We start from the raw sequence: 60,948 nt of genomic DNA on the forward strand, positions 1-60,948 counted from the left end.
TAGCCACTGTAATCTGCCCAGGCCACAAAGATGTACTAGAGAGCTCATCTCCTATCTTTTCAATTGCCACTTCATAATGGTGAAATCCCTTATTAATGGGGCAATCTGCAGTTGCCACATATACATTTTTTAAATGAATGATATGTACCCATTGATTCTTGAATAATGTAATTTATAAATGCCTAATGATTTTAGTTCTACTTTCATTCCTCATTAAAACCTGAAATATAAGCTTGTTTTAAACCAATGTTTGTAAACAAGGTTAATGTAAACAAACACTGTATACCCTTAAAACATGGTTGAAACAATGATTTTGATATCATGGATGGTCATTCCTCACAGTCCCTCAGCTTTTTACAGAAACGGTGGCGGTGAGATGCTTTGTTATTGTTTTAATTGCGCATTTCCCCTTTAATGCCGCTGGCCCATAGCCTGTTTTGGGATGGACAAGTGTGCCCTCTATCCAACTCTATGACCCTGGCCAACAAGCCTATAGCAGGCAGGCAGCTGGGCTCAGCTACATTTTCCCTTTAAAGGGCTTACTGTAGTTCAGTACTGTAGTTCAGTATTGTACTGTAATTCAGTGACTTCTGTACAGTAGTTACTAATAATAATTTGGTGGGTGCTTATATTTGTCCTATTTCACACATGCACATGTGTGAATTTGAAATGTGTTTTTTGCATATCCCAACTCTCCCGGCGACACCTTCAGAGAGTGGGGTCACAGCCAGGGTCTGCCATTATCAATGGCGACTTTGGAGCAATTAGGGTTAGGTGCCTTGCTCAAGGGCGCATCGACAAATAGTTACTTGTTTCCCCTAAGGTCTATAGGGAATGTGCATGTTGCTGTGGGTTCCGTTGTCATTTTATAAATGGATTGCGATATTATGCAAGTTGGTGTAAACTACAAAATCTTAAATGAATTTAGCTGGCTAGTTTTGTTAGCAAGCCATTACTTATTAACGGAAAGAAGACAAGCCAAAACAAACAACAGTGACCTATTGTATCATTTACAAATGCCCTGCTATGTGACTCAATTTCTTACCTTGTTTGATCAATCTTTGTAGGGCCAGCAAGTGGAGCAGGAGCAGTATCCTAGTCAGGAGTCGCCCATGATGAAGCCACCCATGTACAGCCAGCACTACCCCCAGGCTGGCAGCATGGCACAGGGCAACTACATGGGCCATCAAGACCCTGCCTTCCACGGTATGCCCGGTCTGATGGGCCAGCGGATGGGCTACCCCATGCTGCGACTCCCTGCCCGACCAGGAGGCCCGGTGCCCGCCCAGCCCAACAACCTGAGGCTGCAGCTGCAGCACCGACTACAGGCACAGCTGGTAGGGCGACACACCACCCCCTGGAGCCCTCACTGTAATTTATATTGGCCCTGTTCTAATTCATGTCTTCAATCGCAAAGAAACATTTTAAAAGCTTGAAATGATGTTCTAAATAATATATACTGTGGCCCAATATACTATCTTTCCCCTTTCAAAATCAGACACACCACACCTAGAGCCCTCATTGTAAATCATAAGGCATATACGAACATCCTGATCTGAAAAGGACCATTTATAGGCTAAAGCTTGAAATAGTGTTGAGTTTGGGATAAATACGATAATTGCACAACCCTGCCCCTCCCTTGTCAAAATCATAAAGGAACTTGACATTTAAGAACATTGCAAACAGAACTGGACATCTGAAAATAAGAGCTTATAGTCTCCTCTCTGAGGCAGCTACTGCCACCTGTTGGAGAGTTTGAGAAATGTATTAAAGAAATCACAACGATGACTCAATGTAATGGGCCTTACAGAATGTGAAGGTCTATGTAATGAACATATTTAAGTTGTTAAAATGTTTCAAGTCATTTTCTTATTTCCTCAGCAGAATCGTCAGCCAATGATGAATCAGATGGGCGTGTCCAACATGAACTTACCTCTCAGACCCAGTGTACCCAACCAGGTTAGTCAAATACTGTAGCAGATCATTATTGTAACACAACAGCTCCATGTGTGTGTGTGACTCAAAGCTTGCATCTGAAATGAGAGCCTATTCCCTATATAGTGTACTACTTTTGACGGTACCCTATTCCCTATATCGGGGTCGGCAACAGGCAGTTTTGGCCCTCTACGAATTCAGCTACAAATTTGTTTTAATTTAGGAAATCTGTTCCCAAGTATTCCCACGAATAAAACAAGATGTGATCGTGTCTCAATGTAATCAAGGTATGAAATTGTTATTTTCCAAAACAATCTATTTTTGGGCTTAGTTGTGGTCAATTTACACTGTACAAATTATTATAATTATGTTACGGCCCCCTGACCATCCGCTGTGACAAAAATTGGCCCTATATATAGTCTACTTCTTTTGGCCAGGGCCCATAGTGCACTATATAGGGGAAAGGGTGCCATTTGGGACGCACACTAAATGTCTAAAATCAAAATGTGTATTTGACCGTCTGTCCTTCCAGGGAACCCTTAATGCTCAGATGTTGGCCCAGAGACAGAGGGAGTACCTGAGTAACCACCTGCGGCAGCGCCAGCAGCATGTCCACCAGAGAGCCATGCTGATGCGGGCCCAGGGCCTCAACATCCCCCCCAATATGGCTGCAGTGGCTGGGGCAGTTGGGCCCTCGCAGTCTCCCGGCATGCCCCCCGGCTCCATGCCTGCCTCCATGGGCACCAACCCTCGGATCCCCCAGGCAAACCCCCAGCAGTTCCCCTACCCGGCCAGCTACGGTACTGGGCTCACATCCCCACCGCCCTCCACCAGCCCCTTCTCCCCGCTGTCCCCTGGTCTCCCGGGGGCTCAGCAGCTCCTCTCCCCTCTCCACTCCTCCCCGATCCCGCATGGCTCCTCCCAGATGAGTCTGGCTAATCAGCAAGGGATGATGGGAAACGTAGGCGGACAGTTTGGAGCCGCAGTGAGTCCACAAATGCAGCAGCACAGTGCCTTCCAGTTTCCCAGCTCAGGTATTCTCTAATACTGCCCGGTCACCTCGCTGTGTGTACTTCTGTCTCAGACACCATGGAGCATTGTGCTACTGGCTTCCTATCACAGCTTAGGTTGAATTTGAACTGATAATCATACACTGGTTTTATTTGGTGGCTGCGTGACTGTGTGGAGGTGTTTTGTTTCTCATACGTTCTCCATTTTGTCATGGTTTAGCTGAACATCAATAAAGTAGTATGCCTCATGTAATCTCCAAATTCAATCTACCTGAAGAAATCCAAGGACTCACAATCCATAGTATTAACTAATCATTCTCTTGTCATGCTAGTCAAAACAATCCATTTCATATGATACATGGATAAGAATTACTAATAGCATTATCACATTTTAGATTGCTTTGTGTTGGTGTTGTTCACGTAGGCTAATGGTTGTGGCTGACCTGTAGTATTTTGACCAAGTTCCATCCCCCTCCTCTTACCCATTCATGTGACTATTGATTTTCTGCTTGTGCAACGTTTTGGACCCAACTGCATATATTTTACTTTACTGGCTCTTCCTGTATTTCTGTTTCTTCCTGCATGAACATACCTGCAGCAGGCAACTACAACCCACAGCTTATCTTTAGCCTGGTCCCAGGTATGTTTGTGCTCTCTTACCAACTTCATTGCTGTCATTGTCAAGTCAACCATGGCATGACAACGAGTGACAAAGACTTGGAATGATGGCACAAACAGACTGCACCTCAAGCTATCTTGTCTTGACAATGTAAATGAATGTGTTTGGGTGTTTCCTGCTGTACTCCACCCCTCAGTATTGATAACATATCTCCTTGTTGGTCCTGTCAGGTGTCAACCAGCAGCAGCAGGACGCAGGCTTCATCGGTGCCACCACCCCCCAGAGCCCTGTCATGTCCCCCCGTATGAGCCATGCCCAGAGCCCCATGATGCAACAGCAGACCCAGGCCAATTCCACCTACCAGCCATCCTCTGAGATGAATGGCTGGCCTCAGGGCAACATGTCAGCAAACGGGTGAGACTGACTGGCAGCTCTGACTAGATATCTGATTACTGATAAGGTTGCAAAATTCATAGAACTTCAGAAAGGGTTTCCAGAAATTCTGGTTGGGGGATTCCCTGAATCAGGAGGGAATATGCAGGAAATCTGTAATTCTTCATCCAGGATTTCTGGAAAACCTGGACCTTTTGCAAACCTACTACTAACCTATGCATTTAGCGTCTATTTAGTTGTCATGGTTCTTAAGTATATGATCATATGTTTTGACTTTGCATTAATTTATACTGTCTGTAGAATGTATCCAGTATGCTCTCATTATACAAATTCTTTCATCAACCTGTGGTAAAATCAGTGACTGAATATGTACTTTTTTGTTTCCATGTTCCGTTACAGCATGTTCACGCAACAGTCTCAGCAGTACGTGCCCCAACAGCCTAACAGTGGAATGTACAACGGCAGCAACGCCAACCCCAACATGAGCGGTGTCCCCATGGCCTCCAACGCCAACGGCAGCATGAGCAACATGAACCAAATGTCAGCAGGCCAGATGACCATGACCTCTGTGTCTACAGAAAGCCTTTCCTCCATGGGCCCTGAGCAGGTGAGGGGAGAGAAAGGGTGTGTGTGGGGCTGTGTAATGAGTGTGTGTGTGTGTGGGGCTGTGTAATGAGTGTGTGTGTGTGTGTGTGGGGCTGTGTAATGAGTGTGTGGGGCTGTGTAATGAGTGTGTGGCGCTGTGTAATGAGTGTGTGGGGCTGTGTAATGAGTGTGTGTGTGTGTGTGGGGCTGTGTAATGAGTGTGTGTGTGTGTGTGGGGCTGTGTAGTGTGTGTGTGGGGCTGTGTAGTGTGTGTGTGGGGCTGTGTAGTGTGTGTGTGGGGCTGTGTTTGTGTGTGTGTGTGGGGCTGTGTTGTGTGTGTGTGTGGGGCTGTGTTGTGTGTGTGTGTGGGGCTGTGTGTGTGTGTGTGTGGGGCTGTGTTGTGTTGTGTGTGTGTGTGGGGCTGTGTTGTGTGTGTGTGTGTGTGGGGCTGTGTTGTGTGTGTGTGTGGGGCTTGTTGTGTGTGTGTGTGTGGGGCTGTGTTGTGTGTGTGTGGTGTGTGTGTGTGTGTGTGTGTGTGTGTGTGTGTGGGGGCTGTGTGTGTGTGTGTGTGTGTGGGGCTGTGTTGTGTGTGTGTGTGTGGGGGGCTGTGTGTGTGGGGCTGTGTTGTGTGTGTGTGTGTGTGTGGGGCTGTGTTGTGTGTGTGTGTGTGGGGCTGTGTTGTGTGTGGTGTGGGGCTGTGTGTGTGTGTGTGTGTGGGGCTGTGTGTGTGTGTGTGTGTGTGTGGGGCTGTGTTGTGTGTGTGTGTGTGGGGCTGTGTTGTGTGTGTGTGTGTGTGGGGCTGTGTGGTGTGTGTGTGTGTGGGGCTGTGTGTGTGTGTGTGTGTGTGTGTGTGGGGCTGTGTGTGTGTGTGTGTGTGTGGGGCGTGTGTGTGTGTGTGGGGCTGGTGTGTGTGTGTGTGTGTGGGGCTGTGTAGTGTGTGTGTGTGGGGCTGTGTGTGTGTGTGTGTGGGGTGTGTGTGTGTGTGGGGCTGTGTGTGTGTGTGTGGGGCTGTGTGTGTGTGTGTGGGGCTGTGTGTGTGTGTGTGTGGGGCTGTGTAATGTGTGTGTAGGGCTGTGTGTGTGTGTGTGGGTGTGTGGGGCTGTGTAATGTATGTGTGTGTGGGGCTGTGTAATGCGTGTGTGGGGCTGTGTAATGCGTGTGTGGGGCTGTGTAATGCGTGTGTGGAGCTGTGTAGTGTGTGTGTGGGGCTGTGTAATGTGTGTGTGTGTGTGTGGGGCTGTGTAATGTGTGTGTGTGTGTGGGGCTGTGTAATGTGTGTGTGTGTGGGGCTGTGTAGTGTGTGTGTGTGTGTGTGGGGCTGTGTAGTGTGTGTGTGGGGCTGTGTAGTGTGTGTGTGTGTGTGTGTGTGGGGCTGTGTGTGTGTGTGTGTGTGGGGCTGTGTAGTGTGTGTGTGTGTGTGTGGGGCTGTGTAGTGTGTGTGTGTGTGTGGGGCTGTGTAGTGTGTGTGTGTGTGTGGGGCTGTGTAGTGTGTGTGTGTGTGGGGCTGTGTAATGTGTGTGTGTGGGGCTGTGTAATATGTGTGTGGGGCTGTGTAAGTGTGGGGCTGTGTAGTGTGTGTGTGGGGCTGTGTAGTGTGTGTGTGTGGGGCTGTGTAGTGTGTGTGTGTGGGGCTGTGTAGTGTGTGTGTGTGGGGCTGTGTAGTGTGTGTGTGGGGCTGTGTAATGCGTGTGTGGGGCTGTGTAATGCGTGTGTGGGGCTGTGTAATGCGTGTGTGGGGCTGTGTAATGCGTGTGTGGGGGCTGTGTAATGTGTGTGTGTGGGGCTGTGTAATGTGTGTGTGTGGGGCTGTGTAATGTGTGTGTGTGTGTGTGTGTGTGGGGGCTGTGTAATGTGTGTGTGTGTGGGGGCTGTGTAATGTGTGTGTGTGTGGGGCGCTGTGTAATGTGTGTGTGTGTGTGCGTGTGGGGGCTGTGTAATGTGTGTGTGTGTGTGTGTGTGTGGGGCTGTGTATGTGTGTGTGTGTGTGTGTGGGGGCTGTGTAATGTGTGTGTGTGTGTGTGGGGGGCTGTGTAATGTGTGTGTGTGTGTGTGTGTGTGTGTGTGTGTGTGGGGCTGTGTAATGTGTGTGTGTGTGGGGCTGTGTAATGTGTGTGTGTGTGGGGGGCTGTGTAATGTGTGTGTGTGTGTGTGTGTGGGGCTGTGTAATGTGTGTGTGTGTGTGTGTGGGGCTGTGTAATGTGTGTGTGTGTGGGGCTGTGTAATGTGTGTGTGTGTGGGGCTGTGTAATGTGTGTGTGTGTGTGTGGGGGCTGTGTAATGTGTGTGTGTGTGGGGCTGTGTAATGTGTGTGTGGGCTGTGTAATGTGTGTGGGGCTGTGTAGTGTGTGTGGGGCTGTGTGTGTGTGGGGCTGTGTAGTGTGTGTGTGTGTGGGGGCTGTGTAGTGTGTGGGGGCTGTGTAGTGTGTGTGTGTGTGTGGGGCTGTGTAATGCGTGTGTGGAGCTGTGTAATGCGTGTGTGGGGCTGTGTAGTGTGTGTGTGGGGTATTGTGTGTGTGGGGCTGTGTAATGTATGTGGGGCTGTGTAATGTGTGTGTGTGTGTAATGTGTGTGTGTGTGGGGCTGTGTAATGTGTGTGTGTGTGTGGGGCTGTGTAGTGTGTGTGTGTGGGCTGTGTAATGTGTGTGTGGGGCTGTGTAATGTGTGTGTGGGGTGTGTGTGTGTGTGTGTGTGGGGCTGTGTAATGTGTGTGTGGGGCTGTGTAATGTGTGTGTGGGGCTGTGTGTGTGTGTGTGTGTGTGGGGCTGTGTAATGTGTGTGTGTGTGTGTGGGGCTGTGTAGTGTGTGTGTGTGTGGGGCTGTGTTGTGTGTGTGTGTGTGGGGCTGTGTAGTGTGTGTGTGTGTGTGTGGGGCTGTGTAGTGTGTGTGTGTGTGTGTGGGGCTGTGTAGTGTGTGTGTGTGGGGCTGTGTAGTGTGTGTGTGTGGGGCTGTGTAGTGTGTGTGTGTGGGCTGTGTAATGTGTGTGTGGGGCTGTGTAATGCGTGTGTGGGGCTGTGTAATGTGTGTGTGGGGCTGTGTAATGTGTGTGTGGGGGCTGTGTAGTGTGTGTGTGGGGGCTGTGTAATGTGTGTGTGTGTGGGGGCTGTGTAATGTGTGTGTGTGTGTGTGGGGGCTGTGTGTGTGTGTGTGTGTGTGTGGGGCTGTGTAATGTGTGTGTGTGTGGGGGCTGTGTAATGTGTGTGTGTGTGTGGGGGCTGTGTAATGTGTGTGTGTGTGTGTGTGTGTGTGGGGCTGTGTAGTGTGTGTGTGGGGCTGTGTAATGTGTGTGTGGGCTGTGTAATGTGTGTGGGGCTGTGTAGTGTGTGTGTGTGTGTGTGTGTGTGTGTGTGTGTGTGTGGGGCTGTGTAGTGTGTGTGTGTGTGTGGGGCTGTGTAGTGTGTGTGTGTGTGTGTGTGGGGCTGTGTAATGTGTGTGTGTGTGGGGCTGTGTAATGTGTGTGTGTGTGTGTGGGGCTGTGTAGTGTGTGTGTGTGTGTGGGGCTGTGTAATGTGTGTGTGTGTGTGGTGTGTGTGTGTGTGTGTGGGGCTGTGTAATGTGTGTGTGTGTGTGGGGCTGTGTAATGTGTGTGTGTGTGTGGGCTGTGTAGTGTGTGTGGGGCTGTGTAATGTGTGTGTGTGTGTGTGTGTGTGTGGCTGTGTGTGTGTGTGTGTGTGTGGGGGGCTGTGTAGTGTGTGGGGCTGTGTAGTGTGTGTGTGTGTGTGGGGCTGTGTAGTGTGTGTGTGGGGCTGTGTAGTGTGTGTGTGTGTGGGGGGCTGTGTAGTGTGTGTGGGGGGGCTGTGTAGTGTGTGGGGCTGTGTGTGTGTGTGTGTGGGGGGCTGTGTAGTGTGTGTGGGGGCTGTGTAGTGTGTGGGGCTGTGTAATGTGTGGGGCTGTGTAATGTGTGTGTGTGTGTGGGGCTGTGTAGTGTGTGTGTGTGTGTGGGGGCTGTGTAGTGTGTGTGTGTGTGTGTGGGGCTGTGTAGTGTGTGTGTGTGTGTGGGGGCTGTGTAATGTGTGTGTGTGTGTGTGTGTGGGGGGCTGTGTAATGTGTGTGTGTGTGTGGGGGCTGTGTAAGTGTGTGTGTGTGTGTGGGGGCTGTGTAGTGTGTGTGTGTGTGGGGGGCTGTGTAATGTGTGTGTGTGGGGCTGTGTAATGTGTGTGTGTGTGGGGGGCTGTGTAATGTGTGTGTGTGTGTGTGTGTGTGGGGGGCTGTGTAGTGTGTGTGTGGGGGCTGTGTAATGTGTGTGTGTGGGGGCTGTGTAGTGTGTGTGTGTGTGTGGGGCTGTGTAATGTGTGTGTGTGTGGGGCTGTGTAATGTGTGTGTGTGTGGGGCTGTGTAATGTGTGTGTGTGGGGGGCTGTGTAATGTGTGTGTGTGTGTGGGGGCTGTGTAGTGTGTGTGTGTGTGGGGGGCTGTGTGTGTGTGTGGGGGCTGTGTAGTGTGTGTGTGTGTGGGGGCTGTGTAGTGTGTGTGTGTGGGGGCTGTGTAGTGTGTGTGTGGGGGCTGTGTAGTGTGTGTGTGTGTGTGGGGCTGTGTAGTGTGTGTGTGGGGGGCTGTGTAGTGTGTGTGTGGGGCTGTGTAGTGTGTGTGTGTGGGGGCTGTGTAATGTGTGTGTGTGTGGGGGCTGTGTAGTGTGTGTGTGTGTGTGGGGCTGTGTAATGTGTGTGTGTGTGTGTGGGGCTGTGTAATGTGTGTGTGTGTGTGTGTGGGGCTGTGTAATGTGTGTGTTGGGGGCTGTGTAGTGTGTGTGTGTGGGGGGCTGTGTAATGTGTGTGTGTGTGTGTGTGGGGCTGTGTAATGTGTGTGTGTGTGTGTGGGGCTGTGTAATGTGTGTGTGTGGGGCTGTGTAATGTGTGTGGGGGCTGTGTAATGTGTGGGGCTGTGTAATGTGTGTGTGTGTGTGTGTGTGGGGGGCTGTGTAATGTGTGGGGCTGTGTAATGTGTGTGTGTGTGTGGGGCTGTGTAGTGTGTGTGTGTGGGGCTGTGTGTGTGTGTGTGTGGGGCTGTGTAGTGTGTGTGTGTGTGGGGCTGTGTAGTGTGTGTGTGTGGGGCTGTGTAGTGTGTGTGTGTGTGGGGCTGTGTAGTGTGTGTGTGTGTGGGGCTGTGTAGTGTGTGTGTGTGTGGGGCTGTGTAGTGTGTGTGTGTGTGGGGCTGTGTAGTGTGTGTGTGTGTGGGCTGTGTAGTGTGTGTGTGTGTGTGTGTGGGGCTGTGTGTGTGTGTGTGGGACTGTGTGTGTGTGTGGGGCTGTGTAGTGTGTGTGTGTGTGTGGGCTGTGTAGTGTGTGTGTGTGTGTGTGTGTGGGGCTGTGTAGTGTGGGGCTGTGTAGTGTGTAGTGTGTGTGTGTGTGGGGCTGTGTAGTGTGTGTGTGTGTGTGTGTGGGGCTGTGTAATGTGTGTGTGTGTGGGGCTGTGTAATGAGTGTGTGTGTGTGTGTGTGTGTGTGTGTGGGGCTGTGTAATTAGTGTGTGTGTGTGGGGCTGTGTAATTAGTGTGTGTGTGTGGGGCTGTGTAATGTGTGTGTGTGTGTAGTGTGTGTGTGTGGGGCTGTGTAATTAGTGTGTGTGTGTGTGTGGGGCTGTGTAGTGTGTGTGTGTAATGTGTGTGTGTGTGTGGGGCTGTGTAGTGTGTGTGTGGGGCTGTGTAATGTGTGTGTGTGTGTGTGGGGCTGTGTAATGTGTGTGTGTGTGGGGCTGTGTAATGTGTGTGTGTGTGTGTGTGTGGGGCTGTGTAATGTGTGTGTGTGTGGGGGCTGTGTAGTGTGTGTGGGGCTGTGTAGTGTGTGTGTGTGTGTGTGTGTGGGGCTGTGTAGTGTGTGTGTGTGTGTGGGGCTGTTTAATATGGGGCTGTGTAATGTATGTGTGTGTGTGGGGCTGTGTAATGTGTGTGTGTGTGTGGGGCTGTGTAATGTGTGTGTGTGGGGCTGTGTGTGTGTGTGTGGGGCTGTGTAATGTGTGTGTGTGTGTGTGGGGGGGGCTGTGTAATGAGTGTGTGTGGGGCTGTGTAATGAGTGTGTGTGTGGGGCTGTGTAATTAGTGTGTCGTGTGTGTGTGGGGGGGCGCTGTGTTACGAGTGGGGCTGTGTAACGAGTGTGTGTGTCCAGTGCCAGTTTCACCTACCCCTGTGTGTACTGTAGTTTCTCTTTAGCGATTTAGAAGTACTTCAGAAATAAGCTCTTTACCAGAGGATCTGCCCTCAGTTGCGTGCAAGCTAGTACTGGTTTGTTTGCTATGTATGCAGTGGACTCTGATGCATAGTAGTAGACTGCTTTCCCAAACGGTACTGTAACGTCCCACATTTTACACTACTTTTGACCAGAGCCTTATGGACCCTGGTATAAAGTAGAGCACTATTGAGGGAATAGGTTGCCGTTTGGGAGGCAGCCTTAGTGTGGTGGTGTAGTGGAACATTAAACAAAAGTCCATGTGTTCCAACTTCCACAGGTGAATGATAATGGCTTGAGACGAGGCGATAGCCTCATTCTAGAACAGTTGGGATTGACATGTGAAGCAACCCGAGCGAGTAACGTTTCATCGTATGTTGTCTGACCAACATTAAGGATTTAAAAACGTTTACACATCAAAACAGACCGCACCGATGGGTCATCGAGGGCATACGTCTTTCAAATCCCCTGTGTCTCTTTTAGAATGTTGTCTGTCTTATTTCACTGAATTCTGCCTTTTTAAAATGATATAACCATGTTCTTTTTCAGAACTATTGCTAACCCCGGTCGATTGTAGGACAACACAGTATAAACGGCCAACACCCAATGAAAACACTGGCATCCAACCAATCAAGGAGCTCCTGCAGTTCTACCTGGGACTTTGATTGGACAAAGACTCACCTACTGAAGAACACAACATCTTGAACCAACCAACTGCATTCACCTTAGTGTGACTTAGGTCCTCCACACACACACACACAAAATGGACAAACACAAACACACAAAACGGACAAACACACATGTAGCTAGGACGATAAACTGAAATTATCAACACCGACCACTTATCGCAGGCATTTTGCTGATATCGTTCATTACGATAAGTAGCCTATACTAGAGAAATGTGAAGTTTGAAATGAAATACAGTACCAGTTAAAAGTTTGGACACACCTACTCATTCCAGGGTTTTTGTTTATTTTTACTATTTTCTACATTGTAGAATAATAGTGAAGACATCTAAACTATGAAATGACACATATGGAATCATGGAGTAACCAAAAAAGTGTTAAACAAATCAAAATATATTGTATATTCGAGATTCTTCAAAGTATCCACCCTTTGCCTTGATGACAGCTTTGCACACTCTTCGCATTCTCTCAACCAGCTTCACCTGGAATGCTTTTCCAACAGTCTTGAAGGAGTTCCCACATCTGCTGGGCACTTGTTGGCAGCTTTTCCTTCACTCTGTGGTCCAACGCATCCCAAACCATTTCAATTGGGTTGAGGTCGGGTGATTGTGGAGGCCAGGTCATCTGATGCAGCACTCCATAACTCTCCTTCTTGGTCAAATAGCCCTTATACAGCCTGGAGGTGTGTTTGGTCATTGTCTTGTTGAAAAACAAATGATAGTCCCACTTAGCGCAAACCAGATGGGATGGCGTATCGCTGCAAAATGCTGTGGTAGCAATGCTGGTTAAGTGTGCCTTGAATTCTAAATAAATCAGACAGTGTCACCAGCAATACACCACCTCCTCCATGCTTCACGGTGGGAACCACACATGCGGAGATCACCTACTCTGTGTCTCACAAAGACACAGCGGTTGGAACCAAAAATCAAAAATTTGGACTCATCAGACCAAAGGACAGATTTCCACCAGTCTAATGTTCATTGCTCTTGTTTCTTTGCTCAGGCAAGTCTCTTCTTCTTATTGGTGTCCTTTAGTAGTGGTTTCTTTGCAGCAATTCACCCATGAAAGCCTGATTCACACAGTCTCCTCTGAACAGTTGATGTTGAGATGTGTCTGTGACTTGAACTCTGAAGAATTTATGTGGGCTGCAATTTCTGAGGCTGGTAACTCTAATGAAGTTATCCTCTGCAGCAGAGGTCTGGGTCTTCCTTTCCTGTGGCGTTCCTCACGAGAGCCAGTTTCATCATAGCGCTTGATGGTTTTTGCGACTGCATTTGAAGAAACTTTCAAAGTTCTTGAAATGTTCTGTATTGACTGACTTTTGTCTTAAAGTAATGATGGACTGTCATTTCTCTTTGCTTATTTGAGCTGTTCTTGCCATCATATGGACTTGGTTTTTTACCACATAGGGCTATTTTCTGTATACCACCCCTACCTTGTCACAACACAACTGATTGGCTCAAACGCATTAAGAAGAAAATATTTTCCTGTTAATTGAAATGCATTCCAGGTGACTCCCTCATAAAGCTGGTTTAGAGAATGCCAAGAGTGTGCAAAGCTGTCATCAAGGCAAAGGGTGGCTACTTAGAGTCTCAAATAAATAAAATATTTAGATTTGTTTAACAGTTTTTTTTTTGGTTACTACATGATTCCATATGTGTTATTTCATAGTTTTGATGTCTTCACTATTATTCTACAATATAGAAAATAGTCAAAATAAAGAATAACCCTTGAATGAGTAGGTGTGTCCCAACCTTTTGCCTGGTGCTGTAGGTTTGCTAATATGGGTTAATGTCAATGGGACAATTGTAGGCCACAACCATCAAACTGGTAGTAGTAGTTTAAAGGATAATAAATGAACTGTGGTAAACTTATCGTTCTATTTATCATTATCGCATCAAGTCAGGCAATTTGTCGCAATATGGATTTTTGTCCATATCGTCCAGCTCACACTCTGACACACTTGCACACACACACAGAAAATGGATACAGACAAACACACGTATACACACATGCATACAACGGACCCATACTCACAGAATATAGACTCAAAACTGATCCTGTCAGCAGGCATCTGGTCAGATGAATGTATTAATTAAGGGATAGAACCCAGACTATGGCTCCCCTCAGAAAATACACTCTTTACTACTCTCTCTCCGGGTCTTTTTTTTTAATAACAATATTTTCTTTGTGCGTTTGTACTGTATACACATGCACGGGTGTGAGACAAGCGATATATTATAAATGGCTCGAAGAGCATAAACTATACAATTGTGTTTGATTATGAATGGTTATATTGTAAGCCTAACTAAAGTAGTCTCTTGAAAGGTTTATAAAATAAATGTTTTACAGGTATTTATAGTTTTTAAACTTTAGAGACATTATTTGTATGACACTATAAGAGGGAGGAAAGGGTTAAGTGACTAAACAAGTATCCCTTAAAATGTTACCTTATTGTGTCTAATTGAATTACATATTTTAAGTCCTGTAGTTTTAGATGAAATGTTAAAGTGAATCCCCCTGCTGCGATATGTATGAAGGTGAATGTTCATAGGTTGTGTATATATTGCAGTATAAATGAATGAAATAAGATGTCTGTTTTCTCTCCAGCCTGGTGTTACAAAAAAACAACCACTGAAATGTGACTACAGTCATACCGTTTGTGTTGATTAACTCACAAAGGACTGGTTTTTTTTCAGGGTTTCAACTCATTGCGTAAGGATTTTTTCTTGCACTTCACCTCAACCTCACAGTGAAAGGAATGAACAGGCCTGCCAACAGGCATAACTGAATTCTTTAAGGTGGTTTTTGACTGTTGATTGGTGGTAATGTCTATAGATAACCTGGAAGGTACTAAACAAGTTCTGCTTCAGTCATGTGTAAAATGTACAGGCAATATGTATTTTTCACGCCATATTCCTGTACTACTCCAGTTTAGTTTATAGTCTGTAAGCACATAGCAAATATGAGATCTCACAGAACTTATAATTTAGCTTTTTTTATATATATAATTTAGCTTTTTTTAGAAGAATGTGAAAATTCCAAATTGTCTGCAAATGCTGAAATGAAGTTGGCCTCACATAATCAAGTGTTTGTGAAAATGTGTGGCCAGAAAATATCTATTTTGTAGGTTTGCACTGGTTATTATGATATCTCTTTGATGATGCAAAGGATATTTCTTATTTTTGTGATGGCCAATTTCTCCCAATTCATTTAATATTTTCCTAAACAAGGCATTTTTTAAGAGTTGAGCAAATTTTGAAGATTGGGATGCTCTGATGCAAATTAAGTCACAAAAAAAGGAAGACATATTTTTTTTTTTTTGTCATAGAATGGATGTACTGCTCTCGTTGCAAATCCAAAGATTTTATTAAACAACCTTTAAAATAAACGTAAGCCATGAAGTGTTAACACAGTAACAGCCTTTTGTAAGGTATGCATTTTGGCAATCACAATGACAAGTTTTAAGGAAAGAGTGTGCATACGAATATTCAATTCACTCACAAGGTTTGGTTGAATTGAATTACTTTTTTCTTCTCTGATTCTGACTGATCAAAACTTTTTTGAAAAATGTTTCTTAATTTACAGTTTGCTATTTGATCAATTGGTAAATATTACATGCAAGTACCTTAACATGCTAAAGACCTAGCATAATGCCTTAGACCTGTTTTTCTGTGTTGTGTATTACTGTGAAGTTGACAGTTGTATCATATATGTATAGTGAGATGACAATACTGAAGTGTGCATCATCACTCAATGGTCATATCTGAAATGGCACCCTATATAGGATGCCATTTCAGATGCAACCATTGTACTTGTGCTATGGTTAGACTACTACATCCCTGGTTTATTTGGTTGGTTTTCACAGTAGCTTTTTCTCTTTTTTTTCACATTTTATTTGTGATCAGTTGTGGGTTGTATTATTTGTACAGTTGTTTCATATTGACTCTTTTAAGATGAGTATGTAAACAACGAAATGGTAAATCAAAGCAATATTGTAAAACAAGAGTTTTCGTGTAGAAAGCTCGTTGTTACGGTTCAGAAATGTATTTTTGCAGGTGTGATGTTCATATTAAATAGCACTATGCATCGATGTTCATCCACTGTGGGCATTTTATGCAAAATTAATTTACACCTTATGCAAGCTGTTGACTAATATTGCTTTTGCCAATGCTGCTTGCTAATTTATGATTTATGGCATTGTAAATAAATTATTTTTATTATGTTGATTGAAGTGTAATTACTGATTGACTTGGTCTACAATTTTTGTCTCTATCCCATAAGGTTGACAGAATATAATTATTCAGTTTCCAGACTGTAATTATTCTGTAATGTAATCAGTTAGCCACACTGTAGTAACAACTGTTACATGTATTATGACAGGGTATCTGTGTACCTTGACTTTTTCCACATTTTGTTGTTACAGCCTGAACTTAGAATGGATTAAAAATACTGTGTCACAGGCCTACACACAATAATACCCCATAATGTCAAAGTGGAATTATGTTTTTAGACATTTTTACAAAGTAAAAATGAAAAGCTGAAATGTGTCGAGTCTAAGTATTCAACCCCTTTTGTTGTCAAGCCTAAATAAGTTCAGGAGTAAAAATGTGCTTAACAAGTCACAGAAGTTGCATGGACTCACTGTGCCAAAATAGTGTTTAACATGATTTTTGAATGCCTACATCTCTACCCACACATAGTTATCTGTAAGGGCCCTCAGTCGAGCAGTGAATTTCAACCACAAAGACCAGGGATATTTTCTACCTATTGGTAGATTTTAAAAAATTACAACAAAAAAAAGCGGACATTGAATATTCCTTTGAGCATGGTGGAGCAAGTTATTAATTACACTTTGGATGGTGTATCAATACATCCAGTCACTATAAAGATGGAGGCGTCCTTCCTAACTCAGTTGCTGAAGAGGAAGGAAACAGCTCACGAATTTCAAAATGAAGCCAATGGTGACTTTAAAAACAGAATTTAATGGCTGTGATGGGACAAAACTGAGGATGGCTCAACAACATTGTAGTTACTCCACAATACTAACCTAAATGACAGAGTGAAAAGGAAGCCTGTACAGAACAAAACTATTCCAAAACATGCATCCTGTTTGTAATAAGGCCACCAGCAGACTATTAACAGCTGCATGGTCAAACTGCAAAAAATGTGGCAAAGAAATGCACTTGAATGCCTGAATACAACACGTTATGTTTGGGACAAATCCAACAATGTATCACTGAGTATCACTCTTCATATTTTCAAACATGGTGGTAGCTGCATCATGTTAAGGGTATGCTTGTCATTTTACTAGCAAATAGTAAAAATAATGATAAACCCTGGAACGAGTAGGTGTCCAAACTTGACGTACTGTAATTACCAATACATTTGGAAAAAATGTCTAAACATTTTTCACTTTGTCATTATGGGGTACTGTGTGTAGATGGGTGAGAGGAATGAAATCTATTTAATCCATTTTGAATTCAGGCTGTAACAACAGAATGTGGAATAATTCAATGGGTATGTACTGTACGTACATCACCTGGTTGGGCCATCCTGTGTTCTTCCCCTTATCAGCAGAGGGCATAATTGTCCAGCAGATAACATTTTATTTTGCCGAACACACAGAAAATACATACCATCCAATAAAGCTGATAAATGCGACTATATCCGTATTTAAAAAATAGTATGAAGTGAAGTATCATTTTTCCGAATGCAACGAAGTCACAGACACGCATGATTGAACTGAGGATATTATGTCACTGGCATTGCATTTGCCAGATGCAGAAGCAAACTGCGACTGGCAACTGATCACAAGTCTGCATTGACCATTAACAGCTGCATTGTCAAGTGCTGGGCTTTGTACAATAAGCTGATTCTAGATCTTTTTTTAGTGGCAACTTCACCCCCAAGCATTAGCATCACTTCATATGGCCACAGATAGAACAATGAGTTATACAAATATTTGATATGGCCACACGACACTTCCGCCCCAGTAAAATCGAACCAGTGAGGGGCCTCGGAAGCTACAGAGGCTAGTACTACCCGGTCGTGGTAAACAACTTCATTCTCCTCAGTGAGTGAGTGAGAGTCAGAATGTAAAGCTACAGACAGGGATGACGATATCTTTGTCTGGTGCAATTTGATACCGGCCGTCAAATGGGTTTTAAATGGGACCTTTAAATGAAGAATCAAGGGCCCTGCTATTGCTTAAAATCGTCAGGTTTGTTAGCGATTGTATTTTCATTAACAGCTATTATTAGCTAGCTACAAGCCTGCCACCAGCAGATCAACAGCAGCCGCTCGCCAGAGCTAGCCGCAGTGTTTACTAGGCGACTGTAGATAACGTTAGCTAGCTACTTATTTATGCCTATTTTTATGCAGGGGTTGTATTGAAAACTGGTCGACGTCGGTAAATGCTAGATGGCCATTCAACGGTGTTTTTAGTAGCATGTCAGTTTTTTTTTTTTTTTGGAATGTCAAGACTGGTTTAATTTGTTCGTTTTCATGTCTAACGTTAACATTAGATGCCTAGCTACTCAAAACATACAGATTATGTCATGACAATGACAGCTAACGTTAGGTGGTACTGGGAGGTGAACACACTCAAAATGTCCGAAATGTATTACTTTCTTCTTTTTGTAAAGGGGATTCCAGGAGGACCATGTCAACTCTGCCGTGTCATCGACCCAAGTCCATTTTCTTTCTGTTTGACTCAAAACAGCAACATCCTCTACCGCCTCAGTTAACGTTAGTGATGGTGAGCATCTGCAGCGGCTAAAGGCACGAGAGACGATCTACGACACCGAAGGCCTCGAGCTCCAGAATCAGATGCTGGCAGAGCACAAGGGTTCGCGAGATAAACATAGAGGCAGTGCATAGATCAGCCAACGCAGAAGCCATTATCCCTTATTTTCTCACTTTTATTGGGCCTGGCTTGCAGCCCGAAGCTGTTTTTTACTGGATGAAATGTGTATATTATAGTGTAAGTGGTGTCAGCTATTGAACACAGTGACTGGACTTTTAAACCAAACTCTTGTGAATTCAGCCAGCTCAACAACAAAACACAATGGCATCTGATGACCACAAGGAGACAGAGAATGACCTGTCAGAACCCCTTCAAGCGGATGATGAGTTATTGAGTCAGTATGAGGAGGAGGATGCTGCTAGCACTAACTTCAAATCCAAAAGTTTACCTGCTCTGAATGACTCAGGCCAGCAAAGCAAGTCCTTGTTGGCCAAGTCTATGCAGCAGCAGGTGTCAATAACGGAGGAAAAGTGCGCTGAATTAATCCAACTCCCACAGAGAATCAACCTGAACCAACCTCTACCTGAATCCTCCACTAGGACTAACGTTAACTATTCCCCTTCCAGTTCTAGTGTGGTGGGGATGAGTAGTTCATTTAACACAGAGACACAGGTGAGCAAGCCCAGGAGTAAAAACCCAACGAGGCAAGGCTTCCTCACCTCCAGGTTACCCCTGATGCGTTTACCCACTAGGAAATACATGAATGCAATTCTCGAAGACTCTCGCTGTTTTTTATTCTGCATGTGCTACCTGACATTCATCCAGTCACTGATGGTGTCTGGCTACCTTAGCAGTGTCATCACCACCATAGAGAAGAGGTACAGCCTCCGGAGCTCTGAGTCTGGCCTGCTCGTCAGCTGCTTTGACATAGGCAGTCTGCTGGTGGTGGTCTTCATCAGTTACTTCGGAGGCCGAGGGCAGAGGCCCAGATGGTTGGCCGTGGGTGCGGTTTTCATAGCCGTTGGAGCAGCACTCTTCTCCTTGCCTCACTTCATCTCCCCTCCGTACCAAATCCTGGAGGTGATACCATCCCGGGGCAACGAGGGCCTGTGTATGAACAACAACGGCAGTGGCAAGGACTTCCTGGATGTGTCTTGTCCCAGAGACCAGGAGGGTAATGAGCACAACCTGTACGTGGCCCTGTTCATCATTGCACAGATCCTGGTAGGCATGGGGTCGACGCCCATCTACACCCTGGGACCCACCTACCTGGACGACAACGTCAAGAAGGAGAATGCCTCTCTTTATCTAGGTAAGACGTGAGTGTGTGTGTGAGATGGGGTGTGAAAGGTCCGAAGACTACACAGCGCACCGGTAATAAACTAGGAGATAAAGGAGGAAGGCAACTCAGCTAGCCACCTCTGTGCCAGATTTACTGACCAGGCCTACTGTTTGGTTTCAGATGGAATTTTTCCTACTGCCTTTCCACCTGCCTCTGCCTATACACAAGGCCTTACAATACATTATGACATTGGCTACTTAAACTTTGACTTCAGTTATTCAATCAAACCTTGTCCCTTTCAACTGTCATGCTAGATCTTTTCTCTCCAGTGGTCTGAAACAAGGTAAACCTAAAAAAGGCCTAAACATTAAAAATAAAGAATAGTTATGATACAGGCTTGTATTCTGTGGTGGCCCGTGTGGCTGCTTGGTGCCTGCCTCCGGTACACTCAGAGAAAATAGACTCCACAAAAGAATTAGCTCCCGTTTGTGTCCCAAATGGCACCCTACTCCCTATATAGTGCACTACTTTTGACTAGAACCCTCTAAAGAAAGCCTTTGACACAGCCCAAAGTCAATCCCCTTTCTTCGAGACCCAGTCTAACGGTGTTCTTGTGGAAGGCCAGTTCACAAAGGACTGAGCAGCTTTGATCATGCAGTCACTTGGTGCCAGCTGTACAATAGCTGGATACACACTGGCCAAGATGTGACAGAACTTGGCCCATCATTACTTGTCTGGCTAGCTAGAACATGAGGGCTGTGAAGGTGGACAGACTCTGGTCAAAAGTAGTGCACTATATAGGGAATAAGGTGCCATTTGGGACGTAGGCTGGAGTGGACAACACTAATGGTCCTTGACAGATCTCTGTTCAGTCTGATAGAGCCACAGATAGACAGTTACTCTGAGGACAAGACATAACTCTTAGGTAATGGAGCAAATGTTTACTCGTATGTTATTCATGGAGTTCCAGGAAGAGGGACTTATAGGCTTTGGAAACGAGAGAATGAACCTATAGTTAGTCCAAAAAAGGCTAGATAACCAGATGTTATTTTACATATTAAGAGGGTTCTTACAGTAGCTTTTAATCTAAGATTATACATACTACTGTGTATATAATCTCAAAACAGTGTGACATTTTGTTGCTACTAGGTTTATTAGGTCAGGTTGTCATGAGTGTGCCCATGATTGACCAACACAATACAACAATTATTCTCTTGGACTCCGTAGGCGAGCGAGTAAACTCCCACAGGAAAATAAAATTGATGACCTACGATTTAAGATTATCCTACCAACGGGACATTAAAAACTATAATATCTTGTGTTTCACCGAGACGTGGCTGAACGATGATACGGATAATATAGAGCTGGTGGGATTTTCCATGCACCGGTAGAACAGAGAAGCTACGTCTGGTAAGACGACGGATGGGGGTATGTGTCCATTTGTCAATAACAGCTGGTGCGTGATGTCTAATATTAAAGAAGTCTCGAGGTATTGCTCGCCTGAGGTAGACTACCTTATGATAAGCTGTAGACCACACTATCTACCAAGAGAGTTCTCATCTATATTATTCGTAGGCTTTGATTTACCACCACAGAACGAAGCTGGCACTAAGACCACTCTCAACCAACTCTATAAGGCAATAAGCAAAGAAAATGCTCACCCAGAAGTGGCGCTCCTAGTGGCCTGGGATTTTTATGCAGGCAAGCTTAAATACGTTTTACCAAATTTTTACCAGCATGTCACATGTGCAACCAGAGGGGGAAAAAATCCTAGACCACCTTTACTCCACACACAGAGATGCATACAATGCTCTCCCCTGCCCTCCATTAGGCAAATCTGACCATAATTCTATCCTCCTGATTCCTGCTTACAAGCAAAAACTAAAGCTGGAAGTACCAGTGACTCGCTCAATACGGAAGTGGTCAGATGACGCAGATGCTACGCTACAGGACTGTTTTGCTAGCACAGACTGGAATATGTTTCAGGACTCATCCAATGGCATTGAGTAGTACACCACCTCAGTCATCACCTTCATCAATAAGTGCATTGACGACGTCGTCCCCACAGTGACCGTACGTACATATCCCAACCAGAAGCCATGAATTACAGGCAACATCCGCATCGAGCTAAAGGCTAGAGCTGCCGCTTTCAAGGAGCGGGAGACTAATCCGGACGCTTAAAAGAAATCCCGCTATGCCCTCAGACGAACCATCAAACAAGCAAAGCATCAATACAGGATTAAGATTGAATCCTACTACATTGGCTCTGACGCTCGTCGGATGTGGCAGGGCTTGAAAACTATTACGGACTACAAAGGGAAACTCAGATGCAAGTTGGCCAGTGATGCAAGCCTACCAGACGAGCTAAATGCCTTTTATGCTCGCTTCGAGGCAAGCAACACTGAAGCATGCACGAGAGAACCAACTGTTCCGGATGACTGTGTGATAATGCTCTCGTTAGCCGATGTGAACAAAACCTTTAAACAGGTCAACATTCACAAAGCCGCTGGGCCAGACGGATTACCAGGACGTGTACTCAAAGCAACTGTCAAGTGTCTTCACTGACATTACCGCCCAGTAGCACTCATGTCGGTAGCCATGAAGTGCTTTGAAAGGCTGGTCATGACTCACATCAACAGCATCCTCCCGGACACTCTAAACCCACTCCAATTCGCGTACCGCCCCCACAGATCCACAGATGAAGTAATATATACAGGGGGTACAGGTTAGTTGAGGTAATTTGTACATGTGTTAGGGGTGAAGTGACTATGCATAGATAATAAACAGCGAGTAGCAGCAGTGTACAAAACCAATGGGGTAGAGGGGGGGGGGGGTCAATGTAAATAGTCCAGTGGCCATTTTGATTAGTTTGAGATAGCGTCATCTGTGGATCTGTTGGGGCGGTATGCGGATTGGAGTGGGTCTAGGGTATCAGGGAGGATACTGTTGATGTGAGCCATAACCAGTGCTACGGGGCGGTAATCATTTAGGCAGGTTACCTTCGCTTCCTTGGGCACAGGGACTATGGTGGTCTACTTGAAACATGTAGGTATTACAGACTCGGTCAGAGAGAGGTTGAAAGTGTCATTGAAGACCCTTGCCTGTTGGTCCGCGCATGCTTTTTAGTACATGTCCTGGTAATCCCTATGGCCCCGCGGCTTTGTGAATGTTGACCTGTTTAAAGGTCTTGCTCACATCAGCTACCGAGAGCGTTATCACACAGTCATCCAGAACAGCTGGTGCTCTCGTGCATGCTTCAGTGTTGCTCTACCTTATACAAAGGGACATAGAACAAGCTCATGAGGCGTTTATAAGTTATATTCTTCAAGAATCAATGAGTATTTATCATTAATATGTACAAAAATGGATGTTGCAACTAAGGATTTTAACTTTGCCCCCCCCCAAAAAAAAAGTTTCAGCGTCATTCTGCCCATATGTTCTGGTTTGCTATGGAAATAAGGGGGGTAAGCCTACAGTGCCTTCAGAAAGTATTCACACCTCCTGACTTTTTATAGATTTTGTTTTTACAGCCTGAATTTAAAATTGATTACATTTATATTTTGTGATCTACACACCATACCCAACAATGTCAAAGTGGATATATACAGTTAAAGTCGGAAGTTTACATACACTTAGGTTGGAGTCATTAAAACTTGTTTTTCAACAACTCCACAAATTCTTGTTAACAAACTATAGTTTTGGCAAGTCGGTTAGGACATCTAATTTGTGCATGACACAAGTCATTTTTCAAACAATTGTTTACAGACAGATTATTTCACTTATAATTCACTGTATCACAATTCCGGTGGGTCAGAAGTTTACATACACAAAGTTGACTGTGCCTTTAAACTAGAGGTCGACCGATTATGGTTTTTCAATACCGATACCGATTATTGGAGGAAACAAAAATCCGATACCGATTAATCGGCCGATTTAAAAAAATAAAAAAAAAAAAAAGTAAAAAACTTTTTTTTTAATGAAAAATAATAAATAAATAAAATATATATATATAAAAATATTTTAAAAAATATGTATTTGTAATAATGACAATTACAACAATACTGAATGAACACTTTTATTTTAACTTAATATAATACATCAATAAAATCAATTTAGCCTCAAATAAATAATGAAACATGTTCAATTTGGTTTAAATCATGCAAAAACAAAGTGTTGGAGAAGAAAGTAAAAGTGCAATATGTGCCATGTAAAAAAGCTAACGTTTAAGTTCCTTGCTCAGAACATGAGAACATGTGAAAGCTGGTGGTTCCTTTTAACATGAGTCTTCAATATTCCCAGGTAAGAAGTTTTAGGTTGTAGTTATTATAGGACTATTCATCTCTATACCATTTGTATTTCATATACCTTTGACTATTGGATGTTCTTATAGGCATTTTAGTGTTGCCAGTGTAACAGTATAGCTTCCGTCCCTCTCCTTGCCCCTACCTGGGCTCGAACCAGGAACACATCGACAACAGCCACCCTCGAAGCATCGTTATCCATTGCTCCACAAACGCCGCGGCCCTTGCAGAGCAAGGGGAACAACTACTTCAAGGTTTCAGAGCGAGTGCCGTCACCGATTGAAACGCTAACTAGCTAGCCATTTTACATCGGTTACACCAGCCTAATCTCGGGAGTTGATAGGCTTGAAGTCATAAACAGCTCAATGCTTGAAGCACAACGAAGAGCTGCAGGCAAACGCACGAAAGTGCTGTTTTAATGAATGCTTATGAGCCTGCTGCTGCCTACCACCACTCAGTCAGACTGCTCTATCAAATATCAAATCATAGACTTCATTATAACATAATAACACACAGAAATACAAGCCTTAGGTCATTAATATGGTCAAATCCGGAAACTATCATTTAGAAAACAAAACGTTTATTCTTTCAGTGAAATACGGAACCGTTCCGTATTTTATCTAACGGGTGGCATCCCTATGTCTAAATATTGCTGTTACATTGTACAACCTTCAATGTTATGTCATAATTATGTATAATTCTGGCAAATTCATTACGGTCTTTGTTAGGAATAAATGGTCTTCACACAGTTCGCAACAAGCCAGGCGGCCCAAACTGCTGCATATACCCTGACTGCTTGCACGGAACGCAAGAGAAGTGACACAATTTCCCTAGTTAAAAGAAAGTCATATTAGCAGGCAATATTAACTAAATATGCAGATAAAAAATATATACTTGTGTGTTGATTTTAAAGAAAGGCATTGATGTTTATGGTTAGGTACACATTGGTGCAACGACAGTGCTTTTTTTCGCGAATAGGCTTGTTAAATCTTCACCCGTTTGAAGAAGTAGGCTGTGATTCGATGAGAAATTAACAGGCACCGCATCGATTATATGCAACGCAGGACACGCTAGATAAACTAGTAATATCATCAACCATGTGTAGTTAACTAGTGATTATGTTAAGTTTGAATGTTTTTTATAAGATAAGTTTAATGCTAGCTAGCAACTTACCTTGGCTTCTTGCTGCACTCGCGTATGGTTAGAGCGTTGGACTAGTAACCGGAAGGTTGCAAGATCGAATCCCCGAGCTGACAAGGTAAAAATCTGTCGTTCTGCCCCTGAACAAGGCAGTTAACCCACCGTTCCTAGGCCGTCATTGAAAATAAGAATGTGTTCTTAACTGACTTGCCTAGTTAAATAAAGGTAAAAAAAAATAAAAAAATCGGTGTCCAAAAATGCCTAGCACCGATTGTTATGAAAACTTGAAATCGGCCCTAATTAATCGGCCATTCCGATTAATCGGTCGACCTCTATTTTAAACAGCTTGATGCAATTATCTGTGAGGTCCCGCAGTCGAGTCGTGAATTTCAAACACGGATTCATCCACAAAGACCAGGGAAGTTTTCCAATGGCTCGCAAAGATGGACACCTATTTGTAAGAGGGTAAAAATAAAATACAGATACTGAATATCCCTTTGAGCATGGTGAAGTTATTAATTCAAATACATAATTTTTTTGTCACATGCGTGGAATACAACAGGTATACAATTTCACCTTACCGTGAAATTCTTACTTTACAAGCCCTTAACCACCAATACAGTTCAAGAAATAGAGTTAAGAAAATATTTACTAAATAAACTAAAGTAAAAAAAAATTATCAAAATGTAACACAATAAAATTACTTAACAATAAGGAGGGTATATACAGAGGGTACCGGTACTGAGTCAATGTACGGGGATACAGGTTAATCGAGGTAATTTGTAAAGTGACTGTGCTTAGATAATAATAAACAGTGAATAGCAGCCGTGTAAAAACAAAGGGGTGTCAATGTAAATAGTCCGGGTGGTCATTTGATTAATTTTTCAGCAGTCTTATGGCTTGGGGGTAGAAGCTGTTAAGGAGCCTTTCGGACCTAGACTTGGTGCTCGGGTACCGCTTGCCGTGCGGTAGCAGAGAGAACAGTCTATGACTTGGATGACTGGAATCTTTGGCACTTTTTTGGGCCTTTCTCTGACACCGCCATACGCTTTGTATGGTGTATAAATACACCCAGTGACTACGAAGATACAGGCATCCTTTCTAACTCAGTTGCCAGAGAGGAAGGAAACTGTTTAGGGATTTCACCATGAGGTCAGTGGTGATTTTGAAACAGTTAGGCTATGGAGTTGAATGGCTTTTTTGTTGTTACTTTTACCCCTTTTTCTCCCCAATTTTGTGGTATTCAATTGGTAGTTAGTCTTGTCTCATTGCTGCAACTCCCGTACAGACTCGGGAGAGGCGAAGGTCGAGAGCCATGCGTCCTCCGAAACCCGACCCAACCCAGCCACACTGCTTTACCCCGGAAACCAGCCACACCAATGTGTCGGAGGAAACTCCGTACACCTGGGGACTGTTTGGGATGGTGTTCTTCAGTGTGCATGCGCCCTGCCCGCCACAGGAGTCGCTAGAGCGTGATGGGACAAGGACATCTCTGTTGGCCAAACCCTCCCCTAACCAGGACGACACTGGGCCAATTGTGCGCCGCCCCATGGGTCTCCCAGTCGAGGCCGGCTGCGACAGAGCCTGGACTCGAACCAGGATCTCTAGTGGCACAGCTAGCAACTGCAGTGCAGTGCCTTAGACCACTCCACCCACTTGGGAGGCCCTATAGGAGGAAACCGAGGATGGATCAACCACATTGTAGTTACACCACAATACTAACCTAAATGACAGTGAAAAGAAGCCTGTACAGAATAAAAAATATTCCAAAACATGCATCCTGTTTGCAATAAGGCACTAAAGTAATACTGCAAAAAATGTGGCAAAGAAATTTGCCTTTTGTCCCTGTTGAGGCAAACGCAACACATCACTGAGTACCATTCTTCATATTTTCTTCATATTTTCAAGCATGGTGGTGGCTGCATCATGTTATGGATATGCTTGTCATCAGCAAGGACTAGCAAGTTTTTTTTAATTTAATTTTTTATTTTTCAGGAGAAAAATAAGCGGAATAGAGCTGAGCATGAGAGGAAAACCTGGTTGTCTGCTTTCCAACAGACACGGGGAGACAAATTCACCTTTCAGCAGGACAAGGCCAAATATACACTGGAGTTGTTTACCAAGACAACATTGAATGTTCCTGAGCTGCCTAGTTACAGTTCTGATTTAAATCGGCTTCATAATCTATTGCAAGACTTGAAAATGGCTGTCTAGCAATGATCAATAACCAATTTGACAGAGCTTGGAGAGTTTAAAAAAGAATAATGGGCAAATATTGAACAATCCAGGTGTGCAAAGCTCTTAGAGACTTACCCAGAAAGACTCTCAGCCATAATGGCTGCCAAAGGCAATTGTAACATGTATTGACTCAGGGGGTTGAATACTTTTCATTAATCTTAAATCTTAATCCACTTTGACATTACAGAATATTTAGTGTAAATCGTTGAGAAAAATAAGACAAATCAATTTTAATCCCAATTTGTAGCACAACAAAATGTGGAAAAAGTCAAGGGGTGTGAATACTTTCTGAATGGAATGTATACATTTGGTTTGCTGTTTTTTGTTTCAGTTGGTGTCCTCTACATTTGGTCATACAGGCAGTTCTGTTTCAGTTGGGGCTGGGATCTGGGGGGCTGTCTATGGGAAATAAAGCAGATTTGTTGGAAAGTTGTAAGATGACAGTGCAGTGTCAGCAGGTTGCTATGACGATGCAGTCATCCCACATTTCATTGTGCCTGACCCTGTGCCGTCGGTCTCCCTCCCTCCCGCAAGGTCACAGGGTCCCAATTGATCCAGCTGCCAGGCTGAGGCTCGCATCATTTTTCTGTAACATCCGGCCCGTTACACTTGCATCAATCTCCTTTATGAGTACAGGACGAGGACACTAACAGTAAAACACCTGATTTCACCCGTCTGAGCTCATGTACTCAAGGCTGTAGAGAGACAGAACAGCTCCCTAAGAATATACTGTATGTAATTAAGCAATGTATTAATGATAATAATGGACTCTGACTGAATGGGTAGTTCACCATTTTGTTCCCCATTCAAATGAACCACACTGTCCGTACAGTACAACCAGTTCAAAAGCTGTACATTTCTCTGAATCTGCTTTGGTCTAGGAGACTTACAGAAGAGCAGTTGGGGAACGGGGTCACTTTATTGCTCCACAGTCTCTCTACACACACACACACACACACACACACACACACACACACACACACACACACACACACACACAAAGCATTTGTGCCTCCAAAGAGAAGCTTAAAAATGTAACCAGTATTTTTCTACCTCAATGGTTACGTCACCCTGTTTTTATTACAGGGCAATTGCATCATGTAGAAACCAACAAGAGCATTTCACATTCAATTCATTCAACAATTTGAGGACTGCATTTCCACAAGAGCCAGACAATGATGATGGGATGTTTCCCAAATGGCACCCTATTCCCTACATAATGCACTACTTTTGACCAGGGTGTTGGGGCCTCATTTATAAACTGCATATGCACAAAATATACCCAAAAATGTTTATGCACCAGTTTTCACACATTTTTTTTAATTAAAAATGACTTGACGCGAGAATGTACTCACATCCCGCAAACTTTAGACCATGCGTACGCACATCTAGTGGTTAAAATATTGTATTGCAATCTGCAAGTAAGTATTTTGTGCAAATGGGGGATATGATGAAAAGCTTATTAACTAAAAACAGGAAAACAAATGAACAAGAAAGCAACCATTCTTGTTTTAGATTAGATTTTTAAATCTAACTCTTATAATTAATCTTATAATTAGACAGTTTTTTACCTATTTATTTTATTTTCATAACACATATATATATATATATATTCATGTATTCCTTTTCTGGCCTTGATGGGTTCATATTCCCAAAGGAAAACATACAACAAATGACCATGCGCATCTCTAATTTAATTGGACCTAGTAGCCTAGTAAATAGATAGGCTAAATGTATTTCAAGTTTTGCAATATCATAGGCAGTGCGGTTTATAATACCGGTATACAGTCAAATTTAACAGCGGATCTTTTACAATGAAGTAGGATTTACAGTTGAAGTCGGAAGTTTACATACACCTTAGCCAAATACATTTAAACTCAGTTTTTCACAATTCCTGACATTTAATCCTTGTAAAAATTCCGTGTCTTTAGGTCAGTTAGGATCACCACTTTATTTTAAGAATGTGACATGTCAGAATAATAGTAGAGTGATTTATTTCAGCTTTTATTTCTTTCATCACATTCCCAGTGGGTCAGAAGTTTACATACACTCAATTAGTATTTGGTAGCATTGCCTTTTAATTGTTTAACTTGGGTCAAACGTTTCGGGTAGCCTTCCACAAGCTTCCCACAATAAGTTGGGTGAATTTTGGCCCATTCCTCCTGACAGAGCTGGTGTAACTGAGTCAGGTTTGTAGGCCTCCTTGCTCGCACACGTTTTACAGTTCTGCCCACAAATTTTCTATAGGTTTGAAGTCAGGGCTTTGTGATGGCCACTCCAATACCTTGACTTTGTTGTCCTTAAGCCGTTTTGCCACAACTTTATAAGTATGCTTGGGGTCGGGGTCATTGTCCATTTGGAAGACCCATTTTCGACCAAGCTTTAACTTCCTGACTGATGTCTTGAGAAGTTGTTTCAATATATCCACATAATTTTCCATCCTCATGATGCCATCTATTTTGTGAAGTGCACCAGTCCCTCCTGCAGCAAAGCCCCCCCCCCCCCCACAACACGATGCTGCCACCCCCGTGCCTCATGGTTGGGATGGTGTTCTTCGGCTTGCAAGCATCCCCCTGTTTCCTCCAAACATAACGATGGTCATTATGTCCAAACAGTTCTATTTTTGTTTCATTAGACCAGAGGACATTTCTCCAAAAAGTATGATCTTTGTCCCCATGTGCAGTTGCAAACCGTAGTCTGGCTTTTTTTTATGGAGGTTGGAGCAGTGGCTTCTTTCTTGCTGAGCGGCCTTTCAGGTTATGTAAATTATAGGACTTGTTTTACTGTGGTTATAGATACTTTTGTATCGGTTTCTTCCAGCATCTTCACAAGGTCCTTTGCTGCTGTTCTGGGATTGATTTGCACTTTTCGCACCAAAGTACATTCATCTCTAGGAGACAGAACGCGTCTCCTTCCTGAGCGGTATGACGGCTGCGTGGTCCCATGGTGTTTATACTTGCGTACTATTGTTTGTACAGATGAACGTGGTACCTTCAGGTGTTTGGAAATTGCTCCCAAGGATGAACCAGACTTGTGGAGGTCTACACATTTTTTTTTTGGAGGTCTTGGCTGATTTCTTTTGATTTTCTCATGATGTCAAGCAAAGAGGTACTTAGTTTGAAGGTAGGCCTTGAAATGCATCCACAGGTACTCCTCCAATTGACTCAAATGATGTCTATTAGCCTATCAGAAGCTTCTTAAGCCATGACATAATTTTTGGGAATTTTCCAAGCTGTTTAAAGGCACAGTCAACTTCGTGTATGTAAACTTCTGACACACTGGAATTGTGATACAGTGAAATAATCTGTCTGTTAACAATTGTTTGAAAAATGACTTGTGTCATGCACAAAGTAGATGTCCTAACCAACTTTCCAAAAGTATAGTTTGTTAACAAGAAATTTGTGGAGTGGTTGAAAAACGAGTTTTAATGACTCCAGCCTAAGTAAACTTCCAACATCAACTGTATGTCTCAAGTTAAGTTTGCACAAGCCCAAGTACAGTAAGAGACTGCCCCTCCCTACCTTCATGCTATGCTCAAACCATACACCCCAACTGAGTACTCCACCTCAGGTTTTTGGCCCTCCCACCCGTAAGGGAGGGCAGCGCCCGCTCAGCCCAGTCCAAGCTCTTCTCTGTCCTGGCACCCCAATAGTGGAACCAGCTTCCCTCTGAAGCTAGGACAGCAGGGTCCCTGCCCATCTTCTGAAAACATCTGTGATTTACCTCTTCAAACAGTATTTTAAATAAATCCTCCTCCTCACCTCGACCCCTGAACCAGCATTTGCATTTGAAGACCTCCCCCATACTTTATATGCTTGTGATATGTGGTTGTCCAACCTAGCTATCTTAAGATGAATGCACTAACTGTAAATCGTTCTGGATAAGATGACAAAAATGTAAAAATATTTATATACAGTGAAATATCTTTCCTGCTTGCTCTGCCCAACAATGCAGTAATACAAGTTAAAGAAGAAAGTCAAGTAAAACAAAAAACACCCGAGAAATAAAAGCGTAAGTACTTTTATTGCATTTATGGTTGCCTGCCCAACCATATCTACAGTGCCTTCAGAAAGTATTCATACCCCTTGAATTATTCCACATTTTGTTGTTAATGCCTAATGAAATATCTTATTTACATAAGTATTCACACCCCTGAGTCAATACTTTGTAGAAGCACCTTTGGCAGCGATTACAGCTGAGTCTTTCTGGGTAAATCTCAACGAGCTTTCCACACTTGGATTGTGCAACATTTGCCCACTTATTATTTTCAAAATTCTTCAAACTTTGTAAGATTGGTTGTTGATCATTGCTAGACAACCATTTTCAGGTCTTGACATATATTTTCAATTAGATTTAAGTCAAAACTGTAACTCGGCCAATCCGTAGCATTCACTGTATTCTTGGTAAGCAACTCCAGTGTAGATTTGGCCTTGTGTTTTAGGTTATTGTCCCGCTGAAAGGTGAATTCATTTTTCAGTGTCTGGTGGAAAGCAGACAAACAGATTTTGCTTGTGCTTAGCTCCATTCAGTTTATTTTTTATCCTGAAAAACTCCCCAGTCCTTGACGATTACAAGCATACCCATAACATGATGCAACCACCACTATGCTTGAAAATATGGAGAGTGATACTCAGTAATAAGTTTGGAGCAAATCCAATACAACACAATGCTTTGTATTCAGGACATAAAGTGCATTTCTTCCTTCTTTTCACTGTCAATATTGTTGATCCTTCCTCAGTTTTCTCCTATCACAGCTGTTAAACTCATGGTGAAATCCCTGAGCTGTTTCCTTCCTCTCCGGCAACTGAGTTAGGAAGGACGCCTGTATCTTTGTAGTCACTGGGTATATTTATACACAATCCAAAGTGTAATTAATTACTTCACCATGCTCAAAGGGATATTCAGTGTTTGATTTTTTATTTATTTATACCCATTTACAAATAATTGCCGTTCTTTGCGAGGCATTGGAAAACCTCCCTGGTCTTTGGTTGAATCTGTGTTTGAAATTCACTGCTCGACTGAGGGAACTTACAATTATGTGTATGTGTGGGGTACAGAGATAAGGTAATCATTCAAAAATCATGTTAAACACTATTATTGCACACTGAATGAGTCCATGCAACTTATTATGTAACTTCTCACATTTTTAGTCCTGAATGTATTTAGGCTTGCCATAACCAAAGGATTGAATACTTATTGACTTTTCAGCGTTTCATTTGTAAGAATTTGTAAATAAACATAATTCCGCTTTGACGTTATGGGGTATTGTGTGTATGTCAGTGACCCAAAAAATCTATTTGATATTCAAGCTATAATACAACAAAATATGAAAAAAGTCAAGGGGTGTAAATACTTTCTGTAGGTTGGGGGAAAAGTTGACGCAAAAGATTGTTTAATTCATACGTTCTGCTGACAGGTCCACGACAATTTGCTATTGTTTTGTCTTTCAGAAACTGACACAATCCTTTTCCAGATAAAGCACAAATTACTGCTAAAGATTAGAACGGTAGCTTAAGTAAAATATGGGTAGGCTACAGTATTGCTGTGCGATAGGATTGTGACATCATTGCCTATTTAATCTCAGGGCCTATACCAAGGCAGGACATATAAACCCAATTATCTATAGATAAATTGTTGTTCAATACAAACCACAAGGAAAAGACGCCGTTAAAATGTGTGCGCAAGAGTAGAGCGCATCAATTCACATACTGCGTACCGTATGCCAATTTATATTGTCATGATGTTAGCAATGTAGCCCTTGTGAATTATTGTTGTGTGTTTCTTTTGACTAACCTTGTGGGAGCCACCGTACCTGTTTTCTGTTATGAGTGTGAGGCGAGTTGTAGCTAATACACCCGAGCAGTTTATAAAGAATTCAGCTAGTCTCGTTATTTCTATACTGAACAGAAATATAAATGCAACTTGTAAAGTGTTGGTCCTATGTTTCATGAGCTGAAATAAAAGATCCTAGAAATGTGTCATAGTCACAAAAGCGTATTTCTCTAAAATGTTGTGCACACATTTGTTTACATCCCTGCATTTCTCATTTGCCAAGATAATCTATCCACCTGACAGGTGTGGCATATCAATAAGCTAATTAAACAGCATGGTTGTTACACAGGTGCACCTTGTGCTGGGGACAATAAAAGGCCACTAAAATGTGTGGTTTTGTCACGCAACACAATGCCACAGATGTCTCATGATTTGAGGGAGAGTGCAATTGGCATGCTGACTACAGGAATGTCCACCAGAGCTGTTGCCGGATAATTGAATGTTCATTTCTCTACCATAAGCCGCCTCCAACGTAATTTTTGAGAATTTGGCAGTACGTCCAACCGGCCTCACAACCGAAGCTCACTGGGTGTATTTATTTCGTAATAAAGCTCTTTGTGGGGAAAAACTCATTCTGATTGGCAGGGCCAGGCTCCCCAGTGGGTCGGCCTATGGCCTCACAGGCCCACCCATGGCTGCGCCCCTGCCCAGTCATGCGAAATCCATAAATTAGGGCCTAATGAATTTATTTATATTGACTGTTAACTGTAACTCAGTAAAATCTTTGAAATGTTCCATGTTGCGTTAATATTCTTCTTCAGTATACGTAACAGTATTCTCTCTTGAATGGAGTTCCTCGAGTTTCCCAGCCACCTGCCTAGGCTATATGCCTGTGCTCGAAATCAACAACGGTAGGCATAAATTGATTGTTTTCAAATACTGTATGTATTATTGGCACTGGCAGCTAAACTTATCAACACTAAATAGACCCTTTTAACTATACAAAACAATGCACGAACAGTCTATTTTCTGGCAATTTATCTGCTCACTTTACAGGCATGACGCTGTTGACGGCATTGACGCTCACAGCCCATCTGTTTTCTGCCATTCACTACCGTGCATTCTAATTCCAGCCTGTACACGCTCGTTTGCGTTTAATTTCATTTGGCCTTAATGCCAATAGTTCCAAATTATACAGCAAATAGAGGTTTATAAATCAATGTGTTTAACTTTTTTCAGAAATGGTACACACAGACATTTTTGGCGAAATTTACACAACAGTTATAAATGAGGCGCCTGGTCATTAGGCTTCATTTCCATTGAGGATTTCCCCCAGTGTTTTACCCAAAAGGTTGACTTTTCTGTTTCCATCTTCGCGGGCCGGCACCCGTGTCTCACTGGGCCATGACTCCAGTGGACCTGCTCTCACTTTAATACCTTCTCACAAAGCAACGGTCTTGAATGATGCAGAGGTTGTTGAATCTGCTCGCCACAAGCCTTTAGTGTCACGACCTGATGGAAACACAATAACACTAGAGATTACATTAACATAAAACACTGTTGTGGGGGTAAGCCTGGAGAGGGGTGGGAATAGGGTGCCGTTTTGGGGCCCACGCTCCTGCTGCTGTGTGTCTGCATTGGAGCCTGTTCCATAACGGGTGCAGCAAGCAAAAATAGTACTCTGCTTAAATAAGAGATTAGGCCTGCAACTCGGCAGGAGCATGGGCCCCAAAACAGGAGGAAGACTGTTTGGTGCATGATGTGATGACATGCAGTTTTGTGTCATGTGGGTGTGAACTGCTGGATGATACAGAAAGGGAAGGCCTAGCCTGTGTCTAGAAATGGCACCATATTCCCTAGATGGTGAAGGGTCAAAAGTAGTGCGCTACATAGGGAATGGGGTGCCATTTGGGACGCAGGCCTATCCACTTCTGGCTGAGGTGTTTGAGGATATCATGTTCATAGTAGCATTAGCACCATTAGATAAATGACGTTGGCCCCATTTGGGTTCCGGTCAAAAGTAGTGAACTATATAGGGAATATGGTGCCATTTTGGGATGCATCCATACTCTTTATTCTCCGTTCTCTTAGCATTCCAACTCTTCTTATCCATTCTCAACATGTACATTTGTCCTTATGCCTCACTTCATGTCTTTCTTTCTCTCTGCAGCTGTCATGTACGTGATGGGAGCCCTGGGTCCGGCTGCTGGGTACCTGATGGGAGGAGTTCTCATTGGCTTCTACGTCGACCCCAAGACTATCGTCAACATCGATCAGAGCGACCCTCGCTTCATTGGCAACTGGTAATGTTCCAGACTCATCACTGAATATGTTAAATGATGCGATTGAATAGAAATGTTAGAGAGGCGCATGCGCGTACCAATAAGACGCATGGGGAGAGAGTAGCTCAGTTTTGTATCAACAAGACTGTGGTTATATAAAGAAACCAGACATCACATAAGCCTTTTAAATCGATATATCACAATCACCAAGTAACCGGGAGAGAATGGAGCGGTCAGTTATTTACAACAGCGAACCAATCTGTGGCTAAAGCAACACTGCGACTCAAACCCAACAAGCCATGGCTTCCCTTTAGGGCCGTCTCCACCCCCCCACCCATAAAATCTTGGTCAACCGAGAATAGCCTGTTCTTTCGACCAATTGATTAGTCAATTTCTAAACATGTATTTTTCTACATGTAGACACACCCTGTGTCTATGTGTTTAAAAAAAATCAACTATATGCACTGAGCTTGTCTGATGCTTTATGCGCACTGTTTGATAAAAAATGAAGACGCACAAATGACTAGGGAGAGTCCAACCGCAATTGATTTGGGTTCAGACTTGCTGTGGTAAAAAATAAAGACAGCCTGTGTGCATTGTCTTTCTCCCCTCCCTGCTGCAGCAACTACCACACAATATCAGCAGTGTTTATCGCGCAGTCCGTGTTGCTGAAACTTAATTATAGCCATTTCTGACTGAAAAGTTCTGTTTCCAGAATCCCTCATTTGTTTAGGAAAAACATTCCCTAATCCCTCAACCTTTGCTCTCTTTACGTGACAGATGTATGCATTAGCATGCACGTGACCAATAGGGCCTGACCTATAGCCTATCATACTCGCATCAATAAATTGGTTATTACAAACTCTGAACACCGTAACATATGTGACAGCAAAAGGGATGCGGAGGACATGAAAGAGAAACTCGAAACGAGGGGATATTTACTGGTTGCTCAAGAGGGAAAGGGGAAGTCCGATCAATGAAAAAAAATCAAGTCAAATGTATTTATAAAGCCCTTTTTACATCAGCAGATGTCACAAAGTGCTATACAGAAACCCAGCCTAAACGGGTGCTGTTATATTACAATATTATAATTTTTCTGACCATTTGGAACAGTGTAAATAACACTAAGGACATTTTAAGTAATACCTGAGAGGCTGTTCTAATGGAAAAAAGTATAAATCCTTTATTACAGCATAGCAAAGATTAAAAAGGTCCGGATTTGTTAAATTGCTTAATCTGACATGTTGTGGTTGCATGAGGCTTGGAGCTCACGGAATCAGTAGGTTATTAAACAAACACTCAAACAGGCAACACAAGCAGGATCTGTCTTAAGGCAAGTGCTGTTTTCTCATCTCCTCACTCTGCTGCTGCCGACTCCGCATTGTTCTCAACACCAATACGCTGATCAACTTTGCTATTATGCACATAGCAACATGGTCTTTCAGAACCATGGACAGCGACTGCTATCCAACCGAAGACATTCTTTAAAAAAGAATAGTAGGTCATAACAGACTTTTTATATTGGCAAATACATTTCATAGAATAAAAAGGAAAGTTTTACATTTTTCTAAGTCTGAGGGTGTTTTTAATCTTCCACACTTGGAATTGTAGGAACTCTCTACCCAAGGCTTTTACTTGCGACATATAGTTAAATGCACAAAAGAGGAACAATGGGTACATATTGAAGATACGCTCAAACCCAGAATATTTTTACGTGTTTATTTTCGAAGGAATATTACAACTTCATAGTTAAGAATACTATAATGATATGGAAGAAAATGAAACACATTTTACAAGAACCAATACCACTCACTAGAAACACAACCTTATGGAACAATCGTTGGATAGCTCTTCAGAATTCATTGATAAGTTGGCCCACATGGAATACTAAAGTCATAGAAACTGTAAATTAGTTGGTAATAGGAAATACATTTATTTCTATGACAACTTTAAAAAGCAATTGTGGATTGACCATGGTAGATATTTTCAAATGCATCCAATTTCAATACTCTTCTCATCATTTCTTTAAAATAAATGTATACTCAAACTGTAAATCAGCCAATGCTCTGTCGTTTACGCAATGGAAAGGTGAAATTCTTTTATAAAAAAATGTAAGTGCGTGGGCGACAGAGAGAAACAAAATGGTGCAGTTTGAGGCTATTTGGCGGAAAGTGATAAGGACGCTGGAGATAGGGGTGGGGGCTATAGTGGTTCTGGGCAGGTGTGATGTAATGATCTAGTCGTTTGTATGTGTTTTGTATTGTTTATAAAATATCTAATAAAATCGTGTATATATATTTGTTTATCTTTAGACGTTTACATATTTGATTGTTAATGCTTAGGCCTAATATGTTAAATATGATGTTAGAAATGTATGTTATGTAGATGTTAGCTTGTCAAATGTGGGATTTGAAATACTGTACATACAGTGCATTCGGAAAGTATTCAGACTCCTTTTTCTACGTTTTGTTACGTTTCAGCCTTATTCTAAAATTGATTAAATAAAAAAAAAAATCTGTCCGCATGACCAAACTGAGCAATCGGGGGAGAAGGGCCTTGGTCAGGGAGGTGACCAAGAACCCGATGGTCACTCTGGCAGAGCTCCAGAGTTCCTCTTTGGAGATGGGAGAACCTTCCAGAAGGACAACCATCTCTGCAGCACTCCACCAATCAGGCCTTTATGGTAGAGTGGGCAGCTGGAAGCCACTCCTCAGTAAAAGGCGCTTGGAGTTTTCCAAAAGGCACCTAAAGGACTCTGACCATGATGAAACCAAGATTGAACTCTTTGGCTTGAAAGCCAAGCGTCACGTCTGGAGGAAACTTGGCACCATCCCTACTGTGAAGCATGGTGGTGGCCGCATCATGCTGTGGGGATGTTTTTCAGCAACAGGGACTGGGAGACTAGTCAGGAATGAGGGAAATATAAACGGAGCAAAGTACAGAGAGATCCTTGATGAAAACCTGCTCCAGAGCGCTCATGACCTCAGACTGGGGCGACGGTTCACCTTCCAACAGGACAATGACACTAAGCACACAGCCAAGACAACTAAGGCGTGGCTTTGGGACAAGTTTCTGAATGTCTTTGAGTGGTCCAGACAGAGCCTGGACTTGAACCCGATCGAACATCTCTGAATACTTTCCAAATGCACTATTACTCTTCCAGTGTTCCATGCTGTGTTCGATCAGCCTAAAACCCCAAACAGCACGGTGGCTAGGAAAAACTCCCTAGAAAGGCCGGAACCTAGGAAGAAACCTAGAGAGGAACCAGGCTATGAGGGGTGGCCAGTCCTCTTCTGGCTGTGCCGAGTGGAGATTATAACAGAACATGGCCAAGATGTTCATAGATGACCAGCAGGGTCAAATAATAATAATCACAGTGATTGTAGAGGATGCAACAGGTCAGCACCTCAGGAGTAAATGTCTGTTGGCTTTTCATAGCCGATCATTCAGAGTATCTCTACCGCTCTTGCTGTCTCCAGAGAGTTGAAAACAGCAGGTCTGGGACAAGGTAGCACGTCCGGTGAACAGTGCTGATAACATGTTGGCTCACTATTTAAAAAGATGGAGAACAAGGTAGAGGAGGACAAATACAGGAGCTTTAGCACAGGTATAGCTGACTAGGCCTAGCTAACGTTAACTACCTAGCAATTTTTTTAAATACATTTTTGTTCTTTTTTTGAGAATTGATACCCCACCCCCATCACTAAGCTAAACCCTCTCTGCTCTCTCAGGTGGAGCGGCTTCCTGCTCTGTTCCATTGCCATGCTACTGGTCATATTCCCCATGTTCGCCTTCCCCAAGAAGCTGCCTCCCAGAAACAAGAAGAAGAAGAAGAGGAAAAAGATCACCCTGGACAACGTGTCCAGCGATGATGACATCACCAAGGAGAAGGCCGACAGCAAGAGCCAGAAGGTTACATCATCCATGGGCTTTGGGAAAGACATTAAAGGTATGCTATACAGAGAGAGAGAGGATCAGTTTGTCCCAAATGGCACTCTATTCCCTAAGAAGTGCACTATATAGCTATTAGGTTGCATTTTGGGGCACTATTGAGGCTGTAAGAAGCATGGTTATCTCACTGACTCTTGCCTCTCATATACTATGACTATGCAGGTTTCCATTGACCAGGTTTATTCGACAACAACAATTTCGCCCAAAGAATTATTGCGGGCAGATCTAGGAGTTTTCTAAAGATCAACAACATTTGTATCTGTTTCTACAGGAGTGGGTTTTTCTTTTGTCAAACATTCTTTATTTTAAGATCACTTTATTGTTCAATTGCACACAAGGTCCACCTGAAATTTTACTTCTGTTTTTAACCCTACCTCTCTGAAAGATACACATACAGGTTTTGGAGAGTTGCGGGGGATTGCCACACTGGGCGCTCTGGGAGCTGTTGTTGTGGTGGGTTAAGTGCCTTGCTCAAGGGCACAACGGCAGGCAATGGTATCTATTATTTGATACCAGAAACCCTCCGGTTGCCAACTCGCTTCTTAACAGACTTTTCCCGTTGGATTCGAACTGGCAGCCCTCCGGCTGCTGGCTCGCTAGTCTAGCTACCGCTCCTTTATTGCAACAAATGATGGAAACTTATGATTGCCAAATAATTGTCAAGGTACGAGGGGCACATGATGTCATCACGTTACTATAAAGCTCCTCTCCACATTTAATTCTAAATGTCAATTTTTTCAACTCTAAAAATATTTCTTCTTTACAGGGCAAGGATTGCCTAAATGGATAATATAAAGACTTCAGCCATTTTTATTCGACATTTTAGGTTTTTGCGAAGTGTTTTTATTAGGTGTGACGTCCTTACGTCCAGCTGTTTTTAGACAGTTCATTGGAAACGCACTGTAGCAGGAAATTGTCGCATCTCTTTTCTATGCAAACTTTTTAGATGTCGACACAAAATCACTCGACAAGTTTCTGGAAACCTCGTTACTGATACTGATCATAGTCTATAAATGCTTGACATGGTTTGTTGCTAACACAGACCGCTATATACAGCTAGAGCTGAACTTCTCCGGCACTAAAACAAATTAATTACAATGTAATAACAGCCCGTTGCCTCTTTATGTTCTTATTAAGTTTACTAAGTTGAAATATATAGGATACTACTGTAATGAGGTTTCATACTAATTATGGGCAGAGAAAATGTTCCTATTAAGGTAGTGGATAATCTGAATAGGAATGTGAAGTGAATTACTGTACATTGTACATAATCCTTTATGTCCTCCTGGTGAGCAGATGTACCCTTGCATAGCTCCATAATATAAATGGTCCGTCATCCTTCCCTGTGTCTCTGTCTGACTTATGCTCATTTTGCTAACGTGCTGTGTTGTTCCCCTACATCTTTATTTCTCTCCCCCTCTCTCGTTCTCTTTCCCTCCCTCCCTCCCTCCCTGTCCCTGTGTAGAGCTGCCTAAGGCTGCAGTGAGGATCCTGAGTAATGTCACCTTCCTGTTTGTGAGCCTGTCCTACACTGCAGAGAGCGCCATCGTCACCGCCTTCATCACCTTCATACCCAAGTTCATCGAGTCACAGTTTGGCATCCCGGCATCCAGCGCTAGTATCTACACAGGTAAATGCACTAGTAGTTTCTACACAGGTAAATACACATCTATTATCTACTCAATTAACTTTCAACTTTTTGTAATTTTAGTGCACTTTGTATTTTTGTGTATTTTGAACGTACATTGAAAGCGTTAAAAATACACCGAAAACATAATAAATCTATACAGCTAAAAACAACAGTGTGATGTTAAAAGTTTAACAAGTTGATATTAAGGTTTACGAAAGAGCTTTATCAATTGACCAGATTGATAAACCGTTACTTTGGACAAAACCAAGACATCAATATTCTCATAATGCTGTTTGTATAAAAAATCTTAAATTACAGCTCAATTGAAGCAAATTCAGAATTTGCGATTAATCGTGATAGATACATTTCTGTAAAACTCTGTTTTTGGCCGTGGCTGCGAATACAGAGTTTTCTGCCTGTCTGTGTAAAAAAACAGCAGCTAAGAAGAACATGACATCTCTAGACTGCCTGTTTTTGTTATGCTGATCTCGGTTACCCAGTAGTAAAATTCTCATGTGAAAGTTTGTCATTTCCTGTTTTACTTTGAGGGGGAATCCCATTAACAGTTGTTATTACCTTTGTGCAAAGGAAGGAAGCGAATTCTCTTCCCTCGCAAACGGAAACTTCTAGCCAAACACCTCTCTTCCGTTAATTTCACCTGTGTTTATCATGGCCCAAAAATAAATTTTTGTTTTCATGAATTTTTACAACATAGCCAATTTTGACTTTGTGGGTGTGGAAACTGTTTATCCTCCACACATGGGTTTGTGAAATCACCGCACTAATGTAAGCACCGCCTTCGCCCAATCTTAATTAATCCAAATCATCAATGACAAAACCCCAAACCAGGAACTACTGCTGCTTGTATTCACATCATTTTATGTGCCTTGACAGATCCTCGCTGTTTCATCTGTCCACGAGAGATTAGTGTTGTGTTTATGTTCGCAATACTATTACAACAACCAAGTCTGTACAAACATGTCGATAATGCATTTTGTGTATGACATGTAATTAGCTGCGTGTAGCCTAACTCCCCTACTAAAAAAATTATATGAAATCGCACTTATGACTGCAGTTCGCGAACGATATTGTGCAAATCTCCCTCGCGGCAGTCAAGCTGAGAGCATTCCGCCAAGTTGTTCACAATCTAGTCCAGTTGCGGCCGCAACTAGAGCTTGTTTCAAAGATATTAATAAATAATCATATTTGTATGCCTAGCACTCACAAATGTACATTGTTTGAGCACACTTTTATAAGTCTCAGTCACAAATGCCAGCTACAATAAGGCCACAATGGTGAATGAGAGACTTGTCTAGAACCGTAGCCACAGATTTTATTTCTATCATTTGACAGCCCTAGTAAACACATCTATACTGAAAAAATATGTAAGCCTACCATGCAACAATTTCATTGATTTTACTGAGTTACAGTTCATATAAGGAAATCAGTTAATTGAAATATATTCATTAGGCCCTAATCTATGGATTTCACATGACCTGGGAATACAGATATGAATCAGTTGGTCACAAATACCGTAAAAAAAAATGGGCCTCACAATGGGCCTCAGGTTCTCATCACGGTATTTTTGTGCACTCAAATTGCCATTGATCAAATTAAATTGTGTTCGTTGTCCATAGCTTATGCCTGCCCATACCATAACCCCACCGCCACAATGGGGCACTCCGTTCACAACATTGACATCAGCAAATCGCTCACGCACACAACGCAATATACGTGGTCTGTGTTTGTGAGGCTGGTTGAATATACTGCCAAATTCCCTAAAAATGACGTTGGAGGCGGCTTATGGTAGAGAAAGGAACATTTAATTCCCTGGCAACAGCTCTAGTGGACATTCTTGCAGTCAGCATGCCAATTGCACTCTCCCTCAAAACTTGAGACATCTGTGGCATTGTGTTTTGTGACAAAACTGCACATTTTAGTGGCCTTTTATTGTCCCCAGCACAAGGTGCACCTGTGTAATGATCAGGCTGGTTAATCAGATTCTTGATATGCCACACCTGTGAGGTGGATGGATTATCTTGGCAAAGGAGAAATGCTCACTAACAGGGATGTTAACAAATTTGTGCACCAACTTTGAAAGAAATAAGCTTTTTGTGCATTTGGAAAACATCTGCAATCTTTTATTTCTGCTTATGAAACATAGGACCAACACTTTACATGTTGCATTTATATTTTTGTTCAGTCAATACACACCTAACACCCCTCTGAAGCGCATTGTTTGGAACACAGGTCTATTGTCTCCAGCTTCACCACAGAGGTCAGTTAGAGCCCTTGCCTTCAAAAGCTCCTTAGTCAGGGACACTTCCAGGACAGCCTGAAGTGGTCTGTGTCTTTAAGATTATTCCACGTCAGTGGGGCCACTGTGAGTTTAACACTCAATACTCACTACTTGACCATCTCCCAGGTGCCCCCTTTATTTTAAGGAAGAGTGTTTGTATTATTCATGGCTGCTGGCTGGGCCTTCACTCCGTCACTGAACATTAGTTGTACAGCTAGCCGTCTTAAAGCTTCCTCATCACTCCCCTAAAAAGGAGCTTCAACTCTGCTCTTTCTGTTTGGATGATGTGTTTGAAAGTGAACAGGAGGCCCAAATGAAATTATGTTGTAGAATAACATGCGTCTAGATGTGACACAGATTGCCGTGATCTAATCTATGCGTTCTAGAGACCTCATCATTGACTCTCTCTCTCTCTCTCTCTCTCTCTCTCTCTCTCTCTCTCTCTCTCTCTCTCTCTCTCTCTCTGCCTCTCTCTCTGCCTCTCTCTCTGCCTCCTGCTGTCACAGGTGTGATCATCGTGCCCAGTGCTGGGGTGGGTATAGTCCTGGGGGGCTACATAATTAAGAAGCTGAAGCTGGGAGCTAGAGAGTCAGCCAAGCTGGCCATGATCTGTAGTGGGGTATCTCTTCTCTGCTTCTCTACTCTGTTCATAGTGGGCTGTGAGAGCATCAACCTAGGAGGCATCAACATACCATACACCACTGGGTAAGAACCACACCTTCCTTCCTTCACTCAGTACCCCTCTCTTTCAATCTGAACTTTTTTCCCTCATGCAATCCCTGTCGATCTTGTCCTCTTTCTCTCAGCTCCACCAAAATTAATTGAATTCTTTCTCTGCAAACTTTCCAGCCTCCAAAAACCCCATATCAAAGTATTAAACAATGTGAGGAAGTTTAGTGTGTGTGTGTTTCCCAGTGATGATGAGAAGAGGAGGTGACCATCATGAAGGCCCCTGTTGTGAAATATCACCTCGGCACACATCAGAGTCCCTGTTCAAATTGAAAACCCTATTCCCTATGTAGTGCACTACTTTTGAACAAGGCCAATTGGGCTCCGGTCAATAGTAGTGAACTCTATAGGGAAAAGGGTGCCATTTGGGACATAGTCCTTCCCCAGACACAAGAACTCTAATGCACGACACTGTTATGATCTAGATGAATTAACTCTCTGTTCTATAGTCCTGGAGCCTTGTTCCCTCTCTTAGATCCAACCTCTGGCTACATCCCAAATAGCACCCTGTTCCCATTTATAGTGTACTACTTTTGACCAGGATATACAAAGACTGTACAATTGGGATGTGATGTGTCTCTGCTTGGCACTCAGCATTAAGGAGATAGATTTGGGGTAAGGCATTGCAATAGACTAGCGTCCTGTCCAGGCGGTGCGCTTGTACATCAAGCTGCCTCACGCTACAGAAACAGGAGATAGGCTCCTGCTCCTATGAGCCGTTCTGGCTTGTTCACGCCAAGGCTTATGCAAGGCTACTTTTGACCCCATAGGGAGAAAAGTAGTGCACTATAAAGGGAAAAGGGTGCCTGTCCCTGAAGCATTTGATTGACCCGTTGCTGACAAGTGTATAAAATCGAGCACACAGCCATGCAATCTCCATAGACAAGCATTGGCAGTAGAATGGCCTTACTGAAGAGCTCAGTGACTTTCAACGTGGCACCGGCATATGATTCCACCTTTCCAACAAGTCAGTTCGTCAAATTTCTTCCCTGCTAGAGTTGCCCCAGTCAAATATAAGTGCTGTTATTGTGAAGTGGAAACGTTTAGGCGCGACAACGGCTCAGCCAAGAAGTGGTAGGACACACAAGCTCACAGAACGGGACCACAGAGTGCTGATATATTTGCGCCCATCTCAGTGAAGTAATTCATTGTGGGAGGCCTAGACTAAAAGCCAATTTATGCTTGATCCGAAAATGTGGTTGGAGGCTCCATATGGAGGGTGTGGCACAATTCCGGAGCCTCTGGAGACATGCAGAGACCAAATGGAGCTATGTACCGCATCACCATGCTCCTTCCAAATGTTGTAACAATGCAGCGGGCTGTGTATAGCTCTATATACGTGATTGGCTGACGGTAGGTGGGGGCGGTACATCCTGTATAAACATAAACCCACTTCCTTGACAACTTCCTTCATAACCGCTCTGCACTGCTCAGCAAAGCACAAGAAGTATAAACGCCCTGACTTCTGCAGAGGCCGTGTCACCGTAAATGCTGCGTGGCCAGTGCAGACGTCGGATTGACCACGCATCGCCCAGATGCACGTCTCTCTCCAGAATGTGCTCTCTCCTGCCAGTTTGTGCACATTCATTGTTTCATAACTTCATTGTGTGAATTGTTTGCGTTGGATGGTTAGTGTATATCACTCCCCTATTACATATACTGTATCACCAGTAGTACATTTACAGTTCATTCCTGTCATCTCTAATCTACAATGTTTGTTTGTTTAGGGTAATTTCTGTTAATGCATTCAACACATTATTATTCCAGTCTTACCGTTCTAATTGTCGGAGTGGACATTGTTTGCAGAGCACACAACCTATGCTACACTTGTGAGAAACAAGTTTTGGTTTATTTCATTGCATTTACGAGTTTTGTCAATTCAGTTTAGTAGTTGTCTTTTTTTTGGAGCACTCCTGTCAATTTTAAGGTAAGGACGCGCACCTGATTACGCATAGAAGTAAATTACATAGGCCTAAAGGCTGCCTGGCCTGCGCGCAAATGTAGGCATATTAATGTGCCCATTTTGGAGATCTGATTGGCTAAACGCACCACCACTAACGGTGTGCTTTAGGACCATGCGGACGCCTCAGAGCAGTTGGGTAGGCTGTTTGGAGTGTTTATCAGACTGGGTTAATGTTTTAAAATAATGTTACGTCCCCCCCACTTATAAAATCAAAGTTGCGCCCCTGTCCCAACTTTTCTTCACCTCAAAAAGCAAACAAAGTCTGTTTTTACATCCATTGACAAAGCCTACATTGAGGAATTATTGTCAATTTGAAAAATCTTTCCAGCTCTATCCCTTTCGATAACCGATAACAATACTTTAGAGCTAATATTCTATAAGAGGAACAGGAGATCAAGCAGTAGAACATTGGAGGTGCCGTTACTCAGCTCCGGTGATCTCCTGCCCAAGTCAAGCACTGCTTCTTATCCCAAATAGACTACAGTCTGTCCTGAGCTCACTGGCGCTGGACACTCTGAGGGCACAGAATATTTTATCCAATGTTGCAAGTTCGTTGCAGACAGGCCTTGGGTAGCCAATGAGATTTATAGGAGATTCATTTTTTTTTATCAGTATATTTTCTACCTGCATGCTGCAATGTTTTTATTTGTTGGTTTTTTTTGGGATATTTTGACATAGTTGGCAATGACAATAGAAGTTACTTTTTAGGTTTGTCTCATTTTCATTTAGATTTGGATATAATTTTGATGAACCACATGACATTGGTTTTGAGATATGAAGACGTTATTATAAATGAAAATGTTCCACAAATGTGCATACTAAAACCATAACTGGCACGTAAATCGGTAGAAATTGTAAGATAAATTGGCATTCCACATGAAAGGTTGCCGACTCCTCGTTTAGCCTATTACCAACAACTTCAGGAGAGTAATGGCAGAATCTGAGAAGCCAGCAGGAGCGGGTGGAGGATGGTTGGGTCAGGTTAAGGTTTTTTTCTTCTAGTTATCTAGATCGCTGGCTCCCTCTTGAGTCATTTGTCTTATTTCATCAAACAGTAAGCTTAAAGCATCAGACAAGCATATAGTTGATTTTATTAAAACACAAAGGGTGTGTCTATATATGGGAAAATACACGTTTCAAATTGCTTGAAAGAACAGACAACTTTCGATCGAGAAACATTTTTTTTAGTTGGACAGCCCTATGGATGAATCTGGTTTTGGTGGATGCCAGGAGAAGGCTACCTGCCCCAATGCATAGTGCCAACTGTAAAGTTAGGTGGAGGAGGAATAATGGTCTGGGGCTGTTTTTCATTGTTCGGGCTAGGCCCCTTTTAGTTCCAGTGAAGGGAGGTCTTAACGCTACTGCATACAATGACATTCTAGACAATTCTGTGCTTCCAACTTTGTGGCAACCGTTTGGGAAGGCCCTTTCCTGTTTCAGCGTGACAATACCCCCATGCACAAAGCGAGGTCCGTACAGAAATGGTTTGTCGGAGATTGGTGTGGAAGAACTTGGCATATTAATGCCCATGATTTTGGAAAGAGATGTTCAATAAGCAAGTGTACACATGCGAACTGGTGTAATTGTCCTCGGTTCTGAGCGATGTATTTTGGTGCAGCAAATCTCAGTGTAAATGTGACCTTTGAATAGCAGCATGGTAAGATAGTCTTCTTAACATTGTTTAATCAGTCTGAATAACAATTACGTTGTGATAGTGGAAAATGTCCTACGGTATTTAGCTCTCTTCATCCCCCTCTTTTCTCTCTCCCTCTGCCTCTTCCCTGTCTCTCTTCCCCTCCCTCTCCCCCCATCTCTTTCCCTCCCACTCTCTAAATAATCTCTCTCCTTCACTTTTCTCAGTCCTACGCTGACTATGACCCATCGTAACCTGACTGGAGGGTGTAATGTGAACTGTGGCTGTAAGATACATGAGTACGCTCCAGTCTGTGGCTCAGACGGAATCACCTACTTCAACCCCTGCCTGGCAGGCTGCAGCAGTGTGGGCAACGACAGCACAGGAGTGAGTCCCTCAGTCACAAAAGTAGGGTCGCAAAATGATGGTAACTTTCCCCAAATTCCCAGATTTTCTGCTTATTCCCTCCTGTTTCTAGAAATATTCCTAACAGGATTTCTGCAATACCTGGGCATTTTTGGAAAGTTACCTAAAGCTAGGGCCAGGAGTTTTTCCTGGCCATAATGTGAGTTACCTGATCAGGAAAAACAATATTGTTAGAACCTAGTTATAGCTTACTGACCATTGAACAAACATTAATTAAGCATCCGTGTACAGTCTACATTGGTAGTACTTGAATAACACACTTCTTGTGGTATACGCACAGTTGCGCCTTAGGAGTTGACTTCCATAGTACAATAAGATGAGCTGAGAATGATGCCTGGTGTTCTGTGTCTCTCCGTCTCTCAGATCAGGAACTACTCTGACTGTGCGTGTGTCCAGAGCAGGCAGGTCATCACCCCCTCCTCTAACGGCCAAGTCAACCAGCTGCAGCTGGTTATCGTCAAGACCTACCTGAACGAGAACGGCTACGCCGTGTCGGGGAAGTGTGACCGCACCTGCAGCACCCTCATTCCCTTCCTCATCTTCCTCTTCATCGTCACACTCATCACGGCCTGCGCTCAGCCCTCCGCCATCATTGTCACTCTTAGGTATTGACCCGGAATAGACACAGAACAAAACACACTTATCGAAGGGATTGTGAGGTAGTGGTTGTGAGCTCTCTTGTTCTCTTCATCGGGTTGTAAAATGATGGTTACTTTCTGTGATTCCGGTTGGATGATTTCTAGAATCAGGATGGAATAAACTTGAAGGATTCCCAGGTTATCATCATTTTGCACCTCTATCTTCACCATTTCCTCCCTTCTTCCTCCTCTTCTCAAGGTCAGTAGAAGAGCAGGAGAGACCCTTTGCACTCGGGATGCAGTTTGTTCTCCTCAGGACCCTTGGTGAGTGATGCAGCTTCAGTGAAATACAGAGTTCAATACTGAGAGGTTATTTTTTAGGGTGTGTCCCTATTTAGTGTCATAGGGCGCAAAGTAGTGCACTCGATAGGGATAGGGTCCCATTGGGACGCTGAATCTGGTTCAGAATGTAATTTGAAAAGACAGGTTCCCATTTCATGTCAGAGAAAATTACTAAGAGGAACTGAACAGTAATCAAAACATTTTCTCTGAGGTTGACATCTTTTGTACATTTCTTTCCCCCCTTTTATTGCCAATATTCAAAACTTAATTAGGCTAGAAATATAAGGTTTTAAAAATTGAAACGTGCCTTTAGCTAACCTCTCTGAATGAGTATGTATCGCTCCTCTGTCCTTGTCTTCCCTGTACATCCCCACTTCCACATTGACACCACATGCGTGCTGTGTTAGAATAGTCTCTCCTCTCTCTCCTCAGCCCACATACCTACAACCATCCACTTCTTCTGTATCATAACGGTCTCTCCTCTCTCTCCTCAGCCCACATACCTACAACCATCCACTTCTTCTGTATCATAACGGTCTCTCCTCTCTCTCCTCAGCCCACATACCTACAACCATCCACTTCTTCTGTATCATAACGGTCTCTCCTCTCTCTCCTCAGCCCACATACCTACAACCATCCACTTCTTCTGTATCATAACGGTCTCTCCTCTCTCTCCTCAGCCCACATACCTACAACCATCCACTTCTTCTGTATCATAACGGTCTCTCCTCTCTCTCTCCTCAGCCCACATACCTACAACCATCCACTTCTTCTGTATCATAACGGTCTCTCCTCTCTCTCCTCAGCCCACATACCTACAACCATCCACTTCTTCTGTATCATAACGGTCTCTCCTCTCTCTCCTCAGCCCACATACCTACAACCATCCACTTCTTCTGTATCATAACGGTCTCTCCTCTCTCTCCTCAGCCCACATACCTACAACCATCCACTTCTTCTGTATCATAACGGTCTCTCCTCTCTCTCTCCTCAGCCCACATACCTACAACCATCCACTTCTTCTGTATCATAACGGTCTCTCCTCTCTCTCCTCAGCCCACATACCTACAACCATCCACTTCTTCTGTATCATAACGGTCTCTCCTCTCTCTCTCCTCAGCCCACATACCTACAACCATCCACTTCTTCTGTATCATAACGGTCTCTCCTCTCTCTCCTCAGCCCACATACCTACAACCATCCACTTCTTCTGTATCATAACGGTCTCTCCTCTCTCTCCTCAGCCCACATACCTACAACCATCCACTTCTTCTGTATCATAACGGTCTCTCCTCTCTCTCCTCAGCCCACATACCTACAACCATCCACTTCTTCTGTATCATAACGGTCTCTCCTCTCTCTCCTCAGCCCACATACCTACAACCATCCACTTCTTCTGTATCATAACGGTCTCTCCTCTCTCTCCTCAGCCCACATACCTACAACCATCCACTTCTTCTGTATCATAACGGTCTCTCCTCTCTCTCCTCAGCCCACATACCTACAACCATCCACTTCTTCTGTATCATAACGGTCTCTCCTCTCTCTCCTCAGCCCACATACCTACAACCATCCACTTCTTCTGTATCATAACGGTCTCTCCTCTCTCTCTCCTCAGCCCACATACCTACAACCATCCACTTCTTCTGTATCATAACGGTCTCTCCTCTCTCTCCTCAGCCCACATACCTACAACCATCCACTTCTTCTGTATCATAACGGTCTCTCCTCTCTCTCCTCAGCCCACATACCTACAACCATCCACTTCTTCTGTATCATAACGGTCTCTCCTCTCTCTCCTCAGCCCACATACCTACAACCATCCACTTCTTCTGTATCATAACGGTCTCTCCTCTCTCTCCTCAGCCCACATACCTACAACCATCCACTTCTTCTGTATCATAACGGTCTCTCCTCTCTCTCCTCAGCCCACATACCTACAACCATCCACTTCTTCTGTATCATAACGGTCTCTCCTCTCTCTCTCCTCAGCCCACATACCTACAACCATCCACTTCTTCTGTATCATAACGGTCTCTCCTCTCTCTCCTCAGCCCACATACCTACAACCATCCACTTCTTCTGTATCATAACGGTCTCTCCTCTCTCTCCTCAGCCCACATACCTACAACCATCCACTTCTTCTGTATCATAACGGTCTCTCCTCTCTCTCCTCAGCCCACATACCTACAACCATCCACTTCTTCTGTATCATAACGGTCTCTCCTCTCTCTCCTCAGCCCACATACCTACAACCATCCACTTCTTCTGTATCATAACGGTCTCTCCTCTCTCTCTCCTCAGCCCACATACCTACAACCATCCACTTCTTCTGTATCATAACGGTCTCTCCTCTCTCTCCTCAGCCCACATACCTACAACCATCCACTTCTTCTGTATCATAACGGTCTCTCCTCTCTCTCTCCTCAGCCCACATACCTACAACCATCCACTTCTTCTGTATCATAACGGTCTCTCCTCTCTCTCCTCAGCCCACATACCTACAACCATCCACTTCTTCTGTATCATAACGGTCTCTCCTCTCTCTCCTCAGCCCACATACCTACAACCATCCACTTCTTCTGTATCATAACGGTCTCTCTCTCTCTCTCCTCAGCCCACATACCTACAACCATCCACTTCTTCTGTATCATAACGGTCTCTCCTCTCTCTCCTCAGCCCACATACCTACAACCATCCACTTCTTCTGTATCATAACGGTCTCTCCTCTCTCTCCTCAGCCCACATACCTACAACCATCCACTTCTTCTGTATCATAACGGTCTCTCCTCTCTCTCCTCAGCCCACATACCTACAACCATCCACTTCTTCTGTATCATAACGGTCTCTCCTCTCTCTCCTCAGCCCACATACCTACAACCATCCACTTCTTCTGTATCATAACGGTCTCTCCTCTCTCTCCTCAGCCCACATACCTACAACCATCCACTTCTTCTGTATCATAACGGTCTCTCCTCTCTCTCCTCAGCCCACATACCTACAACCATCCACTTCTTCTGTATCATAACGGTCTCTCCTCTCTCTCTCCTCAGCCCACATACCTACAACCATCCACTTCTTCTGTATCATAACGGTCTCTCCTCTCTCTCCTCAGCCCACATACCTACAACCATCCACTTCTTCTGTATCATAACGGTCTCTCCTCTCTCTCCTCAGCCCACATACCTACAACCATCCACTTCTTCTGTATCATAACGGTCTCTCCTCTCTCTCTCCTCAGCCCACATACCTACAACCATCCACTTCTTCTGTATCATAACGGTCTCTCCTCTCTCTCCTCAGCCCACATACCTACAACCATCCACTTCTTCTGTATCATAACGGTCTCTCCTCTCTCTCCTCAGCCCACATACCTACAACCATCCACTTCTTCTGTATCATAACGGTCTCTCCTCTCTCTCTCCTCAGCCCACATACCTACAACCATCCACTTCTTCTGTATCATAACGGTCTCTCCTCTCTCTCCTCAGCCCACATACCTACAACCATCCACTTCTTCTGTATCATAACGGTCTCTCCTCTCTCTCCTCAGCCCACATACCTACAACCATCCACTTCTTCTGTATCATAACGGTCTCTCCTCTCTCTCTCCTCAGCCCACATACCTACAACCATCCACTTCTTCTGTATCATAACGGTCTCTCCTCTCTCTCTCCTCAGCCCACATACCTACAACCATCCACTTCTTCTGTATCATAACGGTCTCTCCTCTCTCTCCTCAGCCCACATACCTACAACCATCCACTTCTTCTGTATCATAACGGTCTCTCCTCTCTCTCCTCAGCCCACATACCTACAACCATCCACTTCTTCTGTATCATAACGGTCTCTCCTCTCTCTCCTCAGCCCACATACCTACAACCATCCACTTCTTCTGTATCATAACGGTCTCTCCTCTCTCTCCTCAGCCCACATACCTACAACCATCCACTTCTTCTGTATCATAACGGTCTCTCCTCTCTCTCCTCAGCCCACATACCTACAACCATCCACTTCTTCTGTATCATAACGGTCTCTCCTCTCTCTCCTCAGCCCACATACCTACAACCATCCACTTCTTCTGTATCATAACGGTCTCTCCTCTCTCTCCTCAGCCCACATACCTACAACCATCCACTTCTTCTGTATCATAACGGTCTCTCCTCTCTCTCCTCAGCCCACATACCTACAACCATCCACTTCTTCTGTATCATAACGGTCTCTCCCTCTCTCTCCTCAGCCCACATACCTACAACCATCCACTTCTTCTGTATCATAACGGTCTCTCCCTCTCTCTCCTCAGCCCACATACCTACAACCATCCACTTCTTCTGTATCATAACGGTCTCTCCCTCTCTCTCCTCAGCCCACATACCTACAACCATCCACTTCTTCTGTATCATAACGGTCTCTCCTCTCTCTCCTCAGCCCACATACCTACAACCATCCACTTCTTCTGTATCATAACGGTCTCTCCTCTCTCTCCTCAGCCCACATACCTACAACCATCCACTTCTTCTGTATCATAACGGTCTCTCCTCTCTCTCCTCAGCCCACATACCTACAACCATCCACTTCTTCTGTATCATAACGGTCTCTCCTCTCTCTCCTCAGCCCACATACCTACAACCATCCACTTCTTCTGTATCATAACGGTCTCTCCTCTCTCTCCTCAGCCCACATACCTACAACCATCCACTTCTTCTGTATCATAACGGTCTCTCCTCTCTCTCTCCTCAGCCCACATACCTACAACCATCCACTTCTTCTGTATCATAACGGTCTCTCCTCTCTCTCTCCTCAGCCCACATACCTACAACCATCCACTTCTTCTGTATCATAACGGTCTCTCCTCTCTCTCCTCAGCCCACATACCTACAACCATCCACTTCTTCTGTATCATAACGGTCTCTCCCTCTCTCTCCTCAGCCCACATACCTACAACCATCCACTTCTTCTGTATCATAACGGTCTCTCCTCTCTCTCTCCTCAGCCCACATACCTACAACCATCCACTTCTTCTGTATCATAACGGTCTCTCCTCTCTCTCCTCAGCCCACATACCTACAACCATCCACTTCTTCTGTATCATAACGGTCTCTCCTCTCTCTCCTCAGCCCACATACCTACAACCATCCACTTCTTCTGTATCATAACGGTCTCTCCTCTCTCTCCTCAGCCCACATACCTACAACCATCCACTTCTTCTGTATCATAACGGTCTCTCCTCTCTCTCCTCAGCCCACATACCTACAACCATCCACTTCTTCTGTATCATAACGGTCTCTCCTCTCTCTCCTCAGCCCACATACCTACAACCATCCACTTCTTCTGTATCATAACGGTCTCTCCTCTCTCTCCTCAGCCCACATACCTACAACCATCCACTTCTTCTGTATCATAACGGTCTCTCCTCTCTCTCCTCAGCCCACATACCTACAACCATCCACTTCTTCTGTATCATAACGGTCTCTCCTCTCTCTCCTCAGCCCACATACCTACAACCATCCACTTCTTCTGTATCATAACGGTCTCTCCTCTCTCTCTCCTCAGCCCACATACCTACAACCATCCACTTCTTCTGTATCATAACGGTCTCTCCTCTCTCTCCTCAGCCCACATACCTACAACCATCCACTTCTTCTGTATCATAACGGTCTCTCCTCTCTCTCCTCAGCCCACATACCTACAACCATCCACTTCTTCTGTATCATAACGGTCTCTCCTCTCTCTCCTCAGCCCACATACCTACAACCATCCACTTCTTCTGTATCATAACGGTCTCTCCTCTCTCTCCTCAGCCCACATACCTACAACCATCCACTTCTTCTGTATCATAACGGTCTCTCCTCTCTCTCCTCAGCCCACATACCTACAACCATCCACTTCTTCTGTATCATAACGGTCTCTCCTCTCTCTCCTCAGCCCACATACCTACAACCATCCACTTCTTCTGTATCATAACGGTCTCTCCTCTCTCTCTCCTCAGCCCACATACCTACAACCATCCACTTCTTCTGTATCATAACGGTCTCTCCTCTCTCTCCTCAGCCCACATACCTACAACCATCCACTTCTTCTGTATCATAACGGTCTCTCCTCTCTCTCTCCTCAGCCCACATACCTACAACCATCCACTTCTTCTGTATCATAACGGTCTCTCCTCTCTCTCCTCAGCCCACATACCTACAACCATCCACTTCTTCTGTATCATAACGGTCTCTCCTCTCTCTCTCCTCAGCCCACATACCTACAACCATCCACTTCTTCTGTATCATAACGGTCTCTCCTCTCTCTCCTCAGCCCACATACCTACAACCATCCACTTCTTCTGTATCATAACGGTCTCTCCTCTCTCTCCTCAGCCTACATACCTACAACCATCCACTTCTTCTGTATCATAACGGTCTCTCCTCTCTCTCCTCAGCCCACATACCTACAACCATCCACTTCTTCTGTATCATAACGGTCTCTCCTCTCTCTCCTCAGCCTACATACCTACTCCCATCTATTTTGGGGCGGTGATCGACACCACCTGTATGCTGTGGCAGCAGGACTGTGGCGTCCACGGCTCCTGCTGGGAGTACGATGTCACTTCCTTCCGCTTCGTCTACTTCGGCCTGGCCGCCAGCCTCAAGTTCATTGGCTTCATCTTCATCTTCCTCACCTGGTACTCCATCAAGTACAAGGAAGAGCGTCTGGAGCGCTGGCTGAAACACCTCTCGCCCATGGACACGGTGAGCGACCTCATCTGCCACGCCGGGGGACACAAGGGACACGCCCGTACCCGCTCCTGTCCCGTTAATATACCACGCAACGAACCTCCCATCATCCCCGTCCTCAACAGGGGCCTCAGCAGCCAGAGCTGCCCGGGGAACAGCCTGAAGAGCCTGAAAGCAATAACCCCGCCGGCCCCTCGCCCTCCCGCTCGCTCTCTGGAACAGGTGTCTGCCCGCGTCTGAGTGCAACTCCTACCGCCCTGCCATCCACAGTCTCTGCAATGTCTGCCTCTCTTACTCTGGGTTCTCACTCGTATGGTATTATAGTATACGTTCACGCACAAGACGTCACTCAGACAGGCAGCGGTTGGTCAACATGTATACAGGAAGAAACTGGGATGGATACCCCAGTTAGCAAATCGACCCTCTACCTAGTATGTTGGTGTCCTCTTCTCTTTGGTTTGTTTTCGTCATGGGAGGGAATGCATATCATCTCTTTAGAAAAGTGCACCTTCGATACTTCTCGATCGTAGTGATGGTATTGTTGCGTGGCACTAGGTGAAAATGACATGAATAATATCCTCCATTGCTCAGTTTTAGTGTTCATTCTAAGACCTCGGCAAGACGAGGTGACTGAGCTAAGCAGCTTGGCCAGCGAGCATAAACTTAATCCTCTACTATGCAAGGTCGTTTTCTTTTCCCCTATTATTCAATGGCAAGCTGTATTAAAAGCACACATTGAGCATTGCCTTCCCTTTCCATACAATCTGGAAATGTCATTCAGTATCGCCCCAGACCTGCGTGTAATGATGAGTGGTTGACTTGGAAAAGATGCGTCTGGAAACGTTTGGAATTGGAACCACTTCTCTGTGGTTACCTCATAGACAGGCCCACAAATATATCCCTCGCCGTAGTTCTATTTCAGACACACTTGGGCTGCATCCTAAATGGTACTCTATTCTCTATATACTGTAGTGCTATACATTTGACAATGGCCGATAGGTCTTTGGTCCAAAGTAGTGAACTACATGGGGAATAGGGTGCCATTTGGGGCACAATCTAAGTGCACTCATGATGACCCCCCTCGGTGTTGCTTCGTGTGCCATGGGCTTTATAGAACGAAGGCATCTTTTGCTTACCGGTCTCTTATTAACATGTCTTGTTTCAGACAAAAATCCTAATTGAAATGTTTACGTCCCAAATGGTACCTTATTCCCTTTATAGTGTGCCACTTTTGACCAGGGCAAGAGTAGTGCGCTACATAGGGAATAAGGTGCCGTTTGGCACGTATACAATGTTTTAACCAACCAGACCCCCTTGCTGGCTCTGTGGTGGAGCAGACCAGACCCCCTGCTGGCTCTGTGGTGGAGCAGACCAGACCCCCTGCTGGCTCTGTGGTGGAGCAGACCAGACCCCCTGCTGGCTCTGTGGTGGAGCAGACCAGACCCCCTGCTGGCTCTGTGGTGGAGCAGACCAGACCCCCTGCTGGCTCTGTGGTGGAGCAGACCAGACCCCCTGCTGGCTCTGTGGTGGAGCAGACCAGATCCGTGCTGCTGGTGCAAAGAGACTGCTGTGCTTCCCATGATTAGCTAATCCACACAAACCAACCACTATTTCACATTAGTTAGTCAGTAGTTTAGTAAGTAGCCTCTGTCACCAGCTTTCACCTTACCTTCGAGCGAAGACTGGGAGTCTGTGGCCAGTAGTTTAGAATAGCTTATTAGGTCTATAACTGGATTCCTAAATGAATTGATTTACCAACAGCAGGGCCACTTCTCCCATGTATTGTGTAACCGATAATAATTCTTATAATGTCCAACTACTCACTATGTCTACGATAGAGCATGTTCTACTGAACAACTGTCAAAGTGATATCAATCGTGGCTGCTGAGGTTGTTTGTTTTGCCTTTTGGTGAATTTTTTGTTGTTGTATTTGTGTTGTATATTTGTATTAATTCAAAGGACATCAGACTAATTTCTTAAGCAGTGCTAAATCGAGTTTAGGGCTGGGAATTACTAACTCCCACAGCTCAGTAATCAATACAATGACATGGACAGGGACGACCTGATTCTAGAACAGCACTACTTCTCGGAGACTAGTGATACAAGTTGGAGGGGAACAAGATCGTTGAAACAAGTAGTTCATGGGTGTAACATGCAATATTCAAGTACATATTGCTGTTGGTTTTACAGGGTGGTTGAGGACACCCGCTAGTCAGATGTGGTAAGCAATATTGTAGAAATACTCAAATGAAGCTGTGGCATTTCCCCAAGCGAAATAACTCGACAAATATTTGGTGGAATAATCGTAATTTTCAGTTTATTTTAGCACTTAAATATTAGAAGCAAAAATTATGCTTTTCTATGTTGAATTTGGGCAGGTGGAACAGCACTGAGCCTGTGAACAACAAATTTCACTTCACCTATCCGGTGTATGTGACAATAAAACATTATTTTTACTTACATGATACAATGTGGCTGTTGGTTTAGAGTTAATAGCGTTAAAACTATGGGATATTATAACATGTTACTGTTAATATGGAAAGGTACCATAGCTCTTTATAGTAAAATGACTGACATTGTCAGCTAGAATAACAGTGTAATGCATCTGGTAGTAGTTGTGATAGACATAATTGCTGCATGTAATCATTTTTCAGGTCTCCAGACACTATTATTAATGGAAATAAGTCACATAACTCTTAGTCAAACATTCCATTTCATGTGAAAGAATAACTAGAATACATAGAGTAAACCGGGTGCAAATTAATCACAATTCTAGCTAGGCTACATTTTGCGACAAGGATTCTCCTAACTTTAGTGTTATTGAATCTGTTAGTGAAAGGCTACAGTATTATGTTTCTCAGTGCCTACTTTTCCTACTAATTGATTGAAGTTGATGTTGCTGATTCTGAAATGCTCTTGACTTCATGTCATGGAACTCAATTATAAGACTGACTGTGGACTGTGAAGAATTGGACTCTAGGATTTTTGGTTGACTTGCTGCCATTAATATAGCTTTTCAACCTACTGTACCTATAGTACCAGGATGTTTGCTGCAGAATTCTGGTACTCTTGTGATCCTCACCGTCAAACCTACTATTCCTCTGGAGCTCTCGCTCTTACCGCCCTGTGTAGTGCTGTTTATCAGTCTTTGTATGTGGCATAAAATAAGGATTTGACCTGGATGTCACCATAAGGACTATTTCAGGTAGATTGTAGATTTATGTTCTTTTTTTTCTCCTTTTTAGCAGTATTATATTTATTTAATTTCAAATGACAGTGTTTTAATGACAAGTTAATGCCTCTGCTATATGGTTGACATCATAAGAAAGAAAATGTACATTGTTTGTGGACACACTGTTTACAAATTCCTTCGATACTTGACATCTGTCAATTAAAATTCCCCAAAATAAATATTGAATTGAATCGCGATTTTTGGTCAAGAAGTGCTTGTTGGAGCAGGTAATAAACACGTAACATGATTAAAACTGGTTAAGGGTGTGTTCCAAATGGTACCCTAATCCCTACACAATGCACTACTTTTTACCTATGGGCCCTCTTGAAAAGTAGTGCACTATATAGGGCAGTGTTTCCCAACTCCAGTCCTCCAGTACCCACGACAGTACACATGTTTGTTGTAGCCCTGGACAAGCACACCTGATTCAACTAATCATCAAGCCCTCAATGAGTTGAATCAGTTTGTCACAGGCTACAACAAAAAATGTCTACTGTTGTGGGTACTGGAGTTGGAAAACACTGATATAGGGTGCCATTTGGTATGCAAACACTGTGTGGCGCTGTGGACTGTCATCTTCCATTGACCCTGACAGGTAAGGCGGCTGTACTCAAGGTGGCAGAGTAGGGATGTAATACTGTATGAAGGATGCATTTTTCCTACACTCAACCAAAATATAAAAACAACATGCAACAATTTCACTGAGTTACAGTTCATATAATGAAATAAATCCATTAGGCCCTAATCCCACTGTTTCCAAATGCGAACGTTAGGGAAGATACTGGTAACTGCTCCTTCTCTGTGGTTATAGCATTTGTGGCACAAATCCATTTCAAGTCATGGTATCAATATTAGAATTTTTCACCCATCATGTCCAAATCATCTACAAGGGACTTTGAGCTACACAATCAATTGTAAATACTTTAGGATGATTTGGAGGTGATGTCCTAGCCAGCTCTGCAAGTGTGAGTAAAATGGTCAGAGTGCGGTGTTCTCTCACTTGTGTCTGAAAGTAGCTAGCCAGTTAGCTTGGGTGCTTGACTGCCATTGTGAGGTCAGAACGCTCGGATCAACCCTACTCCTCGACACGTCCAGTGTGTGCCATGAGAGTAAAAAGCTCTGAATTTATGAATGGACAATCTGACCACGCCCTGAATTTATGAACGCACAGAGCGCACTGGCTCTCCAGATTGAATTTACAAACACACCCAAAGTCTATCTAGTAATTTGTTATGCTAAAAAGCTAGCAAGAGGTTGCATAGCAATAGCATCAACTTCCGGTAGACAGGCAAATCGCTAGTACGCTTAACAGAAAGGATACCGTTCGTTTACAGTATACTAAAATGAACTAATAGTATATACTCATTAAGTATGTAGTATACAGTATGTTAGTATGGGTATTTGAACACAGCTTTGTTGTATTCGGCGCATGTGACAAATACAATTTGATTTGATGTTGCATTTATATATTTTTTTCAGTATAGGTACTGTTGTCTTGCATTGGATTTGTGCCACACATGCTAAAAAGATAGTGTTTGAAACAGTGGCCAGGTAAACAAAACCAAAGCATTGATTGTTGTCATACCTAGTCTATAGACTGCTTACAGGGTAAGGAAACCAATATGTCATTTTGCTATTTGGGTGAACTATATCATATTCAATGGGAGTTATATTTTATTTAATAGATGGTTAATTATGTTTATTCAAGGCCACTTTGGACAGTGTCTAAATATTATATACTATTTTTGGGGTGGGCATAATACAGTGAAACAATGCTGTAACATTGATCTAACTGGACAGTGGTGCAAAAGTTGATGCTCTGTCCCCCCACCCTGCAGTAACAATATTCAAAAAAAAATTGTATTAACAACAAATCAATACAAAAGTGCATTGGGAACACAAGTGTGTGTATATATAAAGAATATACAAAGGACATTTGGGCTAGGGGGTACAATATCACATTACACAAGGACCTGAAGAGACATACACACATTTATAATTCTAACAGCTTTTTTTTGTCTTAAAATATAGTTCAATTTCTTTTTGCCAGGTAATAAAATGTGTTTTGTAGGTACATTTACATTTGTGAAATATGACATTTGGCCAAAAGAATAATGAAATGAATTACATAAAATTGTTTCAATGTATTTCTATCATAAGTAAATAATCCAAGCAGTACATCTCTCCATAATAGTGTGAAATCTTCATTAATGTGTTAAATTATAAATCTACTGATATCTTGCCACAGTTTTCTTACATGAATACAATGCCAAAAAAGATGCAACACTGTTTCTGGGT

General features: G+C 43.6%; 2 protein-coding genes across 11 annotated transcripts in view; both read left to right on the top strand.

Moving 5' to 3' along the window:
- LOC106568819 (nuclear receptor coactivator 2) overlaps positions 1–11,617 on the top strand; it is a 66,368-nt gene extending 54,751 nt beyond the window's left edge. For 4 of the 8 annotated variants that reach the window (XM_014139504.2, XM_045694072.1, XM_045694070.1 and 1 more), the window contains 6 exons: positions 1,068–1,337; positions 1,882–1,959; positions 2,468–2,969; positions 3,795–3,978; positions 4,357–4,564; positions 11,246–11,617. In XM_014139504.2, coding sequence (XP_013994979.2) covers positions 1,068–1,337; positions 1,882–1,959; positions 2,468–2,969; positions 3,795–3,978; positions 4,357–4,564; positions 11,246–11,257 — 1,254 coding nt within the window. In that variant the 3' untranslated portion in view covers positions 11,258–11,617. The remainder of the gene's footprint in view (positions 1–1,067; positions 1,338–1,881; positions 1,960–2,467; positions 2,970–3,794; positions 3,979–4,356; positions 4,565–11,245) is intronic. The other 4 variants (XM_045694071.1, XM_045694073.1, XM_045694074.1 and 1 more) reach the window with 3 other exon arrangements.
- A 5,741-nt stretch (positions 11,618–17,358) lies between these two features.
- On the top strand, positions 17,359–58,847 carry LOC106569033 (solute carrier organic anion transporter family member 5A1). 3 transcript variants are annotated; one of them, XM_014139958.2, is made up of 11 exons: positions 17,359–17,605; positions 18,030–19,442; positions 35,034–35,166; positions 38,877–39,094; positions 40,562–40,726; positions 43,532–43,730; positions 47,578–47,737; positions 48,140–48,381; positions 48,614–48,678; positions 55,186–55,433; positions 56,727–58,847. In XM_014139958.2, the coding sequence occupies exons 2-11, from the start codon at positions 18,452–18,454 to the stop codon at positions 57,006–57,008; spliced, it is 2,703 nt and encodes a 900-aa protein (XP_013995433.2). In that variant the 5' UTR covers positions 17,359–17,605; positions 18,030–18,451; the 3' UTR covers positions 57,009–58,847. The 3 variants fall into 3 exon arrangements, with proteins under 3 accessions (XP_013995433.2, XP_013995436.1, XP_013995434.2); XM_014139959.2 differs by having other exon boundaries at positions 17,380–17,605; positions 18,040–19,442; XM_014139961.2 differs by having other exon boundaries at positions 55,186–58,847.
- Positions 58,848–60,948: the final 2,101 nt, after the last annotated feature.

Source organism: Salmo salar, chromosome ssa14 (genome assembly GCF_905237065.1).
Source record: "Salmo salar chromosome ssa14, Ssal_v3.1, whole genome shotgun sequence".
Taxonomy (NCBI): Eukaryota; Metazoa; Chordata; class Actinopteri; order Salmoniformes; family Salmonidae; genus Salmo; species Salmo salar.

Excerpts from the sequence above, each read along its gene's own strand:
- LOC106569033 (XM_014139958.2), top strand. The coding sequence starts at position 18,452 with ATGGCATCTGATGACCACAAGGAGACAGAGAATGACCTGTCAGAACCC. Across the intron at positions 40,727-43,531 it reads CAGCGCTAGTATCTACACAG|GTGTGATCATCGTGCCCAGT; the intron begins GTAAATGCACTA and ends CTGCTGTCACAG. Across the intron at positions 55,434-56,726 it reads ACCTCTCGCCCATGGACACG|ACCCCCTTGCTGGCTCTGTG; the intron begins GTGAGCGACCTC and ends TTAACCAACCAG.